The sequence below is a fragment of the Euprymna scolopes genome, chromosome 19, assembly GCF_053919585.1.
Source record: "Euprymna scolopes isolate OS-2025 chromosome 19, ASM5391958v1, whole genome shotgun sequence".
NCBI classification, from domain to species: Eukaryota; Metazoa; Mollusca; class Cephalopoda; order Sepiida; family Sepiolidae; genus Euprymna; species Euprymna scolopes.
The window spans coordinates 124,717,275-124,789,363 of record NC_136500.1 but is presented as its reverse complement, the minus strand read 5'-3'; the positions used below and the strand labels follow the sequence as shown (position 1 = coordinate 124,789,363).

The following is a 72,089-nucleotide window of genomic DNA, read 5'->3' as shown; positions in this document are numbered from 1 at the left end:
GTGAAAAAATAGTAAAATAGTTTTATTTTGCTTTTATTAATTATTAATAAACGAATGAATCATTTCTATTTAAAATCCATTAAGTATTATGCATGCAAAACTTAAAAAAAACAAAACATGTTTCTAATGCATCAACATTATGTGAACAAGCTAAATCTCTTTGGCTCCTCCGTGCCCCTGCCACTAAGTGTGTGTATATATACTTATATATATATATATATATATATATATATATATATATATATATATATATTATATATATATATATATATAGATGTATATATATATATATATGGATGTATATATACATATATATACATATATATATATATATATATATATTTATATATATATATAAATACTTAGAGAGAGAGAGAGAGAGAGAGAGAGAGAGAGAGAGAATATGTGCTTCCAAATCAAAGAGGGGCAGGAGCATAAACAGGGACAGAAGCACACACTCTAACACACTCGCATAAAACACACATACAGAAAACACACACACATACATACGCACTTTCATAAACACACACACACACTCGCATAAACACACACATACACGAACATACACGTACACACAAATACTCAAACACAAATCAACTTTCCGTTAAAAGCTGTCATGAGGTGGGAGAGGTGGGTGTCATAAGTGTCAATCGAATTTGAAAGTTTGTTAACGAAATGGATTTATTTCAACTTCGTTTGACACGTGCCAATTCTCCTGCCCTTCACCCCCCCCCCCCACCTGCCTCTCTCTTTACTAAGACTTTTCGGTGGTTGGGGTGTTTATGCTACGCTGGGTTAGGTCGTTATTAAACTGGTTTTTCGTTATTAAATTGTAATATTTTAAGAAATCATTTCCTTAAAAGTTAAGAAAGCCATTCTTAATGTATAGAGGAGCATGTTAACTATTCTGTACTTTCACCCAATAATTTAATAAGCAAAAGATAGGATAAAATTGAATTTAACTTGAACATTTTACCCCAAAATATCGCAGAAGTTTTCTTTGATATTTTTTATTTTACAAGCTGCCCCAGCGTAGTATTAACACCTCCAATCTCTCCATGATAAGAACGGCTTTCTAAAAAAAAACACTCCCAAGAAAGCCGTTCTTAACATGGAGAGATTGGAGGGGGTATTCCGGAAGTCGTTCTTAAAATGGGGAGAGGAGGGCGTTTTGTAACTATTCCGTACTTTAACCTAACGATTTAATAAAAAACATCGGGTTTGTATTACTGTACACATAGATTCGAAAAAGTTGTCAAAAAACAAATATATAACAAATAAATGTTATCAAAGGCAAGATAAATTACTGTTCTACCAAACTGTATTGGAAAATTCAACATAGCGGCCGACTCTCTCTTTAACACGGTAAGTTCGGAAAAAGGTGTAATAAATAATAAACTCGACAAAATACTGTTAGAAATTCGCTCGATATATGTTACCGTGACATAACTTGACATATATTCGGTGGTTTTTTAATAGTATTTTGCCTAGTTTATTATTTATAACACTTTTTCCCGAACTTACCGTGTTAAAGAGAGAGTTGGCCGCCATTTTGAATTTTCCAATACATCGGTAAACACTGTATGCTTTTCGAGCTGAATAAACATGTTAAATTGAATAAAAACACGAAAATTATATCCAGTTTGGTAAAAAAGTAACTTATCTTGCCTTTGATAACATTTATTTGTTATATATTTGTTTTTTTTTTGACAACTTTTTCGAATCTATGTGTACAGTAATACAAACCCAAAACATCAAATGTTAAATAAAAATAAGATAAATAAAAAATAAATAAAAATAAGAAACATAAAATCAAATAAAAAAACGATCAATGTGTTGTATCTGTTAACGAAAATATATTTTTTTAATTATTGGCAAATAATTCAAAGTGTAGTATCTGTTTTATTCTATCGCAGTATATAAAAAAAAGAGGCGGAGGAGAAATCGTTTTTATTTTCATTCCAATTCAAAATACTCCTTTTTGGAAAGTTGGGTTTTCTTCACATGAAAATAAAAAAAAAACATTAAAGCTTCAAATCATTATGGCTCCCATGTGCTCGTCAACGAAAGACATAAAGCAGGAACGATGACGACGTGCGAATGGAAACAGTAAAGGATGTCATCCCCACCGCCGCCGCCGACGGCGCCAACAGCACGTCTGTTTCTCTGACCCTTTAAAATAATTCGTTTTAACTAAGGGGACCCGCGGAAATTCCACGGCGAATATTTCGCAGCAGTTAAAGACAACAAAACGAAAACGTGGCCATCAAAGAAATATATAACAAATAAATGTTAGCAAAGGTAAATTACTCTTCTACCTACCTAGTTAAGTTTTTTGTTGTGTCATCTGATTTCAACAGTTTATTTACTTTGTAATAAAATTAGTGTCGAGTCTTAAGTTGGAACAAGAAAAAAAAAAACGCCTGACAGTCATATGGTGTGCTCGATCATAGCTGAAAACTCGAAAGTCAAGCAAAATACGGTTAGAAAATCACCTGATAAATGTCACGATAACTTTTATAGAATACGTTTCTAACAGAATTTTGTTTTATTGTCTATTTTTGACCGATTATCGAGACTCCAAGTATGTAAGAGTCACAAAAAGGCGGGACTGCTTAACTGCATCGTCATCATTTTCAATCCACTCATGTCGAACGCACGTGAGAAGTAAAATAGATGGCCCATCAAGCCAGAAATTAATTAATGACAGTTTAAAGGCTTCAAAATCACTTTCGAATTCAATATCAACTGTCGCATTAACACGCATTTTAGATTTCCGAAATCTCGTCCCAATAGTGTAGAAGCGCCCATTTCAACCTAATAACATGGATTTCAATTTGATAAAACAACTATCTAATAAATAAAATGTAATAATTTTTATAAAAATACAGAAAAAAGAATAGTTACTACGTTTTATCTTAAGCCAGAAAGAAATAATTAGTAATTATGCATTTATGCTACCGTATTTTAAGTTTTAATTAAAGAAAAAAAACAGATACCACAGTTTGATTTTCTCCAAAATGTATGGATAGAACTATTTCTTTCCACGTGGCCGTAGATTCCCACTAAATTTCTTCTTATAATATATATATATATATATATATATATATATATATATATATATATATATATATATATATATATATATATATATATATATTTATATATATATTATTTTTTAATTTTTTATAACTTTTCAAAGTTTCGGGTGCTAACCTCTCTCTCTCTTTCTTTCTCTCTCTTTCTTTCTTCCTCTCTCTCTCTCTCTCTCTCTCTCTCTCTCTCTCTCTCTCTCTCTCTCTCTCTCGGTCTCGCGTGCGCTTCTCCGTGTCCTTATATATAGACAGAGAGAGAGGGAAAAGGGGGGGGGTGAGACCGAAAGAGACAGAGAATGTGTCTACTCTCTCCTCCACATGCTGCAACGCCAACGACGCACACACCCACATACACACACACTTGCATTAACACACACATACACAGACGCACACACGTCTACATTCACTCTTCAAACTAAACAAGTTTAAATCAACCAATGAAAAGGCAGCTACGTAACAAAAACTCCATAAAAGGTAAAAAGTTTGTAACGTCGACTGGGAAATGTTGGATTTTTCCCGGAAAAAGTTAACGGTTTTCACGCCGATGGTGAAATATAAAAGAGCCCCAAAACGGGCTGTAAATTCAGTTTGACCCTGGCAGCGAGAGATGTTCCAGAAGAATACATGACCAGCCAAAAGACCCAGCTAAGCCGCCGCCCTGCCGCTGCTTTTATTTCTGCCTATTTCTCTGATGTCAAACAAATATAAGGTATTTATATTTTCCTCATTTCAAAGTAGACAAGTAGACGACGCATTTATTTAAGGTGTGTAAACTGCACAAGTGTTCAAATGAACGTTGTTACTATGCGCACAGTTCATAAACACGTCAATTTCTTTTCAAATTTCGACACTTGTGTAGTTTAAACGATTAACGTCTTTTTATATTTAATTTTATATTTTATTATATAAAATACTGTTAGAAACCCAGCCAATAAAAATTACCGTGACAATTGTGCAGTTTATAGACCGTGCTGTTCTTGGATAAAATAGTTTTAATTTAAATCTAAATTAACGTCTTTTAATTTTATTTGTTAGATGAAAGTATACATATAATATTATTTAAGGGCGGTCAATAAACTGTAGAATTACCGTGACACTTGTGCAGTTTATAAACCGTGATGTTCTTGGATAAAATATTTTTAATTTAAATCTAAATTAAGGTCTTTTAATTTTATTTGTTAGATGAAAGTATACATATAATATTATTTAAGGGCGGTCAATAAACTATAGAATTACCGTGACAATTGTGCAGTTTATAGACCGTGCTGTTCTTGGATAAAATATTTTTAATTTAAATCTAAATTAACGTTTTTTTTATTTAATTTGTTAGGTGAAAGCATGCATATAATATTATTTAAGGGCGGTCAATAAACTGTAGAATTACTGTGACAATTGTGCAGTTTATAAACCGTGCTGGTCTTGGATAAAATACGTTTAATTTAAATTTAAATTAACGTCTTTTTATTGAATTTGTTAGGTGAAAGTATACATATAATATTATTTAAGGGCGGTCCATAAACTGTAGAATCACAGTGACAATTGTGCCGTTTATAGACCGTGCTGTTGTTGGATAAAATATTTTTAATTTAAATCTAAATTAACGTCTTTTTATTGAATTTGTTAGGTGAAAGTATATATATAATATTATTTAAGGGCGGTCAATAAACTGTAGAATCACAGTGACAATTGTGCCGTTTATAGACCGTGCTGTTGTTGGATAAAATATTTTTAATTTAAATCTAAATTAACGTCTTTTTATTGAATTTGTTAGGTGAAAGTATATATATAATATTATTTAAGGGCGGTCAATAAACTGTAGAATCACAGTGACAATTGTGCAGTTTATAGACCGTGCTGTTGTTGGATAAAATATTTTTAATTTAAATCTAAATTAACGTCTTTTTATTGAATTTGTTAGGTGAAAGTATACATATAATATTATTTAAGGGCGGTCCATAAACTGTAGAATCACAGTGACAATTGTGCAGTTTATAGACCGTGCTGTTCTTGGATAAAATATTTTTAATTTAAATCTAAATTAACGTCTTTTTATTGAATTTGTTAGGTGAAAGTATACATATAATATTATTTAAGGGCGGTCCATAAACTGTAGAATCACAGTGATAATTGTGCAGTTTATAAACCGTGCTGTTCTTGGATAAAATTCTGGATGTGTATTTTCCCCCCTAAAGTCCAACCCTATCCTCACCGTGGTAGGGGGGTGTAACGTTGTAGTTTAACAGCTACACGGCTAAATGGGCTCTGGCAAAAAAAAAAAAAATCCAGAAAATGTCGGCATTAGTTTGTTGCGTCCGTCATCTGGTCGTCTTTTTATACGCTTGCATGTGGCGAGCAAAAAGGCGTGAAGGGGGCAGGCTGAAAGGAGAACAATACCCGAAAGATGTAAACCGAACGAAAGAGAAAAATGGGCCTCCCTGCAAGGCCCCGTGCTCTCCCCAGCCTGCTCCCAGTTTCCCCGACTTTGCATGCAACTGGTTTTGAGCTTTTGGAAAGCTCTTTTCTCAGTGTCGGGGTGTTGACTCCACTTCCAAGTTAACAAATAGCTGCAAGTCTGGGTACGGTCCGATTGGTTCCGAAGCTCTTCCGCTGTGAGGTGCGCTTTCGAATCTCCCGAAGGGGGCTACCCTCTAAGCAGGCGACACGTGCTCGTGTTACTATGTAATGCATGCTTGCCTCGACTCGACTAAGGACGACTAGAGTTCGACTAGATTGTGTGCTCACAAGCCGCTTTAAGGCCGCTTTTATTATTCCTACTGTCTACGAACTGCGAAACAGTATGGTAGTGCAATTATATATGACCGTCCTCCGATACGAAATGGTAGTGCAATTATATATGACGGTCCTCCGATACGAAATGGTAGTGCAATTATATATGACCGTCCTCCGATACGAAATGGTAGTGCAATTATATATGACGGTCCTCCGATATGATAGTAGGAATGCCAGTTTTGTGAGCGATCATCGCCGTCTTATGAACACAAACTAGTGGTATCTTTACGAATCCTGTTGGGTAGAGAGAACACCTCTGTTTTCTGCTCCGCCTGTTATTCTGAGTAGAAACCGCTTTTTAGGAGATGTTCGCAGCAAAGCTTGTTTTTATATAGTGCCTCTCCTTTCGGGAGTTCATCACCTCGCTGCCCAGACAAGAGCTTTCCCCGGCGGAACCTGTTTTTTTTTTCTTTTTTTTTCTTTTACTTTCCAGTTTAATGGCGAACGAACAGTCACCAGCAAGTGGTCTGCACCGACAGGAAGATGAGTATAGTATCACCCTTTCTTCTTTCTATTTCGATTTCAGTCTTTGTGATTTGAAAATTTAATTTAACTGTTTCCATTGTTCCAGCTTTCACACAGCAGTAGATTATCAACACTATAAATATCATCTCGTTTTTATAGATTGGAACAAGCAACGAAACCTAGCAGCATCACCGTTCCTGTCTGCCACATGTCTTGTGCAGTTTGAATCAAGTATTTCTTTGCGTTCAAGCACATCTGGGTACAATCAAACTCTGTATGATGTATGTCTATCTGTTTCTTCCAATATTAGCATCTCAAAGTCTTGGCAGCAATCATTGTCATAGAAATAGAGTAAGTATTCTTTTTCTTTCCTTCTGTGTGTATATTTTTGTAATTTCAGGTACTCCTCTTGATCATTATGAAATTCTACTATCAGCTATTGTGAGAATTATGTGGATTGGAAAAAAACAACTGACTCCATCAGCATCAGCTATCCTAGGTGCCACATGTTTCCTGTAGTTACAGAAGTCCTCAAGTAAGTGTTTCTTTCTTTGTGTACATGCACATCTGAGTACAATCAAATTCTAAACTATTAGCTTTATTTAAATGAATGCAGTTCTGCTTGTATTTCTTCTCATCAGCTAACTTATGCAACTACAAAAAAAAAGTAGTACATGGGTGTTTGATCATAGCCAGAAAGTTAAATATATCATTAAAAAAAATCCATTAGTTATGTTGTCTCTCTTCATTATATAAATAAAAAAAAGTTTTTAAATAATTAAAAGAAAAAAAATCATCACAGTAAAAATTATATATGTAACAAAGAACACAAACAAACATGAAATTGCCATTAGTTTCAGCAAGAAGCAGAAAAGAGAAAATATGGAGATAACACCTGGGAAGTAACAGGTAAGAATTTTCTTTATTTCTTTTATTTCTTGTCTCGAATAGCAAATAGATTTTTTTCATGTATCAATTAAAAAAAAATAACCCAAGTCAGACAATTGATAGAAAAACTAAGCATTAAAGTTCAATTAAGCATTAGAAAAATAACTTCTAATAATTATGTGATCTATATACAAATTGTCTCCCTTGAATACATATATATATATATATATATATATATATTTTAATTGAAATAAATATATATATATCTATATATTTAAATTAAAAAATAACTTCTAATAATTGTGATCTATATACAAATTGTCTCCCTTGATTATATATATATATCTATATATATATATATATTCAAGGGAGACAATTTGTATATAGATCAGATAATTATTAGAAGTTATTTTTTAATTGAAATATATATATATATATATATATATATATATATATATATATATATATAAATATATATACTAGCATGGGTTCCCGGCGTTTGGCGGTGTATGCTGCCCCCCTCCCCAACCAAAAAAAAAGGCAAAAAAATGGTTAATTTTTTATAATTTGACCCCTATTATGAACCCTTAAAATTTATTGTTTTGAGCTCAAATCAAGATATTAAGTTAGATCCATGTCCAAGGAAACTATATCAAAAATTTCAAGTGTTTAGACCCATAATTGTTGGAGGAGATTTGTAGAGTTCTCAAAGGCCAAATCATTGAACTTTGACCCCATTAATCGCCAAATTTCTGTCCAAATACCAATCGCATAGATTTTCCAAAATCTCAGTACTCTGTATATCAAATTTTGAATATGTAGACTAAAATTGACAGAGTGATTGCTTAGGGAAATGTACACACAGACAGACATTTTTACTTCTATAGATAGATAGATCGATATATAATAGGAGACAGAAAGATAAATATATACAATGATTAATGAATTAGTAGAGATAGTTGTTAAATTTTTGGAAATATATATGGCAATTTGATGGTAAGACTTAGAGCAAACTGTTAAGATTTAAACTATATACATAGAAATTCAAATGACATGACTTATATGTAGAGTGCTCAATACATCAGTAGAGCAAGGTAATAAGTTAAGAAATGCATACGTCAATTTAGACGACCACACTTTTTTGTATTCTTGTTTGAATATGACATATTATAATATAAATTTTAATAATTTTATTCAAAATGTTATGGATTCTCAATGAAAAATCTGATATGTCAATATTGCTCTATGTATGATAAAGCATTGCCATATAATTTTCTTTCAATAACAAAAACGTTTGATAATATCAGCTCTGTCTAGTTTTGAGCACTATTTAAGGTGTAATTATAAAGTAAATATCTAAATAAAATGTCTGTATTGCTCTATGTCTAATTGAGTACTCTTATATAACTCTGGTTCAATCTTAATGTTTATTTATCCTGTAATAAAATAAACGTTTTATAATATCAGCTCTGTCTAGTGTTGAGCACTTATTTAAAATGTAATTATTAAGTAAAAATCTTAATAAAATGTCTTTATTGCTCTATGTCTTATTGAGCACTCTTATATAACACTAGTTTGATCTTAATGTTTATATCTCTTATAATAAAATAAACGTTTTATAATACCAGCTTTGTCATGTGTTGAGCACTTTTTAAAGTGTATTTATTAAGTAAAAATTTAAATAAAATATCTTGATTGCTCTATGTCTTATTGAGCACTCTTGTATAACTCTAGTTAAATCTTAATATTTATATCTCTTGTAATAAAATAAACGTTTTATAATACTAGCTCTGTCATGTGTTGAGCACTTATTTAAAGTGTAATTATTAAGTAAAAATTTAAATAAAATATCTTGATTGCTCTATGTCTTATTGAGCACTCTTATATAACTCTAGTTAAATCTTAATATTTATATCTCTTGTAATAAAATAAACGTTTTATAATACCAGCTCTGTCATGTGTTGAGCACTTATTTAAAGTGTAATTATTAAGTAAAAATCTAAATAAAATGTCTGTATTGCTCTATGTCTTATTGAGCACTCTTATATAACTCTGGTTAAATCTTAATGTTTATTTATCCTGTAATAAAATAAACGTTTTATAATATCAGGTCTGTCTAGTTTTGAGCACTTATTTAAAGTGTAATTATTAAGTAAAAATCTTAATAAAATGTCTTTATTGCTCTATGTCTTATTGAGCACTCTTATATAATGCTCGTTTATAGATATTTAAATAAAAGTAACCTTTAATAATATCAGCTCTTTTTTGAAGCTTTGTATTTAGTTTTGAAAACATTTGTCATTTATAGCAGAGAAATTTCCTTTAAGAGTGCTCAATGTATGAGTTCATCTTTGGAGTTATTTGAAAAATATAAATTTCTGTTATGCGATCCAAAATTTTCTTTGAGACTGCAAAATAGATAAGTACAGCTCCGTAGTGAGTTTTAAAATTGTGTATTGCGAGTATGCTGGAAAAGTAATTACCAGAGTGCTTAATACTGTGGTAGAGTTCTGTGGAAAGATTTGAAAGAATTTTTCTCATTTATGCTAGACAAATTTACTTCGAGTAAAGCTCTTTCGTACGTTTAAACGATATATATATATATGCCAATGATGCTTGCATGTGCTCCATAGTTTAATATAGCTGTGTAGTAAATTTAAAAATTGCTTTATTTAATTATGCAAGACGATTTTACTTTAAGAGTGCTCAATGCATTTATAGAGCTTTGTAGTAAGATTTGGAAACATTTTGGCAATTATTTTAGACAAATCTACTTCCAGAGTGATCAATATATTAGTAGAGCTAAATAAAACATTTGAGAAACAGATATGGCATTTCAACTGCATAAATTTATTTTGACAGAGTTCAATACATTAGTAGAGCTAAATATAGACTTTCAAAAAACATGTATGGCAATTTAGCTACATGAATATACTTTGAGAGTGCTCAATACATTAGTAGACGAAAGCATAAAATTCAGAAAACATGAAGAGCTCTGCAGTATGTTTTAAAAACCTAAAGGCATAGATATACTGTAAGTTTTTAAAATATATATATGACAAGTATTTGAAAAAAGTTTCCTATTTGAGTGCCTAATATATTTGAGAGCTCTATGGTAACTTTAAAAAACATATTTCAAAATTATGTTAGACAAATTCTCTTTGAGAGTGCTCATTTCTAATTAGAGCTCTGTAGAAAATTTTTGAGACATGTTCAGCAATTTAAGTTCATATGAGTTAATGAATAGAGCTATATAGTGAGTTTTGCAAATTTATATGGCACTTATCCTAGACAAGTTAACTCTTGTAGCTGTGCAATGCATAAGTAAGGTTCTGCATTAGTTTTGGGGTATGGTTCTCACTTTATTAGGGCAATAACTTGGACACATTATACTCTGAACAGATCCATTGAGGACAACCAAAGGTACCCTGTTTTTTTCCACTCCGCTGAATAAGACTCATCCGTCTTGGTTCACTCTTGGGACATTAAAACAAAAAAGGTAAAGAAATAAAAAATAAAAAATGCAAAAATGTAAATGTCTTTGCAAGTCATTCATTTTCACTTTCATAACACAAAAACATCTGTCAGAACTTTATAAAAGAATGCACAAACAATAAAATACAACTTTGCTGTCTTGGAATCTGAAATCAGTAGGAACTTCCCCTACTGACATTCCCGCACACCTCAAAAAAAAAAAAAAAGAATCCTTCCCAATGCAATACTTTTCAAGCAATTACAGTGTCAGACTTGGTACTGCAATAACTCTGTAAACTGAAAAAATATATATATAAAAACAAATGTTAAGCAAAATTGATTCCTGTTAACACCTCTCCCAACACCACAGATTAACTACAAAAATACTTGATACAGCAAGACACATTTACAAATGTGTATGAAAAAAAAATTAAAACACAAAATAAATCAACCAAGCAATGGCTCATGATTTTCTGGTGTTTGATGGAATGTTTGTAGGCATACAGCCTGGATATTTTTCCAAGGTAAGTGATGATATTCATCATTATTGTCTTTTTGGATTTGTTCAGATATATCTCATAACTATACTTGTTTTATGTATATATTTATATGTCTAGATGTTATGTGTCATGTTCCCTATAGATCTATAAAATCTAAAAGTGTATTCTGATGTAAAATTAACCAGTAAAAACAATGCTTGTGTTCCTGATGCATCAACTATTTCTTATTAGAATTTAAATTGAATCATGAAATTTATCTCCCTTGCCTGTCTTTCTTTATACCTCTGTATTTATCTAGATGGGTCTATCTCTCTTTTCTTATTCTTTATCCCTATTCCCCGTCTTGCCATCCCCTATGTGCGAACTTATAAATTTCAACATGTTTAGATTGATAAGCTTCTCATTTACGGGTACCAAACTCCCGTTTTCAACTTAGACGTTTTAACTTGAATACACGTTGAAATGTCATGGTAACAGTAGGCATCGATCGGGCACTTAAAGACACAAACCTACACGGTGAAGAGAAAGAAGAGAAAAAAAACTAAGTGCCTAAAAGATTAGAAGGCATTTTGCAACGCCTACATGGACCCAACATGGCAGTAGGCGTCGATCAGGCACTTCCAGACACTTACACTGTTTTGAACTTAGAATTGAGATGATTTGGTCTACAGGCTTCAAATCTACCTATACCTATATCCCCTCTTGTTTGGACTTAGAAATTTTCAATTGAATACACGTTGAGAGGCCTGGGTCTATAGGATTCTCATCTACCTATATCTACGTCCCCTCTTGTTTGGACTTAGAAATTTTCAATTGAATACACGTTGACTTGACTTGGTCTATAGTATTGTCATCTACCAATACATACATCCCCTCTTGTTTGGACTTAAAAATTTTCAATTGAATACACGTTGACTTGTCTTGGTCAATAGGATTCTCATCAACCTATATCTACATCCCCTCTTGTTTGGACTTAGAAATTTTAAATTGAATACACGTTGACTTGACTTGGTCTATAGTATTGTCATCTACCAATACAATACATACATCCCCTCTTGTTTGGACTTAGAAATTTTCAATTGAATACACGTTGACTTGTCTTGGTCAATAGGATTCTCATCAACCTATATCTACATCCCCTCTTGTTTGGACTTAGAAATTTTCAATTGAATATATGTGGACTTGTCTTGGTCAACAGGATTCTCATCAACCTATATCTACATCCCCTGTTGTTTGGACTCAGAAATTTTCAATTGAATACACGTTGACTTGACTTGGTCTGTAGGATTGTCATCTAAATACAACTACGTCCCCTCTTGTTTGGACTTAAAAATTTTCAATTGAATACACGTTGACTTGCCTTCGTTTATAGGAGTGTCGTCTACCTATATCTACATCCCCTCTTGTTTGGACTTAGAAATTTTCAATTGAATACACGTTGACTTGTCTTGGTCAATAGGATTCTCATCAACCTATATCTACATCCCCTTTTTTTTGGACTTAGAAATTTTCAATTGAATACACGTTGACTTGTCTTGGTCAATAGGATTCTCATAAACCTATATCTACATCCCCTCTTGTTTGGACTTAGAAATTTTCAATTGAATACACGTTGACTTGTCTTGGTCAAGAGGATTCTCATCAACCTATATCTACATCCCCTCTTGTTTGGACTTAGAAATTTTCAATTGAATACACGTTGACTTGTCTTGGTCAATAGGATTCTCATCAACCTATATCTACATCCCCTCTTGTTTGGACTTAGAATTTTTCAATTGAATACACGTTGACTTGACTTGGTCTATAGTATTGTAATCTACCAATACATACATCCCCTCTTGTTTGGACTTAGAAATTTTCAATTGAATACACGTTGACTTGTCTTGGTCAATAGGATTCTCATCAACCTATATCTACATCCCCTCTTGTTTGGACTTAGAAATTTTCAATGTAATACACGTTGACTTGTCTTGGTCAATAGGATTCTCATCAACCTATATCTACATTCCCTCTTGTTTGGACTTAGAAATTTTCAATTGAATACACGTTGAGAAGGCTTGGTCTATAGGATTCTCACCTATCTATACCTACATCCCCTCTTGTTTCGACTAAGAATTTTTTCAATTGAATACACGTTGAGAAGGCTTGGTCTATAGGATTCTCACCTATCTATACCTACATCCCCTCTTGTTTGGACTTAGAATTTTTCAATTGAATACAATCTGAGAAGGCTTGGTCTATAGGATTCTCACCTATCTATACCTACATCCCCTCTTGTTTGGACTTAGAAATTTTCAATTGAATACAATCTGAGAAGGCTTGGTCTATAGGATTCTCACCTATCTATACCTACATCCCCTCTTGTTTGGACTTAGAATTTTTTCAATTGAATACACGTTGAGAAGGCTTGGTCTATAGGATTCTCACCTATCTATACCTACATCCCCTCTTGTTTCGACTTAGAATTTTTTCAATTGAATACACGTTGAGAAGGCTTGGTCTATAGGATTCTCACCTATCTATACCTACATCCCCTCTTGTTTGGACTTAGAAATTTTCAATTGAATACAATCTGAGAAGGCTTGGTCTATAGGATTCTCACCTATCTATACCTACATCCCCTCTTGTTTTGACTTAGAATTTTTTCAATTGAATACACGTTGAGAAGGCTTGGTCTATAGGATTCTCACCTATCTATACCTACATCCCCTCTTGTTTGGACTTAGAAATTTTCAATTGAATACAATCTGAGAAGGCTTGGTCTATAGGATTCTCACCTATCTATACCTACATCCCCTCTTGTTTCGACTTAGAATTTTTTCAATTGAATACACGTTGAGAAGGCTTGGTCTATAGGATTCTCACCTATCTATACCTACATCTCCTCTCGTTTCGACTTAGAATTTTTTCAATTGAATACACGTTGAGAAGGCTTGGTCTATAGGATTCTCACCTATCTATACCTACATCCCCTCTTGTTTCGACTTAGAAATTTTCAATTGAATACAATCTGAGAAGGCTTGGTCTATAGGATTCTCACCTATCTATACCTACATCCCCTCTTGTTTGGACTTAGAATTTTTCAATTGAATACAATCTGAGAAGGCTTGGTCTATAGGATTCTCACCTATCTATACCTACATCCCCTCTTGTTTGGACTTAGAATTTTTTCAATTGAATACACGTTGAGAAGGCTTGGTCTATAGGATTCTCACCTATCTATATCTACATCCCCTCTTGTTTGGACTTAGAAATTTTCAATTGAATACACGTTGACTTGACTTGGTCTATAGTATTGTCATCTACCAATACATACATCCCCTCTTGTTTGGACTTAGAAATTTTCAATTGAATACACGTTGACTTGTCTTGGTCAATAGGATTCTCATCAACCTATATCTACATCCCCTCTTGTTTGGACTTAGAAATTTTCAATGTAATACATGTTGACTTGTCTTGGTCAATAGGATTCTCATCAACCTATATCTACATTCCCTCTTGTTTGGACTTAGAAATTTTCAATTGAATACACGTTGAGAAGGCTTGGTCTATAGGATTCTCACCTATCTATACCTACATCCCCTCTTGTTTCGACTTAGAATTTTTTCAATTGAATACACGTTGAAAAGGCTTGGTCTATAGGATTCTCACCTATCTATACCTACATCCCCTCTTGTTTGGACTTAGAATTTTTCAATTGAATACAATCTGAGAAGGCTTGGTCTATAGGATTCTCACCTATCTATACCTACATCCCCTCTTGTTTGGACTTAGAAATTTTCAATTGAATACAATCTGAGAAGGCTTGGTCTATAGGATTCTCACCTATCTATACCTACATCCCCTCTTGTTTGGACTTAGAATTTTTTCAATTGAATACACGTTGAGAAGGCTTGGTCTATAGGATTCTCACCTATCTATACCTACATCCCCTCTTGTTTGGACTTAGAATTTTTTCAATTGAATACACGTTGAGAAGGCTTGGTCTATAGGATTCTCACCTATCTATACCTACATCCCCTCTTGTTTCGACTTAGAAATTTTCAATTGAATACAATCTGAGAAGGCTTGGTCTATAGGATTCTCACCTATCTATACCTACATCCCCTCTTGTTTGGACTTAGAATTTTTTCAATTGAATACACGTTGAGAAGGCTTGGTCTATAGGATTCTCACCTATCTATACCTACATCCCCTCTTGTTTGGACTTAGAAATTTTCAATTGAATACAATCTGAGAAGGCTTGGTCTATAGGATTCTCACCTATCTATACCTACATCCCCTCTTGTTTGGACTTAGAATTTTTTCAATTGAATACACGTTGAGAAGGCTTGGTCTATAGGATTCTCACCTATCTATACCTACATCCCTTCTCGTTTCGACTTAGAATTTTTTCAATTGAATACACGTTGAGAAGGCTTGGTCTATAGGATTCTCACCTATCTATACCTACATCCCCTCTTGTTTCGACTTAGAAATTTTCAATTGAATACAATCTGAGAAGGCTTGGTCTATAGGATTCTCACCTATCTATACCTACATCCCCTCTTGTTTGGACTTAGAATTTTTCAATTGAATACAATCTGAGAAGGCTTGGTCTATAGGATTCTCACCTATCTATACCTACATCCCCTCTTGTTTGGACTTAGAATTTGTTCAATTGAATACACGTTGAGAAGGCTTGGTCTATAGGATTCTCACCTATCTATATCTACATCCCCTCTTGTTTGGACTTAGAAATTTTCAATTGAATACACGTTGACTTGACTTGGTCTATAGTATTGTCATCTACCAATACATACATCCCCTCTTGTTTGGACTTAGAAATTTTCAATTGAATACACGTTGACTTGTCTTGGTCAATAGGATTCTCATCAACCTATATCTACATCCCCTCTTGTTTGGACTTAGAAATTTTCAATTGAATACACGTTGACTTGACTTGGTCTATAGTATTGTCATCTACCAATACATACATCCCCTCTTGTTTGGACTTAGAAATTTTCAATTGAATACACGTTGACTTGTCTTGGTCAATAGGATTCTCATCAAGCTATATCTACATCCCCTCTTGTTTGGACTTAGAAATTTTCAATTGAATACACGTTGACTTGTCTTGGTCAATAGGATTCTCATCAACCTATATCTACATCCCCTCTTGTTTGGACTTAGAAATTTTCAATTGAATACACGTTGACTTGGTCAATAGGATTCTCATCAACCTATACCTACATCCCCTCTTGTTTAGACTTAGAAATTTTCAATTGAATACACGTTGACTTGTCTTGGTCTATAGGATTCTCATCAACCTATATCTACATCCCCTCTTGTTTGGACTTAGAAATTTTCATTTGAATACACGTTGACTTGTCTTGGTCAATAGGATTCTCATCAACCTATATCTACATCCCCTCTTGTTTGGACTTAGAAATTTTCAATTGAATACACGTTGACTTGTCTTGGTCAATAGGATTCTCATCAACCTATATCTACATCCCCTCTTGTTTGGACTTAGAAATTTTCAATTGAATACACGTTGACTTGACTTGGTCAATAGGATTCTCATCAACCTATACCTACATCCCCTCTTGTTTAGACTTAGAAATTTTCAATTGAATACACGTTGACTTGACTTGGTCTATAGTATTGTCATCTACCAATACATACATCCCCTCTTGTTTGGACTTAGAATTTTTTCAATTGAATACACTTTGAGAAGGCTTGGTCTATAGGATTCTCACCTATCTATACCTACATCCCCTCTTGTTTGGACTTAGACATTTTTCAATTGAATACACGTTTAGAAGGCTTGGTCTATAGGATTCTCACCTATCTATACCTACATCCCCTCTTGTTTGGACTTAGAAATTTTCAATTGAATACAATCTGAGAAGGCTTGGTCTATAGGATTCTCACCTATCTATACCTACATCCCCTCTTGTTTGGACTTAGAATTTTTTCAATTGAATACACGTTGAGAAGGCTTGGTCTATAGGATTCTCACCTATCTATACCTACATCCCCTCTTGTTTGGACTTAGAAATTTTCAATTGAATACAATCTGAGAAGGCTTGGTCTATAGGATTCTCACCTATCTATACCTACATCCCCTCTTGTTTGGACTTAGAATTTTTTCAATTGAATACACGTTGAGAAGGCTTGGTCTATAGGATTCTCACCTATCTATACCTACATCCCCTCTTGTTTCGACTTAGAATTTTTTCAATTGAATACACGTTGAGAAGGCTTGGTCTATAGGATTCTCACCTATCTATACCTACATCCCCTCTTGTTTCGACTTAGAATTTTTTCAATTGAATACACGTTGAGAAGGCTTGGTCTATAGGATTCTCACCTATCTATACCTACATCCCCTCTTGTTTCGACTTAGAAATTTTCAATTGAATACAATCTGAGAAGGCTTGGTCTATAGGATTCTCACCTATCTATACCTACATCCCCTCTTGTTTGGACTTAGAATTTTTTCAATTGAATACACGTTGAGAAGGCTTGGTCTATAGGATTCTCACCTATCAATACCTACATCCCCTCTTGTTTCGACTTAGAAATTTTCAATTGAATACAATCTGAGAAGGCTTGGTCTATAGGATTCTCACCTATCTATACCTACATCCCCTCTTAATGCAAAACATCTAGAATCATTATTTAATGCAAAACATCTAGAATCATTATTTAAAGCAAAACATCTTGAATCATGATTTAATGCAAAACATCTAGAATCATTATTTAATGCAAAACATCTAGAATCATTATTTAAAGCAAAACATCTAGAATCATTATTTAATGCAAAATATCTAGAATCATTATTTAATGCAAAACATCTAGAATCATTATTTAATGCAAAATATCTAGGATCATTATTTAATGCAAAACATCTAGAATCATTATTTAATGCAAAACATCTAGAATCATTATTTAATGCAAAACATCTAGAATCATTATTTAAAGCAAAACATCTAGAATCATTATTGAATGCAAAACATCTAGAATCATTATTTAATGCAAAACATCTAGAATCATTATTTAATGCAAAACATCTAGAATCATTATTTAATGCAAAACATCTAGAATCATTATTTAATGCAAAACATCTAGAATCATTATTTAATGCAAAACATCTAGAATCATTATTTAATGCAAAATATCTAGAATCATTATTTAAAGCAAAACATCTAGAATCATTATTTAATGCAAAACATCTAGAATCATTATTTAAAGCAAAACATCTAGAATCATTATTTAATGCAAAACATCTAGAATCATTATTTAATGCAAAACATCTAGAATCATTATTTAATGCAAAACATCTAGAATCATTATTTAAAGCAAAACATCTAGAATCATTATTTAATGCAAAATATCTAGAATCATTATTTAATGCAAAACATCTAGAATCATTATTTAATGCAAAACATCTAGAATCATTATTTAATGCAAAACATCTAGAATCATTATTTAATGCAAAACATCTAGAATCATTATTTAATGCAAAACATCTAGAATCATTATTTAATGCAAAATATCTAGAATCATTATTTAATGCAAAACATCTAGAATCATTATTTAATGCAAACATCTAGGATCATTATTTAATGCAAAATATCTAGAATCATTATTTAATGCAAAACATCTAGAATCATTATTTAATGCAAAACATCTAAAATGATTATTTAATGCAAACGGTATTAAGATATAAATATATTTGTAAATTCTTGATTTAAGACGAGCGGAACTTTTTTTTTAATTTGAACAGATTAATGATAAATATTTTTTTCTGTTTCGTTGAATCTGAAATGTAATTGTTTCGTTAAAGTAACTTATGTCTCAAAACCTATCAGACAGTAATGAGTTTCGTTTGGCGATATGTTGCACTCCTAAAAAAAAAAAAATAAGTAAAGAAAGTTGAATTTCTTCTTACATTTAAAGTAAAGTTAGATAATAATTTAATTTGACCTTGATATTGACGCAAGGTTCATGCATTGCTCGTATATACTGATATGAAAACGTTATGTTTATCTTCACTAAAATTTTTGGATGATTTGAGAAATTTCTTAGTAGGACGGCACTTGGAGTAAATGTGGTATTATGGTCATAGATGATTCTAATTAAGAGTACGATAGACATTTTCTAAAGTGTGAGAAAATGGGTGTTGTTGGTCATCCTTTATCAGCATGACTAGAAAATGTCTCGTACTTTGTTAAAATATGATTTTTATGTCTTGTGCAAATATTTCAAAGTGTAGTAGCTGTTCTATCTGTAGTCATTATGGGCAAATAGAACAAACAGAACTTTCCTCATATGTACAAATAAGGTTTGTCATAAAATTGTCATACTATTTATAGGCTGATTCAATTTTTATTCTCTGCTTTGATATTACTAGTTAAGTGATCTCATTGTTTTATTTTTTGTTTTCACGTATATCAGGCTGACACAAGGCTGTTGGCTCTGGAGGCTCTCCTTGGTGCATGAATTACATAACATTATGGTATGTTTATAATTCAGGAAAAGATAATTGTTGTATATTTTAATTTAATTTTTTTTGTTTGTTTTTCTGTTTTCTTATTTAAAAAATGCTGGAATTGGACGAGATGTGGCAAAGATGCTGTCGAAATGTGGTGCCAAAACCTATGCCCTCAGCAGGACTGAAGAACACCTGAAAACATTAGTAGCAGAGGTCAGATAATTTTTTTTTTTTACATATTATATAAATAAATGAAAATAAATTAAAAAACATGCTTATCAGGTCCAGAAGCCACTCGACGTTAAAAGTTAATGAGATGGATGAATTGTTAGTTGAATGATGAATAATATTTTTTATTTTTTTTATTACATTTTCATCCCAAACAAGGCGCATTGCCACTTTGGTGTAGGGGGCTACTATGAGGGGCAACAGCTACTGGGATACTATGTAGGGAGTTGGGCAGCAAGATGTCAGTTCATTATTAAAGTTGTAGATGTTGCATGGATTTTATTCAATAAATATTTCTAATTCCATTTCCTTTTTCTCTCTCATATGAATTAAATAAATTTTAAGTATGTAATTAAATTCTAACTTGCAACGTCAATTTTTAGAATTAAATATTTAAACTTTATGAATGTAATACTTTTTTTATGTTAATATTACTAATTTTCATTCAATTTTTCATTCAATTTTTTTATGTTAATATTACTAATTTTCAACTATTTTTATGTTAATATTACTAATTTTCAACTGTTTTTATGTTAATATTACTAATTTTCAACTGTTTTTATGTTAATATTACTAATTTTCAACTGTTTTTATGTTAATATTACTAATTTTCAACTGTTTTTATGTTAATATTACTAATTTTCAACTGTTTTTATGTTAATATTACTAATTTTTAACTGTTTTTTATTATTTCGCTTCACATTTTTATCTTTATGAACATTCCTATCATAATTGGAATTATTTTTATTTTATTATCAGATATATGCATTGACATCTTTTAAATCTCTTAAAATTTTAATGCAAAATTCTATTTTAAAAATAGTTTTACCTTAAATTATGTCTTAATTTACATTTTTCTTTCTCTTGTTTAATTTTTTATGGTTTGTTTTTACTTATGATTTTTTTTTTAAATCAAAATATATTAAATTATCAGTAACATTAAAAAATAATTAACTTTAAATTAAATTATGCCTTTTTTTTACATAAATGATTTTATGGTCGTAAACACTTAAAAGCATTAGACCATTTAATTTGACAAACTTCTAATTTTCAATCTTTATTAGTGGTGCCATATGAATTCAAAGACATTTTTTTGTTCAGATATTCAACTAATATTATGAAGTATTTATCTTAAAATCTCACAGATTATAATACACTAAAAAGGGACATTAATAGTTTATTGGAAATTGATATTATTTACCTAGGTTTAGGGTTCCAATATTGAATCAAAACTTCTTGCCAGCAAAAGTAGTTCAAAATGAGAGTCAGCCAACAAACCCAGTTATCTATTATAAAGTGAAGTCGTATTCCTATCTGTTTAATATATACAAAAGGTGCGCTCGATATAAATGCAGGTGTAATTCAGGGGTCGGTCATGAACCTTTATTATTCCTGATATTCATAAATGATCTCCCTGATAAAATAGTCTCTGAGATAGGTGTATTTACTGACGACACCACACTGTATAACAGCACGAGGAGAAAACAAATGAAGACATATCTAAGGCAATGGCGGCAACCCTAGTCTGTAATGGAATGGGGTCAGAAATGGATGGTAACATTCAACGCTGCCAAGACTAAGCTCGTTTCCTTTAATAATTACATGAAACCTTACCAACCACCAATAGCTATGGCTAAAGATAAATTAACTGAAAGTATTTCATTCAAACTCCTCAGCTTAATGTTCACGAGGAACATAAGTTGAAACAGATACATTGAGAGCATTGCCAAGGCCGCTGTGAAGAAGGTGGGCTCTCTCTACCATGCTAGAAAGTTACTTACGCCAGAAAGTATCCTATACCTCTACAAGGCGACCATTCGCCCATGTATGGAGTATTGTTGTCGCATTTGAGCTGTTGCATCTGCTACTAGTCTCTCACTTCTGGACAAATTTCAAAAGAAAGTCGCCAACCTGGCATGTCCTGAACTGTTATCTAATCTTAAACCTCTGTCTCATCGATGAAATGTTACATCCCTCCGCCTGTTTTACAAGTATTTTAATGGTGAATGCTCTGACGAACTACAAGCCCTTGTACCCCCTTGAGGTAAATACCCCTGACAAACAACAAAGTCCCACCCCTACACAGTAGAGATCCCTAGATGTAAGAAAGCCTTCTACTTTAATAGTTTCTTCCCCGGAACTGCTAGACTTTGGAATTCCCTTCCGGGAACCTGCTTCCCCAACTGTACTGACATGCAGAAGTTCAAGTGTAATGTAAACAGACATCTTGCTGCTCAACTCCCTACATAGTATCCCTGCAACTTATTTCCCTGATAGTAGCCCCCTCCATCAAAGTGGCACTGTGCTTTGTTTGTGGTGAAAATGTTATAAAAAAATAAAAAATATTATTCATCATTCAACTAACAATTCATCCATCTCATTAACTTTTAATATCGAGTGGCTTCTGGACCTGATAGCATGTTTTTCTTTTATTTATTTTTATTTATTTATATAATATGTTAAAAATGTGCTTAAAAAAAAGTTAAATAATCTCAACGAGAAAACTTATCATACTTGCTAATGTCATATCTCTCTATATATAAAAGGCACTTTGTATATATGGGTCCTGGATATGACCTTAAATTATATCCGATGGTGAGGTCCCAGCTTGCAGGCTTTGGGGAGTATGGAGCCACCCTTTAATTGCCATTGCTCCCAGGTCCACTCTGACCCGGAGTTGTAGTACCTGTTAGGGTTCCAACTATAGGTTAAATAGAAACTGACTTGAAAAAAAACAAATATATTCTATTAAAAAATTTTTTCAAAATCAATGGATTCGGCATTAAATAACCTGAAAAGGGTTGATATGCCGTAAAACAAAAACATCCAACTTGTATGTGTAAACTTGTTCCCTATAGACTCTGAAACAGCTGAACCGTTTTTTCTTTGTTTTTTTTTATTTTCACTTAAATGTATTATTTTAGAAGTTCTACAGAATCTGCTCTGCTGGGCCTCAACTTCAGTATTCAATATGGTATCACTTCAATAACCAACATGGTCACAGAAAAGAACATAGAAAATCTTGTAGTCTATTTTTGTTCCATTGAATAAATTTACTTTCTTTTGTGTGTATTTTTTTTTTTTGTCCTGAAACATGTTCTTTTATTACAGTGCCCTGAAATTCATGCCGTTGTGTGTGACTTGAGTGATTGGGACAAAACTTGTTCCACAGTTACCTCCCTTGGACCCATTGATCTTCTAGTCAATAACGCTGGCATTGGTATCCTGAATTCGTTTTTAGAAGCTAAGAAAGAAGACTTTGAGCAGTAAGTTTAGTTATTAGTTTTTCAATTATTTGGTTTCCACAGTTATTTTTCTTTCTTTTTTTTAAGAACTTCTATTTTTAGACAGGAGAATTATTACAGCCCATTTTCCTTAAATTGCTTATTTTCAAGCTCATTCATTGGTTAGAGGTGTCCATATTTAACAGTCTTCCATCATGTTCATTAGTTCTTCTGATGACATCATCATAACTGGTCCACATATACATAATTTCTGGCCTTCCTTTTTTTAAAAATTTTTTGATTTCCACATTATTAGTTAGCATACACATTTATTGTTTGGGCTCAAATCAAGTTATTAAGTTAGATTTATGTCCAAGGAACCTATATCTAAAATTTCAATTGTTTATACCCAAAATTGGTGGAGGAGTTTGGTAGAGTTCTCAAAGGTCAAATCGTTAAACTTTGACCCCCTTAACAGCCAAATTTCTGGCCGAAAATGGATTACAAAGATTTTCCCAAATCTCCATACCCTGTATATTAAATATTGAGTCTGTAAACTGAAAATTGACAGTTATTGTGTAGGGAAATGTACATACACACTTTCACTTTTATAGATATATAGATAATCATTGCAAAGTTTTTTCAGTCTTGTTTTAATTAAAAATTATTGAAATTAGTAGGGCTTTTTTTAATAAAAATTATTGAAAACACTTTTTGTGCTATATTTTTTAAAGAATAATTATTGAAAACACCTTTTAAAATCTTTTAAAACTATAGTTTGTGCGTTTGCTATTATATTGTATTTGCCTCATAACTAAAGACGTCTTAATACATAATGTGTATTTGAATAATTTTGACTTTCAACCTTTCAGGACATTCAGTGTCAATTTGAATGCAGTAGTGAATGTATCACAGGCAAGTCAACTTTGATATTTCTGTGAATCTTCAAGAAAAAACTTAATTTTCTCAAGGTTATTTTAACTCTTTTTGTTTATAAGCAAACTAAAAAAGTCATTTATTTTCTTTTTGGTTAACAACACATTGCATCAATTTCTTTTTAGAAAAAAATGAAAAAAAAAAAAACACATTTATTCACCATTGTAACTAGTTTTGTATTATTAGAGTGGGCTATTGTTCAGGAGAGTTGGAGAAATGTCTGAAATTATAAAGCTTTCTGAAACAAAAAAAATGTCTGCATTTCATAAATAAAAGCCTGTTAGTAAAACTCTGAGAAAGCAAGTTAATATGTTTAATTGCTATGTATGTATATTATTATTATTATTATTATTATTATTATTATTATTATTATTATTATTATAATATATATATATTATTATTATTGTAATATATATATACTATTATTATTATAATATACATATTATTATTATTATTATAATATATATATATTATAATATTAATAATATATATATATTATAATAATATATATATATATATATTATTATAATATTAATAACATATATTATAATAATAATATATATATATATATTATTATAATATTAATAATATATATATATTATAATAATAATATGTATATATATTATAATATTAATAATATATATATTATAATAATAATATATATATATTATTATAATATTAATAATATATATATATTATAATAATATATATATATATATTATAATAATAATATGTATATATATATATTATAATAATAATATGTATATATATATATTATTATAATAATAATTATATATATATATATTATTATAATAATTATATATATATATATTATTATAATAATAATTATATATATATATATATATATATATATATATATATATAATGATTATGTAATTTATATGACTAAAAAAACAAAATATTCCAATTGTTGCATCTTTAAGTAAGTAGTTTGTATGGACTCTGTTTTGGTCAGGGAGACTTTTTTTTTTTTTTTTTTACATGGAGGTCACCACTTATCAAGGCCCAGAAGCCACTCTGGGATAAGGGTTATTGCGTGTATAGTAATAAATGGGATAGTAATCGTTAGTAATGGAGATTTGATAAAGTGTCTTACTTAAGGGGGTGGGGAGCGGTTCATCAGGAATTTGTTTATATTAGACTTAAAGACATCCCAGTTGTAGTCAGGTGGATTTTCCTGTGTTAAGTGGCATAAGCCATTGAAAAATATATTCAAATGCATTTAGGTGATCCTCAATGATCATTGCTGTCTTCATTGTCGATTTTGGGGTTCTTGCTCATCAGATCAGACCCCTATTTTTTTTGCAAAATTAATCATTCCCCTTTTTCCATTTGCAAGTCAGCCAATGAAAAGGAAGCGTGTATTCAAAAATTAATAATAAAATTGCTATGTTCTTATCGAGTCGATTCATTTATTGGATCATTTAATCTAACCAAATTAATTTTTTAAAAATCATATGGGACTCATAGATTTAAACTTAAAGTAAAACTATAACAACGCAATCATAAATAACAGATGGAGTTTTAAATTACTAAAGTTAAAATAGATAATCAAAACTTTCAGATGCCATGCTGGTTATAATTGTTGTCATATATTTCAACTGATTTTAAACGCTTCCTTGCTCGGCTAGTTGTAATAACTTGCAAATATCATAGTCGAAATTCTGCTGGGTCTCCCTGCTGTTGGCGGCCATTTACTTTTTTTTTTTGACTCCATGCCTAAAGAAACTTCAGCCATATATATATATATATATATATATATTAATTCTTATTATGAATATTTCATCTAATCTTATATGTATTATAATACATACTTAAATAATTGCCACTTATATACTACTAGAAAATAAATGTAAACCTAAAATATTTTGTGACTTCATCACCACCAGAACACAAGATTTTATGTTATTGACATAAATACACCTGTTTGTGTTGGCAAAAGTGTGTTCATTTTTATGGTGCTTATTGCGATCAATAAATCTTTTGTTTAAGCCAAGATATGTTCATCTAAACCGCAAGAACTTTCTCGTCAACCTAAATAATTTTCATGTGCATAATATATACTTAGATGATTGGCATCAATAAACATGACCAATTTAAAAAGAAAATGTTCTCTTTAGCAGTTTCTCTTAGTTTTTAAAAATTTATCACACATTTTTTTTTCATTTTGGATATTTTTTCTTGATGAAATCATTCTATTCACTGAAAATTGTTTCAAAATTTGTGCACTTCAGGTGGTTGTGAAAAGAATTATTGCAGATTCACGCAAAGGGTCTATCGTGAATGTCTCCAGCCAAGCGTCTATTATTGGACTGAAAAATCATGCTGCTTATTGTAGCAGCAAAGGCGCCCTTGATGCACTCACCAGAGTTATGGCCTTGGAACTAGGACCTTTTGGGGTGCGTGTGACCAGCATATATTTCATTAAAACTTTTCAAATTTTGAAATAATCTCTTTTCAAACGAAAGCATTTCAGTTGTCAACTTTGAACTTTAAAGCGTGTAAAATTTTAAGGGGGATGTTGTAGTTTGCTTGGAATTATTTGAAGATTATGACAATCAAGTCTTGTAGGAAAAAAAAAAAAAGAATACAGGGTGACCAAAAAAAACGGGCCCCAACTCTAATTAGGCCTCGTTTCTTAGTGTTTTGTCCGAATGAAATGAAACTTTGGTCATAACTAGTTTATTATATTCAAAACATCACATCAAAACACTAGGGTCTTTGGCCTTTGTTTTCTCCATTGACTGTAAAATGCTCAGAAAAACAATTGAATGTCCACTGTTTTTTTTGGGGGGGGGGTCACCCTGTATGTGCAAATTTTTTTCTTCTCCTGGAGATGAGTTATACCTCAAAGATTGAAGAACTTAACACCACATTACCGTCCTGGTGCGATACATCATGTTGATAAATATTTTATAATGGAAAAACTCAATCATGTTCTGCAAAGCTAAACAAAATTTTTGTTTCTGTATAAAACAAGCAAACCAAACACCATGAATAAATATTTAAAGATATAAAGAACTTGAAGTATAAAAACGTTTTACAAAAATGACTGAATTCAGCATTAAAGAACTGGAAAAGGGTTGGTATGACATAAAACAACCAAACCAGAATTCCGTCTTTTTTGCGTCACTTATATTGAAATAGATGGAGATCTAAACTGGCAGCATCCGAGGCTCTTCAGATAATGGTCACTGAACGACATGGTATCTAGCATTCAAGTGATTCCTAGATGCAGGTTCTTGTTGCTGAATAAGAGATCATTTGAATCTAAATATCACAATGCAACTTGACGGCAATAAATAAACGAGCAAGGCGGTATTAGTCAACATCCGTGCATAATGCAGCCAAAGAAACAGAACACATGTCCTCGCATTCATTTGGTCCTTCGAGATGAACAGGGGTCAAGTATTCAAACGGTGACCACTACTATGGTAACTATCTTGTTAGCTACAACTATCGAAGAAGAATACTCGTTTCAGCACAAGTCAAATTAATTTCCGAACAGAACAGTTTTGCATCACTTTTATGTTCCATTACGAAATTTAAAATAACAGCATATACTAAACTTTATGTTTGGAATCCTTGTTGTAATTTTGATCCAGATCCATTAGATGATTTTGATTCTAGAAAATGTCTCAACCTAATTAGAGTTGAGGCCCGTTTTTTTTGGTGGGGGGGGGTCACCCTGTATATATATATAATGTGTATGTGTTTATAATAGATGTGTGCTTATAATGCTAATGTAAAGTAAACCCAATTAGTGCAATATGAAAAGAATAAAGCAACAGAAAGTGCTTCTTCATGTTTTGAATTATTTAATTTATATTTCAACGTTATAACTTTATTTACAAAATGTTTCAAAGTAACAGTCGTCAATCATGATCTTTTTTTTTTTATGCCCCAATAAGACTTCACTTATATTTTGAATTTTTTGGTTTAGATTCGTGTGAATTGTGTCAACCCAACTGTGGTATTGACAGAGATGGGCTTGACCTGCTGGAGTGATCCAGCCAAATCTGAAGCCATGCTCAATCGAATTCCATTGAAAAAATTCGCTGGTAAGTTAAAAGATTTTAGCTTTTTTCATTGTCCCCCACCCCCAAGGATTTTTCTATATTTTTGTTTGAAATTGCATTTTCATTGCTGAATGGGCAGATACTTTTATATGCATCCAGGCACCTCCAACAGAACTTTGATTATCGGCTGTCACACTTAAAATATTTTTGTTGATCTGTTATGCTTAACTAGCTAACAGTGCATAATAGTCAACCACCTCAGCAGAAATAACCTTCTTAGTGACATGCAATATGGTTTCCGTTCTGCTAGATCTACAGCAGATGTGCTAACGGTTATATCTCATAAGATTAGTGAATCTCTCGACAAAGGCTTCCTTTCTAGGGCAATTGCTCTTGACATATCAAAGGCCTTCGATAAGGTATGGCACAAGGTCTACTTCACGAGATTTCCAGCTACGGTATAACTGGAAACGTTTTCTCAATTATTAAATCATTTCTCTTTGATAGGCTCATAAGAGTAGTGGTTGATGGGCAGAAATCAGAGGCCCACAGTATTAATGCTGGAGTCCCTCAGGGGTCCATCCTGGGCCGAACTCTTTTCCTGATCTGCATCAATGATCTCCCAAAACACATACTTAAATCATTTGTGACATTTATGCTGATGACACGACCATCTATGGCAACACATCAAAGGCCGTAAATGACAAAGTTCTCTCTGATTCTCTCTCCTCTGATCTTGAGCGCATGGTACAGTGGGGGAAGAGGTGGCTGGTTACTTTTAAAGCATCCAAAACCAAGCTTCTATCTTTACATCATCAACGCTCTGAACCCCATCTGGCATCAATTGAAATGGATGGCTCTCGTCTTGGGGAGGCTCCATGTTTTGACAAGCATCTGGGATTGACCTTTACTCTGAAATGGAACACGTGCATCAAGTCTGTTGCCAAGGTCGCTGGAAAAATGGTAGGATCCTTCTACCATTCCAGAAGATATCTCACTGCTGGTGCAATTCTCTATCTATATAAAAGCCAAGTACATCCAAGGATGGAGTACTGCTGCCATATCCGGGCAGTAGCTGCTAAAAACAGCCTATCCTGCCTTGACAGAGTACAAAATAGTCTTTGTGTCTTAGTGGGGGGATGCCTTTTTCTCTTCTCTGCAACCTCTCTCTCACAGAAGAGACGTTGTGAGCCTGTCATTGTTTTATCATTATTTCCATGGAAAGTGCTCGTCTGAGCTCCAATCTCTGGTCCCCCCTCGCCAATCTTTCACAAAAAACACCCGTTTAGCTGAAACTACTGTCAATAATTTTCCCCACTCTTTATCTATGCCTAAATCAAAACGTAGATTCCATGAGCAAAGCTTCTTTCTTAGAAGTGCACGCCTGTGAAACTCTTTTCCGTTTGCCTGTTTCCCACCTGACTACAACTTGGATGTTTTCAAGTCCAACATCAATAAATTCCTGATAAACCGCCCCCTTAAGTAAGACATTTTATCAGATCTCCATTACTAATGATTACCGCGATATTGTCCCATTGATACATGCAATAACCCTTATCCCCCGAGTGGCTTCCGGGCCTTGATAAGTGGTGACTACCATGTAAAAAAAACATTGAATTTTCTCAAAATTTCCAATTCTGATGTAAAAAGAATGAGAAATGTTGATTAAAAATTATGTTTTCATAATATCCTCCTCCATCCCCCTGTTATTTGACATGAAAATAGTTTAACAATATGGTCAAGCTGAGATAAGTAGGTCCCGCAGACGAGCCTCGTTCTGATATTCAGAAAATTTAGGTTAACAACTGGTGAAGCTACCGAAAAGTCACCCTTTTGAATAAAGAAGGATATAAACAATATTTTTAAAATTAATTTCTTAATTTTGCTTAAAAACAAAATGTCAACACATATAAAGAAAATATTTTAGAAAATAATTTCTTAATTTTAAATAAAAATTTATTGTAAAGAATTTTTTTTTTTTGTTTCAAATAATTATTGAAAAATATTGCAAAGTGTTTACATAGCTGGTTCTTTGGGATAATAGGGGCGCCTGAAACCTCTTTTCCAAAACGAAAAAAGCTTTAGTATTTTTAATATTTTAAAGCGCTTTTTTTTTTAAAGTTTGAAACACAAGTAGTGGCTAGTTAACTTAGAACAACAAGTGCGCATGGAGGAAATTCTTCAGGGTTTAAATGTATTATAATGCTTTTATGGTGGTCAAAAAAAGTTTTTCAGCTGCCATATTACTTCCCATTTACTTGCCTCCCCACGTGGGCAGAGTTAGACACAAGGTCGGTTTTTAATGTAGAGAAGCATTTATTACTAAAAAAACGAAATGGTGAAATATAAAAGCAAGTTAAGCTAAAAGTTAAAAAAAAAAACATGTTTTATTTTTTTAATTCCAAGAATTAAAGAAAGAAAAAAAGTCAAAGAAATGTTGAACGTTTATTGCTATAAATATAACGAAGCACCGGTGTCACATTTCATACAACCTAACTGTCAAGATTTTTCAGAACGAGGCTCGTCTGCTGGACCTACTTATCTCAGCTGCGCCAACAATATTTATATGAATATTTAATTCAAGAAAATTTATGTCAAAACTTGTAAACGTTTCGGTTGCTGTAACTTTAAACTGTCTTCCTGTGTATCTTGTCAAACTCGGGAATCTTTTTACCAAACTCGAATCTTTCTTTGTTTTTAGTAGTGACATAATGAATAAAGTATCTAAGTACAATTCACTTCTAAGTGAAGCTTTTCTGGAGGTCCAAGGTTCAATCTTTAGTGCGGTGTGGGAAGTACAATGAATACAATTGAAAATTACGCAAGACTTCTACTTGGTCATCGCTGATAGATTAATAAATTTATAAGGTAATAATGGTTTTTATTATTGGTATTATTGACACTTGAAAACAACTATAAAAAATAATATTAAGGAAATTAAAATTTGTTATTCTCATTACAAAAATGCTAAATCTTTTGCACATACATACATCATCATTATTATTATATATGTATTATTATATATGTAATATATATACATACACACACATTGGTCTTTATTATGGAGAGTTATTAATTGTGCCTTTTTTTCCAGAGGTTGAAGATGTTGTCTACACCATTTTGTTTCTGCTGAGCAATAAATCCATGTCAACCACCGGTTCTGTTCATCCTGTTGATGGAGGCACCCTTTGTTGCTAATAAATCTTTGACTTGGATTCCATTTTTTTTTTCTCTGAACGATTCTACTAAGTCTTCTTTCCAGAAAATGTTCAAAAATTATGGTGCTAAAAATAAAAAATTGTGTTTATGCAAAACTTTGAAACAATATAAGTAAAAATTTTCTCCTCTGCGTGTTTTGTCATTTTTTGAAAGTGGGAACTATTCCCAATATGTTATGCATTATTCTATTCTCATTGTGAACTATACATATATATATATATATATATATATATGCATGAATAAATATATATTATTCCAAACAATTTAAAACAAAAAAACTCGGAATAACATTTTTGCATGGCTAATGACCCCCTCATTCTAAATCCGAAAGGTGAAAGAAAAACTCCTTTTAAGAAGTAAAATATTCAGAATTTTAGGTCCAATGGCTTAAATTTCAAAATGCAAAAACATCCAGTTAAACGTTCATAAAAGAAATTGGTCTTTTCGGTTGTACTGCATTTGCAGAAAGCTAAAATTCAGTCAAGGAAAAGTGCAAATGGATACATAACCAACAAACATACGCTTCCATTGTTTTTTGTTCCCCCCCCAATTGTTTAATGTATATATATTTTTTAACTGTTTTTCTTACAATTTATGATTGAATATCATAAATTGTTTTTTTATCTAATGTATCAACCAGCAAATTTCTAGCTTTGCTGCAATCATAATTTGCTAATTGCTTACCGTCCTCTGATTAGAAGAATAGCAAGAGTGATACTATTCACATTCCCTAAAGTGTTAAGACACACAAAAAGAGTGGAAAAACTAAAATAAAAAGAGGAAATAAGTATAAGAAGCAAGGTTAGTAGAAAGACAATTGGGAGTAAGTGGTTCACTAAAGCACACAAAGATCATCTGAACTAGGATTGTTAATCAAGTTATGGTGGCCAAAAAACCGGACATAAAGGTCGAAATATTCAGAGGTAGTTCACAGAGAGTTTTAGTGGTGGCAATTAGTTTTGTGACAGTTTTACAACAATTTTTCAGTTAGAGATAGTCGATTGCAGGTTGCTGCTTGGATCAGATGAGAAAAGTTTAGGAGGCAGAGATGACCTGACATCAACCAAGGTGTGAACGTTAGCGGTAAGACGGTTAATCATGTCACACACATGCAAAGTACAACTGATATTTGCAGAATTTGTGTTGTGATTTTTTTTATGTTTGTGAGCCATTGCGGTTGCTCCTACTGCAGTGAGAGACGATGACATGGAAACGGTGTTGAGATTGGCGATTGTTGTGGGCGGGGGAACACATGGTTGCACACAGGCGATACTAAGAATATAATTAAGGATTACTTAAGATTTCTACCTGGTCATGGCTGACGAACTGAAAACAATGTCTTGTAGAATAAATATAGATTGCAGTTTGAAATTCTGTACAGATTTCAAAGTTACACATAAACAGTCCGACAAGACACATCTGAAGAAGGCCGAAGGTGGCATCAACCGAAACGTTGTGGGAAGAATATTCAAGATGAAAAGAGTATAAAAATCCATCAAAGATGTTTAGTTTTATTAAGATTATACAAATTAAAACAAAGGCCAACATATAAAAGCCACAGTCAGTTTATTATTTTGAAAATTTTAAAATAAAGCACCAGTTTCGATATTCAAGTAAAAAATAACAAAAGAAATGATCCTTCACTTTATGGCCATGAACTAAATTGACAATATTAATCCAAAAGAATTGATTGTTGAGTTTTATTGAACCACAAAAAGATGACTTTAAGGTGCAGCAATACAACTCTATAAGAGACTGTCGATTGATTATGTGTTAGTTTGAAATAACATTTTCATTGGTCTGTCAAACTTTAGTTTGAAATAACATTTTCTTCAGTCTGTAAAGCTTCAGCTTAAATAGCATTTTGTCATTTTATCAGCTTCAATTTAAAATAGTATTTTCATTGATCTGTGATGCTTCAGTTTCACATAGCATTATCGTCAGTTTGAAATAATGCTTTTTTTGTTCTGTTATGCGTGTTTGAAACAGCATTTTCTCCAGTTTGAAATAGCATTTTCGTTTCTAAACCTTGAATAAATGCATCTCAGATTCTCTATTCTTATATTATGATAGAGAATAAAGATGAACAGAAATCCAATTTCTCTTTACCCTTAAGAACTCGAAATAATCGTTGCATCAAATTTTCGACAAGCAAATTTGGCATTTTATGATTTTACTATAAGAGATTATCCTAGGATCCTTTTTCCCTGACGTAAAGTGAGCATAGGATTGAAAAGAATCTAGCTTCTGACATTAGTAACATCTTACTAATGTCTGTGTATGTATATTCATTACTGTACTCTCCATTGCAATAAACTTTTCTTTCTTCCTTTATACTGATGTAGCAGGTGTTCTTTCAGCTGAGTAACAAAGATAAAACCGGAGAAAAACCCATACAATGTGACTTCTGCATCCAGAAATTTGCATGGAACAACACGCTCCAGATTCATCGGAGGATTCACATCAGGGAAAAGCCGTTCCAATGTGAAATCTGTGGAAAAAAATTTGCCCAATCCGACAAACTCTGACGCCACAAACAAATGCACCTGCAATGGATAAAAAAAAGGGAAGAAAATCTCCACTAGAAACAAGCAGTCATCGACATCCACAACGCCCTCTAAAAAAGCTGACGATTATCCACAAAATGATTATTTATCGGTGCTATAAAAATATCCAGGTGTAATTTTAAATAAGATTTTTGAAGACTTTTTTTTAGTGGAAATCGCTCCAGACAAGGCGTGATGACATTTGATGCAAGAAGTTAAAAAAAGATTACTTGAATGTCAAAACTTAGTCAATGATTAGGTGTTACATGGATAGACAACACAAATTTGTCTCTTGATGCAATCAGAACTGATGAAATAGGAAGGAAATAATAAACCTTTCTTTCTTCCTTATTCTGATGTATCAGTTGTTATTTCCATGCCGTAACAAGGCTACAACTTATTTTAAAATCTACAGAACATTATTTCAGTATAAAGTTGAAATGAAAAACATTGAAATTAACCACGGAATATTACACCTCCCTTCCATCTCTCCCCAGATAATTTATCCCCATTTTTGTTCGCTATTTGAAACAACACGTTTTAAGTTGGTAATATCACTTCATTTGCTATTGATCCTGGGTTTGCTTCTTGTTTCTCCGAAATGCATAAAACTCCAAAATACACTTTATCAACTGATAGGTTTGTTTTGTCAAAACTTGGAGATATAATGAAATAATGACTGCAAAGAACTTCTTTTCTTCCTCTTAAAATCAAACGGAATTTCCATGAACAGAGTCTCTGTCCAAGAACTTCCTGTGAAACAGATTACCACAGGATTGCTTACCTGTAAGTTAAAATCGTCTTCAAATCCAATGTCAACAAATACTTGACATAAACTGTTTGTGTAAATAATCAATTTTTTATTCTTTTTCGTTCTGTTAATCATTTTCAATCGTTCATATTTGTCATCATTCATCTATCCATCTTTTTTTAATCATTATCTTTGAGTGTTTTCTAGCCTTGATAATCGATGACATTAGTAAAAAAAGAAACAGTTGCTGTTGAGATTTTGGAAGTTCTGAAAGCTTTGATTGAATCTTTTTTTTGCGCGAAGCAGTGTCTGCAACTGAACCGGTGGTTCAAATTTCACTCAGATGCACAAAATGTGTTATGATATTCACAATTTGCTCATAAAAAATATGAATTTTTGTCTGTTCTTTTTTAATTTTTCTTTTCATTTCTTCATTTTGTATATATATATATATATGTATATATATATATTAAAAACCAACACAACATGTTTGAGTTCTGCATCAGTTCTCATTTGTCTCAAGGGAATCATCATTCAGTAATGAGAATTCTGATCCAGCTGATGGATGCGAAGACGCATCACTCAGCTCTGTGTCGAGCCTCGAGTAAAGACTTAAACTCGGGCTGTGAGGTGATGAACCTGGTTTAAGCCCAGAGGGACTCATCGCTTCCGGGTTACTCTTGGCCAATTTCTCTGCTTCAAATTTCTCTTCTTCTATCCGAATGAAATCAAACACAGATTTGCTCAAGCTGCCTTCGTCTAAGGGATTATCCTTTTCTTCGTGCTCCCCTTGAATATTTGGATAGGTATCAGGCAGATTGCTCGTAACCTGTGAGTCAAGGCTGGGACTCATCTCTTCTGGAGAAACCTCATCTTTGTAGTTTGATTTGGTTGCGTTTTGATTCATGGGGAGAATATTTTTGTGGGCCGTCAGCTTTTCTAATGTACGGATTATCTGGAACAAAAAAAAACTTAAGTTAGAGAAAGATGAAGCATACGAGAGAAGAATGCATAATTGGTTATCCAGACTTTAGCTTTGATTGCCCTCTACTCGTTGTGCTGTTCGGATGGAAGAATCTAGTGACTGCTAGGTTTTCATTGTATGGGTAATTTATTTCATAAACGTCTCACTAGACAACTGATCATTATGAAATAAAGTTGCAATGCAAATCTAATTTTATAATCAGATTTAAAAAGGCAGATCTAGTTTTTTTCAGAATTTTTACCATATCAAGCATTTTTGAAGAACAATGTTCCATATAACAATCTAATGAAAGTTAGTCTTTATATAAAGTAAAGCTTGATCTGATTCTCAACTTTGTTGTCATGAAAATATTTCTGCTTACAAATCAATATTTGATTCTAACTAACCAGTTTATTGGGTGGATCCTGGCAGCATGTTTTTAAAAATAATGAACAAATCAATTTGATTTCATTTCTTTCATAAAATGATTTTTCCCAGTCAGAATATTTTTCAATTAGAGAATGAAATAATGGTCAACTGAAAAAGCAATGTTTACAAGGAAGAGAGAGTGAGAGATAGAGAGCGAGCTACTTCATAGTTTATAGCAGGTGACATTCTCTGTCTCTTTCTGTAATTAAAAAGAAGGGTATTGTGTTATAAAAATAAGACACATTCACAACTAGGTTGTTTCTCTGTCTTTCCTTTAAGTAGTACAATAGCTCAGTTGAAAGTGTCAGGTTAGAGTGTTTGAGGATGAATTTGGAGATGTACCAAGAAGATGAGTCAAAGTTTTTCAATAGACTGATTACACAGGATGAAACCTGGGTCCATCTCTATGATCCAGAGATCAAAGCCCAGTCAATGCAGTTGAAGCACTTGGACTCACCACCTCCAAAGAAGGCAAGGGTGCAGCCCTTTGCTGGCAACGTCATGCTCACAGTCTTCTGGGACCAGGACGGAGTAGTGATGACAGATTTCCTGGCAGAGGGTACCACAATTACAGGAGCCTATTATGCTTCTCTTTTGAGGAAATTAAGGAAAGCTATCAAAATCGAGAGGCAGGGCAAGATCAGCAAAGGTACACTCCGGTCCACAACTCGCATGTCACCAGATCAGAAGCATGGGTGTGTGGTTATGAAATCCTCCCCCATCCTCCCTACTCTCCTGACTTTCACCTCTTCCCAGCCATGAAGTTGTTTTTGAAAGGAAAGCGTTTTCCCAGATGATGCAGCCTTGATTTCTGAAGTCATGTCATCGTTAGAGGACCAAGCTGGGGTGTTCTACAAAAACGGTCTCCAGATCTGCATCAAACGATGGGAGAAATGTATAACTCTGGGTGGTTTATATGTAGAGAAAGACTAATAACTGTGCCAAGTTTTGTTGCTTTACTACTTTGGAAATTGGGTCAGGGTCATTACTTATTGCACACCCCATGTATCTGAAGGTCACTATTTCAATCACTGGTCATTTGACATCATTTTTTAATTTTTTTCTTCTTTCTTAAACTGTGTTGTTGCTCTCCGTAAAGATTAAGATTAACATTACCTAAACAACAATTTGTAGTTTTATAACAATTTCGATCATTTTATACTTTAATAACCAAATGATACTGTACTAATTAAATTTAACTTCTTGACACATCCTAGAAGCAGCTTATCCTGCCTTAGAGTTCAAAATAGACTTCATAACTTAGGGAGGATGCCCTGCAACTTTTCCCTGCAATTTCTTTCCCACAGAAGAGAAATTGCGAGCCTGTCTCTGCTATATTATTTTCATGGTAAGTGCTCGTCTGAGCTCCAATCTATGGTCTCCCCTGGCCTGATTTTCACAAAAAAAGACTCATCTAGCTGAAACCACTATCAATAATTTCCCCACTCATTATCTGTGCTTAAACCCACACAATAATAGTAATAAGTATTTTCAATATTTTCCTTCTACATTCTCTCGTCCATTTTTTCAATTTACATATAACTCAAGATGTTTTTATACGCATTAGAAAGATGTTTTAGCAGATAAGAATCTTTACATTTATTTGAACATCTGCTTTACTATTCACATAGGATGCCTACTCGAGAGAACTTGATTGTCATGAAAAATCCCTGTACAGAGAGACCTTAGGCACTCCAAGATAGTAGTCTAGTATGGCATTCACATTCTCCCCAGTAGATAATCACTTTCTCTCCAGTAGATATTCACTTTCTCTTCAGTACATAATCACTTTCTCTCCAGTAGATATTCACATTCTCTCCAGTAGATAATCACTTTCTCTTCAGTAGATATTCACATTCTCTCTAGTAGATATTCACATTCTCTCTAGTTGATAATCACAGAAAACTTTTGAAAGAAAACTTACAGCCATTGAATTATAAGTGGTTTGCTATACTTATAGGTAAATGTGCACTGAAAAGATACCATAATACTTTAAATTCAAATTTTGATATATCTCTTAATTTAAACACAAAAAAAACAATTGGGACGCTGAAAACGTACACAGTAAAACAATATTGTCGCATTGATTATTTGTAACGCAAATTTAAAAAAAACATTTTCTGAGTTTTTTTATTTATGTTGGTAGTGTAGAAGAAAATGTATGAATGTTTTTTAAGAAAGGTGTATTAGAAAATGGAGAATAAATTAAAGAAAAAAGTAAGGCGGTGGGTAAACCCCTGTTGTAAAATGCTCTTATGGTTGTATGTTATTTGTAAGAAAATTGTGTTAAAATAACTTAAACGTAATACGGAAATGAACGATGTAAAAAAAAATGCAGAAAGTATTAACAATCGTTTATTTGGATAATTTAAACGCGAAAAAAAAATTGGGATGCTGAAAACGTACACAGTAAAACAATTCGTTTTATCGTTGTGTTGATTATTTGTTTATGTACGCATGTGCAACCGGAAGTTGTAAACCGGATGTTGGGGTACAACACCCGTTACAGGGTCATTTGAGTTTTATAATTATATAGATTGTAAATTACTCTTAAAGTTTTAAATAGCATTTTCGTTGCAGTGTATGTCTTGTCTTCTAATGATTACCTTTATATTAAACAATGCTTCAAGCAATTACATTAACATCTTATCTGAGTAATATATAGTTATACATATGCAATAACAAAATGAAGAAATGGGGTTCAAGTTACTTTTCGTGCTTTTGATTTGATCAACATCTCATCAGTATGATCAGCATGCGATTCATTATCGTTACGTGTGCTTGAGATGCTGTTGTAGATGTTGAGCAGGTTATCTTTACTGAAGGAAGCCATTAGATTCAGATTGACAAAGTCTGTTCGGCACAGCCATTCCAACATGAAGAGACATATCTGAAAAACAAGAATACAAGACGTGTTGTTGTTGGCAATTATTTCAAAACAAGCTTTTCAAGCAGATAAAATTATTCATTGCTGAACATGCATACATTTTTATTTGAAAAACTTATGGTCATGACTCAGTCTTTCTTTATTGCCCCTCATCTTTCCCTTTCTTTGGAGGGGACAACTTGTGGCCCTTCACCGCTAACACCGGGGCTGGCCTTTTTCACTTTTCCATGGGTTGTCGGCCACAAGAGTTTAGCTGCTACCGCCTCCACCTTCCTCTCCTCAACGCCAGACCTTCGCTGTAAGTTTTATCCTTCATTTTGTTTCCACATTAGGACTTTGATTAATTTCTTACTTTCTATTTCGTTAATATTTTGGACTTATTCAATTTCGATGTATTTTTAAGTATTTTCTGCTTCCCCCTTCCACAGCAAGCTTCACACTAATTCTGTTTTATTCTTTCTTTCTGTTTTCAGTTTTTACCTTCTTCATTTTTAATAAACGTGTTGATTCAATTACAAAATGTCTTCAGAGTTTTAATTTTGGAGAAGTGTTTACACTTTCCATCGTAAAACTTAAAACACCCTAGACAATGGAGCATGTGGTCTTTATGGAACGGAACACTTATCAATTCATACTTACTAACTGCGAGTGCTTTGCTACGTCTGTCTGTAAATGGTGATTGATCAAGTTCAGAATTTTATCACAGTTAAGGCCACGGCATTTAGTGTTGAATGTTTCTAAATCAGTGCGTGAAGGAATTTGTCGGGGGTTTTGTATCATCTCGCTAACCAGTTGATCCTCTTCATTCCACTCAGGCAAACTGTATTCCTCAGAGTCAAGCCTAAAAAACACACAAAAAGATACAGTCATTTCAATGACATAATCTATTTCTTTTGCTTAAAAAAATACAAAAATATTTAATTCATGAGAATTGGCAAAAAGCTTATAGTAGCATCTTTAACAAAATTAAAAACTTTGAATAAACAGATATATTGTTTTTGAAACCATATTAAGATGCAAATATTTGATTTAAAAAAAAATAAAATGATTTTTTTTTAATTAGATGATTTTTTTAAATGAAATATTTGCATCTTAACATGGTTTTAAAACGGATTCTTTTTATTCAAAATTTTTATATTAAAATTACTTTTTTAAAATTATTTTCAAGAAATAACAACCAAAGCAAATTGTTAATTCCAAAAGTTTTAAGCTGAGTTTTTTTCTTGTTACAAAATAGATGTTTTAACTTGTCTCAGTAACTCTTCGAAAAATGTGCAACTTTTATAATTTATTTTAAAATATTTTCCAATTTTACTGTTTGGAAAATATTTTTATTATTTGCTAAGGTTAAAAATATATAGAATATTTTTACTTATTCGGTAATGTAAGAAATAAATGATTTGCACTAAAACTTACCTGTCATCTATTAGTTCTGTGTTGGCCAGATTATCTTTATTGTTTGATATGTGGGATGAAGACAAACAATGAGGTTGAAAAACATCAGCATCGTCATCCCAACCACCTCCTGCTTTGCCAGGGATATGTTGCGGCACAATCACTAAAATAAAAACAGTAATTTGAAATAATTAAAACAATTTGCTAAACTTTCCCAATGAATTCTAAAGAAATTCAGAGTTTGACTCATATACAGTTCTTATATATATATATACATTTCTGTATAAATACATTTTCTTATAATATATATCTATCTTTATTTAAGAAGCTCGATGTAATTACAGAGCAATATATATGATAAATGACAAAAAGTTATATTCCAATGATGTTGACCATCTTAGAATTTATTCCTTTAATTCAGTTGACTTATACAATTTTTGACAGTATCTGTTTCGTAGCGCAAGATCAATCACTTAATTATTATATCAATCTGTGAATCTATTATGCCCTTAATTCTTGTTTCTTCTGATGAGTTAAGGGCATAATAGATTCACTGATTGATATAATAATTAAGTGATTGGTTTTGCGCTACGAAACAGATACTGTCAAAAACTGTATAAGTCAACTGAATTAAAGGAATAAATTCTAAGATGGTCAACATTATGAATTTTGGAATATAACCTTTGCCATTTATTCCATATATATATATATATATATATATATATATATATATGTGTATATATATAATATGTTAAGCATACTTTCAATTTAAAGGTACAAAATGATAAATTAAAAAAAAACTGTTGCTTACCTCGTGGAAGAGAATCTGTCAAAGTTTGAGTTAATATTTCTGTTTTCTGATCAAGTTTCACAGGCGCAAAATTGTTGCTCAGTTTGTGTGCATCAATCAGAAACGTTTGGTTGGACTGTGGAGATTCAGTCAGTTTGTCCAAAAAATTCCCAAGACTGTCCCTTAAAAGTTGGCCAGTTGTTTCTGCCATTTAAAAAATATCACACAAGGGATAGAAAAAATAATAAAATAAATAACATATTTAAAGCCATTTCTTTTATAAAAAAAAAACAATAATTTATCATGATGTTGTAGTTTGCTTGAATCATTGTGCATAATGTATAAAGAGTTGTGTTAGAAGGCTATGGCAATACAGTTAATGAGACAAGGTAAAAAGAATAATGACAATATTGAAAGATTTCAATAATTTTCAATTATAACTTGTCCATTTACCAACATGATGCATCGAACCAAAAAGGTATTGCGGTGTTATGTTTTTTTTTTGAATTTTCAGAAAGAAAATTGTTTTAAAATATGTATAGCTATCCAGTTGATATTTTGTTGAGAGTTGAATTAAACTGATTTCTTAGAATCAATGCAAAATTCAAACAAAAACTATTATATCCAGGCTTTTTAATTAAAGCGTGAAATTCTACTCTATTTAATGCCAATTACTCGAATAAAACAGCCTGGAAAAATATCTACAAAATAATTTAAAAAAAAAACAAGTTCTTAATTAGCATTTTAGAGTGTAGAGGTGGATCAATTTTCTATATGAATTTAATGTAAAATGGTTACTCACTTTCTCGCCAGCTTGTTTTAATGATTACCCACTATTGAACTAGATAAGTATAAGAGAGAGATATGGGAAACTATTTAGGTGGGATGACGGGTTGAGGGGAGCCTGGAATTTACTTGAAGAGTATAAAAATAGTCATTAATGACAAAATTAATCTTAAGGTCAATGCTGTGATCAAAATCCAGATCATTAATTTATCATGAATAAATAATACATAATTCATAAGTGGTCCCCAGTCACAGGTATATCTTCATTTGGGGAAATGACGACGTTAGGTTTCCACAACTCTTGCAGGGTGATGTTGACATCCCCCTACATACGAGGCCTGATATTTCTATATTGGTCACCCATCTGGTACTGACTAGGCTCAATGTTGCTTAACTTTAGTGCGTCAATGTGATTATGCCGTATTGTATTTATTGCTGTTCGGCTGAGGTATGGTTTGGTTCAGTTCAAGGTGGTCCATCCTCCCAGGCTTTATGTTCTGTCTGAGAAGAGGTTAGTCTACTTTTTTTTAGCCATTTTTTGTAAAACAGAGTGTGTTGGCTTTTTAAAACAACACCTGACCTTGTGTCTGACTTGTAGAAGAGGAGGTAAATAAAATACTGTTGCAACATCTGGGCTTGTGCACCAACCACTAGACTCTCCTTCTGGGACTGGGTGCAAAAACGAATTTCTAATCTAATAAGTCCCACACTGCTTGTCAAGATCCAGCTCCTGTCACATCACTGCAGAGATGTATCCCTGTGCTTGTTTTATAAGTACTTTTACAGAACATGCGCCAGGTAACTCACCAGACTAGTTGCTACACCTCACCCTTTCATTGTAGAGGTTCCTAGATGCTAGTTTTCTTACCTCGGACTTTACCCTTTTCTGCTCCCCATTTCCTAGATAGTATCTACATACAAAAATTTAAATGTAATATGAACAAATATCTTGCTGCCTCAGCCAAGTTGTCCCTTATAAATCTGGCTCCAACCACAGCAGCCCTTTATGTGTCAGTGACGATATTCTTTGTTTGGAGTGAATTGAAGTATAAAAAAAAGTTGTGTTGCATAAAGTAAATTTTTTTTTATGATGTTATTATTCCTAACCTTCAGAGACAAGCAGTCAAATATAATTATTAATCATGGTCCCAAAAGATAAAGAACGTCTACATCCCCATCGAATAAATAAAAGTGGTATCCTTGTGCCAGACTAGTAATTTATGAAATCTGTGAAAGTAACATACTTGGCTGGTGCTGAGGAGAATTTCCAAAGCCTTCCATTTTACCACTTCCCGGGATGTTACCCATTCCTGTTGGCGCTGAAGAAAAGAAAACAAGAATAAATCAAAAATCGCTCAAAGAAAACTGGATCAATTTAATCTCAGCAGAACGGATCAAATAAGAATTTTGGAATTTTTTAGATGACGATTTTATTATTTGACCAAATGTTTTAAATCATGAATTATACGAACTACTGTTCTGATTGCCACAACTTTTTGGGCCAATATAACCTCCGACCTTCTTCAGTTGCATCTTATTGAACTCAGAAACATCAAGATTTTAAGCAAAAATAAAACAAGAAAATACAAATCTACAAACCAGAATTTGAAGAATACGACTTTTTGGGGTCAGTTTCGGATTCCCTTTTGCGTTCAGCATCAAATAAAACTTCAGAAAGACTCTGCAAGAAAAATGTTTAAAAAATAATACTCACACATGCGCATACATATACATACATATATATATTAGTGTTGGGGCGATTAATCGGAATCGGGAATCAGAAAAATCGGAACTATTGGGGGTATCAGAATCGGTACCAGAATTGGAAAATTTTGCTGATTTTCCAATGCCAAAACCGATTCCTTGAATTATCTTTATTTGATTTTGCTTTTATAAAACGTCTATCACTGCTTGCATTAATAATAAAATAATAAATATTTATTGATTTAAACTTCCAGTAAGACTAAAATCTTTACATCACCCCCTTCACAAGTGTGTTTTTACGTTTGAGAAAATATAGGCACATTCAAAATGTGTTTTTACAGTAATCAGGACAACAAAAGACTAAGTCCAAATTCATCATAAGTTGATTTATTATAGGCACAACCAAAAAATGGAAAAAATAAACAAGCAGTTGTTTATAAATAAATTAAAATCTATTAAAATCCATTCTTGAGCAACTTTTTTTTCCAGAAAGATAAAAACCTTAATTTTATTATATGAAAAGTAAAAAGCAGAATAATATAAAACTTTTTCTACTATTTTTAATAGAATTTTAAATTTTCAAAAATGATACCATCCACCACCATTTTTATCTCAATCGTTAAAACATTAAGATATTTTTGAAAAGGTTTTTTAACCAAATAATTTTTTTTCGTCTAAATAAGAATATACCTGAATTTTAAATAATTCCAACTTGTTATACCATTCTATACATTTGCATAGCGAAATAAAAAAAAAATAATGATGATAGGTTAAAATTAAGTATGGAGGCCTGGATATGACTAAATAAACTTATTTAGCCATGTATTTTTAATGTTTGGTTTCACAATTAAGTGAAGAGTTCAATTCTTTTTTCATAAGTGATATATATGTCATATGTGTTGAAAACAACTCCATCGAGTATCACGGTTGGGCCACCATAGGTGAATCAACAAGAAATTGCAGAAAGAAATCATCATATTTTTAGCAAAGTGTGCAGTTATTTATTGATTCTTTTTTCTTTTTTCGTATTGATTCTTTAAAGCATTTACTATTTAATAGAATATTAGCAATACTGGGCTCACTAAAAAAAAAATTATTTATTTTTCAAAGATTGAAAGTAGTGGTTTTTGCAAAAATAATGAAAATGTATAATTTTTTTTTTTTTTTTGCTAATCTGAAAGATAATAATTATTAACATATTCAACAAATTTCACAATTCAAAGCACAAAAGATGAAAAATAAAACACATTCAAAATTTGGATTTTCAACCTTAAGGTCTGATATGTGCGCTGTTGTTTTTTTTCCCCTTTTTTTTAATCTACAATCCTCACCCTCCCCACAATTTGGCTAATTATTTTAAGCATATTTGGACCCACAAATAAAGGGGAATGTTGTAGACAAATAAATAAATATATATATATATAATAGCAATACACATGAAAAAATTTGAAATACCTTAAAATATTTCAATATTGGTATACATAGAAAGAGCTTGATGAGCTAAGAAATAATCTTTTAAAATTTTTTAAATCAAATTAAAATCAAGTAAGTTATGGCTATTTTTGTGCCTCACATGTTTGGATATTTTTTCCTCTTTAAGACCATATGCATTTCGTCACATTTTTTACAATACTTTTTCAGTAAAAATGTCATATCAGAAGATTAAGCAATGAAATTTACCATATAAGTGTATTTCTGTACAAGGAATCTGAATATGCTACTGAAAATCTCCAAAAATTAATGGTTTCCACATAATCTGCAGTAAATGCACATAAATATGCTGCAATTCCTTAAAAATTCTATATATCCATTAAAAGAAAAAAGTTAAAGAACTCAAAGCTGAATTATATGTACAAATAATTGAAATCGAAATCTAGGACGGTTTAAGGGCAGTTAACCATTTTTTTTCTATCGGAGATAATTCCTGTGTGCCTTTTTTTTTTTAAAGACGATTATGTGTGGTTTTAAGATCTTTGCAATTATGAGAGGGTGGGGAGGTTGCCACTCTGACTTTGGGTTAATGATAGAGCTAAGGAAGTTAGAAAATATGCGCTAATCTGAAAAAAAAATTGATAATCTTTGTAAATTTTCTTGTATAATTTTGTCAATGAAAAGAATACTTATTTCACGATGATATAATAACTATGCCTGTCACCAGTCATGGATTCTAGTTGCATGATTGCAAAGCCTCTTATAGGAATCACCTTGATTCTTATCCATATGTACATTATCCTGTTTTTTTTTTTGTTACAGGTGTTACGTAATTTCATTTAATGTAATTGTAAAATCTTAATATCATCTGATAACTCACCTGGGCTGTTTGTCTAACCATCAGGTAAGGGATGTTCCCATGTAGGGGGTCAGGTGGGCCACTGAACTCTGGAAGGTTAAAAGAATAATTATTCAGTCGACATAAAGAGTAGAAAGTGGGTCTTGGGTTTACATTCAGCAGCCTTGTGACTTATTTCCCTCTTTGCTTCTCGAAATTTGCCAAAACTAAACTATTTGTTCCTTGTACCATCTAAGAGATGCCTTTGATAGTTTCCAGACATTTTTCTACAGGCATTTAAAATTATAGACTCTTGAAAATTCAGTATGTTTATTGCTATTGGCAATGAGTAGAGGGAGAAAGGAAGATCATTTATGCAGACCACAAACGTGTTTACAATGGGCTGTGTGTTTGACATGCCTGATCTATAGTATCAGACTTGACTGACTTGTTAGTTGTTGGTATAGACCAATTCATACTCTCCAAGAACATCAGTTTTTGTGGAAGAAACCATATAGCTGCCAACGTAATGAATTCAGCAACTAGCTTGATGTTAACACCAGAGAGCATAGTAATTGAGACACTGACATACAGACAAATGTCACCCACAGTTGATTCAAGACAATATAGCAAAGACTGGACATCCGCTATGGTGTCGACAATAAGCCAGATCATCAGTATAGTATAAAATGTTGAATGATCTTGCGTCATGATCTGAATGTTAGATTAGAAATCGTGGAATAATGCTTTGATGAAATTATTGTGAGATTTTAAAAATAAACAAAACTGATTTCTAGGCTAGTTAGTTATGTCGAGAAACAAACAACTGGAATAGTTAGAAAATAGAAAAATGTCAAAGCAAGTTTTATAACTGATTAGTGAAGATGTCTCTAGGCTGGTTCTCATTGATGAAGACTCAGCTAAACATTCCCCACCCCCCACTCTTCTATACATAAAGAAGCCGGAGGCAACTTTCTAACACCAAAATATAGTTCCTTTTGTGTTTTTTTTTCATTTCTTCAATGGTAAAAATACAACAAGATGTTAAGAGAATTCTTTAATAGAAGTTTTTACTCTTTCTTTTTGATTAACCTGACCCCCAGCAAAAAAATGCGCCTAACCATTGCTTTGTGCGTGTGCGTGTGGGGGGGGGCACGTTATACAAAATTATGTTGTATCAAAATTAAACTAATTACATCAAATTCGTTTCCATTTTTATAACCATCCAATAGATAAAAACGAGGCCAACAAACGAATTATAAAACACATACTAGTTGCTTCTTTGATACCAGTAGCTTGACGTCGAAGGCCATGGCGGAAATCTGGGTGCCCTTTTTCTACAATATATGCCATCAATTTTAAAACCTGAAAATAATTTTAAAAAACAATTTACACAAATATAAAGGTAAGCTTTTTTTATCCTCCAAAATAAAATTTATACAATAGTTTTGCATTTGTTAATAAGACACACACTCACACAAACATCCAAATGGTTAGAAGCGTTGTCGACTAGACAGTATACTAAGTTTGAAACATAGGACAGTCTACCTACACTGAAAAGCCATGATGCAGCAACACAGTCCATCTATGATTAACTGCATCTGCTGCATTCTTGAGTTGAGCATAGCAGTAAGTGAAATCGTTAAGTACCATTAATAATAATGCAAAGCTTTTCATATAAAAATAGTGGGGCTTTGCAAGCTGATTCTTTTGTTATTATTTCTGAAGTTATTCAGTTTATTGTTAAAATATTTTTGACACTCGTGCTATTTTGAGATTAGTCAGATAATTTATTTGTAAAATAAATTCTTCTTTTAGAAACGAAATCTAATAATGTGGCAGATTTAGTTTTTGAAAATTGCTTTTGTTAATATTTTCCAGTGCGAGGAAAGATATAAAAATATCTACCATGTTTGGAAATTTCATTAATTATTTTGAAGTTTCACTCACACACATCCAAATAGTTAGAAGCGTTGTCGACTAAACAGTATACTAAGTTTGAAACATAGGACAGTCTACCTACACTGAAAAGCCATGATACAGCAACACAGTCCATCTATGATTAACTTAAATTAAGAAAATAGAATATCAAACATACAAAATTTCCAGTTTTATTATTAACCCTTTATGACCCAAATTATGATATAGATAATTAAATAAAAATTTTATTGTTAATTTTGTGACCTGAATGATGTAGATGATTAAAAAAAATTTTTAATTTTGTGATTTGAATTATGATGTAGATGATTAAAAAATATTTATTGTTAATTTTGTGACCCAAATTATGATGTAGATAATTAAATAAAAATGTTATTGATAATTTTGTGACTTGAATTATGATGTAGATGATTAAAAAAAGTTTTATTGTTAATTTTGTGACTTGAATTATGATGCAGATGATTAAAAAAAAATTTTTATTGTTAATTTTAGATAGTGGCATACTGAATGTAAGCAATGGACAGTTGCAATATGGAAGTGTTGGACACCTCCCCAGATACTGAACTAATGCATACAAGGTGTGTTTGAATCAATTCCCACTTTATATGCTGTTATATTCATTTATTTACGACTTGAAAAATTAGTTCAATCAGGTTATGAATGGTTAAGAAAATTTTGAAAACAGTTTCTTCTTACTTTGAGTTTTGTGTGGTAGGATCTTTTCTCCAACTGACTGACCAGAAATTCAAGCAAACTAATGCAGTATCCAGGCGATTCATAGCTGATTTCTGATTTGGTTAAAGAGAAAATCAACTTTTTTTTTTCATAATTTTCGAGATGCGAATTGAAAAATTGTATTTTATCCAGACTAAAATTCTCACCTATGTTCTTATATTCAAAATATTTTGGCTGATGTAACCTCTGACCTTTACTATGAAAGCCATACAGAAATTCTAATTAAATATTTAATCCAAAGAAAGCAGATCATTATCATTTTGTCAGTCATCATTGGACAAAAATTTGTTATTATTAGTTATTATTAGTGTTGTGACAATTAATTGGAATCGAGAATTGGAAAAATCAGGGATTTTTAGGGTATCAGAATCGGTATCGGAAAAATTTAAGCCTATTTTCCGATGCCTAAATCATTTCTTTAAATTATCTTTTTATTTGATTTTGGTTTAAGAAACAACTTCCACTGCTTGTAGTAATAAAAAAATAATAAATATTTATTGATTTAAACTTCCAGTAAAACTAAAATCTCTGGATCACCTCACAAGCATGTTTTTACGTTCAAGAAAATAAAGGCACATTTAAGATGTTTTTACAGTAATCAGGACAAAATAACACTTTCATAATTAAACATTTTTTTTACAAGTAAGTCGCCACTTATAAAGGCCCGGAGGCCACTCGGGGATAAGGGTTATTGTGTTTAAAGTAATCAATGGGATAATATCGTCGTAATTGCTAGTAATGAATATCTGATTAAGGGGGCGGTTCAACAGGAACTTGAATATCAAATATATAAATATTTAGAGATTTATAAAGAATCGGATTTAGTAATTGTATTGGAATCAGGAAAAAATATTGGAATCGTCCCATCACTAGTTATTATTGCCTGTAGTAAGGATTGAACCTTCAACCTTTAGAAGATTGGAACTTAGAACTGATTGTTAACATTTTTAACCATTAGGCCATATTTATCCACGTGGACATATAGCCCTGTTGTTAAAAGTATTTGTTAAATATTGGGTTTGATTCAAAATTTGATACCATTTTACAGAGTTCAACATAAAGATTGCAGAGTTTGATGTAAAGATGCACGGAAGTCACATCAGCAGAAATGTTGCAAATATAACAACCAAGATGAGAATAGTAGTCAATATAATACAAAATAAAATGGAGTCTCATGAACACAAATAAATAAAAACAAAATATAATACAAAATAAAATGGAGTCTCATGAACACAAATAAATACAAACAAAATATAATACAAAATAAAATGGAGTCTCATGAACACAAATAAATACAAACAAAATATAATACAAAATAAAATGGAGTCTCATGAACACAAATAAATACAAACAAAATATAATACAAAATAAAATGGAGTCTCATGAACACAAATAAATACAAACAAAATATAATACAAAATAAAATGGAGTCTCATGAACACAAATAAATACAAACAAAATATAATACAAAATAAAATGGAGTCTCATGAACACAAATAAATACAAACAAAATATAATACAAAATAAAATGGAGTCTCATGAACACAAATAAATACAAACAAAATATAATACAAAATAAAATGGAAAATAAATTTTAAAAAATCACATCTAACAATAGAAAATTTCAACCAAATGTACTTTCAGAATCCCAATTATACAGACTAGTAAAAGGAGTTAAATTTCTTTTTTTTTTTTTACTCTTTTTCACTCCTAACATGTATAACAGAGGATTGTGGAGAGTTGAGAAGCGACATGTCTGTCCACATTACATTTAAACTTCTGCAGGTTAGTACAGTTAGGAAAGTAAGAACGGTATAACTGGACGTATACTAAATATACTTACACCCTTACACAATAGAAGCATATAGGTTGTCATTGATGGACGTACATCCAAGCAGCATAACATTAATGCGGGAGTGCCTCAGAGGTCGATTCTTGGACCACTATTATTCCTGATATTCATAAATTACCTCACTGATAATATTGTGTCCGTGTAATGGGGCCGTAAATGGATGGTAACATTTAATGCTAATAAAACTAAGCTGCTCTCCTTTAACAATTACAAGGTTTGAACAGGCGGCATATGAAAGGGGCAAACCCTCAGTTTGTTCAGGTATGCTGAAAACGAATATCGCAAGGAAAATTAGCACAGACTGACTATAGATTCACCATCAAAGTATTGAAATATTTTTATTTTATTTTATAAAGGAATCACTACTTATCAAGCCCCAGAGGCAACTCGAGGGTAATGGTTAAAGTGTGTACAGTAGTCAATGGGACAATATCATAGTAATCGTTAGAAGTGTAAATTTGGTAAATTGGATTACTTAAGAGGAACGGCTCATCAAGAACTTGTTTACATTGGACTTGAAGACGACGAAATAAAAATATAAAGTTGAAAGAACTAGCGAAAAATATGATTTTAACGATGCCTTTAAAATCGTAAACTGTCTGTTCACATTTTTTTACATTTTTCGAAGATAATAAAAAGTGTAAAAAAAAAGCAAACCTTTAGAATCTTAAAAAGATCTCCCGGGAGCATTTTTGCAACATGAAAACTATACAAACCAAAATAAAGAGAGGAGGCAACCCTACTCAAAAATATGGTTTATTACATCGCCTAAAAAAAAGAAGAATCAGGGGCTCCAATAATACGATAATTTGGTGGGGAAGTAAATTGTTTTCTTTTTTCTAACTTGGTTTTAAAAAGTTATTATTTTCATGAACTCTAACCACACCTCACAACCCTAATCCGGCCGGTCGGAGAAAAAAGTTTTTATTTTTTTAAATTTTGTTCAAACCGACAACACACATACGCACGCATGTACACACATACACAGACACACACACACACACACACACGCACGCACGCACACACACACACGCACGCACACATAAGCATCGCTTGTCACCAGGCTAAAGAAGAGAGAAAGTGGGGGAAGGAGAGAAAGGGTCGTGTTCTCTGCACTGCACGGGCCGGGGTCAAACAGAAGTTAAATGAAATCGATTATAAATCGCTCGACAAAGTTGTGTCTGAACTTTTTATTCTATGAAACTTAAGATTAATAAAACGAAATAATCGTGACCCGTGGAAATTCCACGGCGAATATTTCGCATTCAAGAGAACAAAACGAAAAAATAGTGAACAAATAAATATATAAGAAAATGAATGTTACCAAAGGCAAGATAAGTTACTCTTCTACCTACCTAGATCACATTTTTTGTTGTTTTAACTTATTTTAAAACGTTTATTTCACATAAACAAAAGTCGCGCACAGTTTTAAGTTAGAAAAATAAAGAAGTGTCTGACATTTTACAGACATCTTGTGAGACTCGATAATCGCTCCAAACTCGAAAATTAAGCAAAATACTGGAAGCAACACATCCAATAAATGTCAGTAAACGTTCGAACATGTTTTCTTTTTCACATTAGCGAAACACTTATCAGAGAAAAAGCGAAAATGAGAAGCAAACACAAATGAAGAAGTCGGTTTTTATCGTTGAGCACAAAAACAAAAACAAAAAGAGTATCTAATCTAATAGGCCCCATGCTATAGGTCAATCTCCAAAGTCTGTCCCATCGCCTCAGTGTTGCATCCCTGTTTACAAGTACTTTAATGGGATGTGCTCTGATTAAGCCATAGCACTTATACCAGTGCCCGGAAAACTTGTCCCGGGAAAACTCGTCTCCGGAAAAACCGTACCTGGAAAACTCGTACCGTTCACTTTGATCAGGTATGCTGAAAACGAATATCGCAAGGAAAATTAGCAGAGAATGACCGACTACTAGTTTTGGAGCTAGTTTTATTAATGCATGTATTTTGAAATGTAAATCACAGGCGGCCATGTTTGAACAGGCGGCATATGAAAGGGCCAACCCACAGTTTGTTCAGGTATGTTGAAAACGAATATCGCAAGGAAAATCAGCACAGACTGACTATAGATTCACCATCAAAGTATTGAAATATATTTTTTTATTTTATAAACGAATCACTACTTATCAAGCCCCAGAGGCCACTCGGGGATAAGGGTTAAAGTGTGTACAGTAGTCAATGGAGTCCATTGACTACTGTACACACTGTTGACAATGGACAATATCATAGTAATCGTTAGAAGTGTAAATTTGGTAAATTGGATTACTTAAGAGGAACGGCGAATCAAGAACTTGTTTACATTGGACTTGAAGACGACGAAATAAAAATATAAAGTTGAAAGAACTAGCGAAAAATACCATTTTAACGATGCTTTTCAAATCGTAAACAGCCTGTTTACATTTTTTTACATTTAAAAAGTGTAAAAAAAAAGCAAACCTTTAGAATCTTAAAAAGATCTCCCGAGAGCATTTTTGCAACATGAAAAATATACAAACCAAAATAAAGAGAGGAGGCAACCTACTCAAAAATATGGTTTATTACATCGCCTAAAAAAAAGAAGAATCGGGGCCTCCAATAATACGATAATTTGGTGGGGAAGTAAATTGTTTTCTTTTTTCTAACTTGGTTTTAAAAAGTTTTTATTGCTAACATTTATTTTCATGAACTCTAACCACACCTCACAACCCTAATCCGGCCGGTCGGGAAAAAAGTTTTTATTTTTTTAAATTTTGGTGAAACGCACGCACGCACGCACACACGCATACATAAGCATATCGCTTGTCACCAGGCTAAAGAAGAGAGAAAGTGGGGGGAAGGAGAGAAAGGGTCGTCTTCTCTGCACTGCACGGGCCGGGGTCAAACAGAAGTTAAATGAAATCGATTAAAATGGCTCCACAAAGTTGTGTCTGAACTTTTTATTCTATGAAACTTAAGATTAATAAAACGAAATAATCGTGACCCGTGGAAATTCCACGGCGAATATTTCGCATTCAATAAGAACAAAACGAAAAAGTAGTGAACAAATAAATATATAAGAAAACGAATGTTACCAAAGGCAAGATAAGTTACCTTTCTACCTACCTAGATCACATTTTTGTTGTTTTAACTTATTTTAAAACGTTTATTTAACACAAACAAAAGTAGCGCACAGTTTTAAGTTAGAACAATAAATAAGTGTCTGATATTTTACAGACATCTTGTGAGACTCGATAATCGCTCGAAACTCGAAAATTAAGCAAAATACTGGTAGCAACACATCCAATAAATGTCAGCAAACGTTCGAACATGTTTTCTTTTTCACATTAGCGAAACTCTTATCAGAGCAAAAGCGAAAATGAGAAGCAAACACAAATGAAGAAGTCGGTTTTTATCGTTGAGCACAAAAACAACAAAAAAGTATCTAATCTAATAGGCCCCGTGCTATAGGTCAATCTCCAAAGTCTGTCCCATCGCCTCAGAGTTGTATCCCTGTTTACAAGTACTTTAATGGGATGTGCTCTGATGAATCCATAGCACTTATACCAGTGCCCGGAAAACTTGTCCCGGGAACACTCGTCTCCGGAATAACCGTACCCGGAAAACTCGCACTGTTCAGTTTGTTCAGGTATGCTGAAAACGAATATCGCAAGGAGAATTAGCAGAGACAAATAGTTTTGGAGCTAGTTTTATTAATGCGTGTATTGTGAAATGTAAATCACTGGCGACCATGTTTGAACAGGCGGCATATGAAAGGGGCCAACCCTCAGTTTGTTCAGGTATGCTGAAAACGAATATCGCAAGGAAAATTAGCAGAGACAAATAGTTTTGGAGCTAGTTTTATTAATGCGTGTGTTTGGAAATGTAAATCACTGGCGACCATGTTTGAACAGTTTGAACAGTCGGCATATGAAAGTGGTCAACCCTCAGTTTGTTCAGGTATGCTGAAAACGAATATCGCAAGGAGAATTAGCAGAGACAAATAGATTTTGGGCTAGTTTTATTAATGCGTGTATTTGGAAATGTAAATCACGGGCGACCATGTTTGAACAGGCGGCATATGAAAGTGGCCAACCCTCAATTTGTTCAGGTATGCGGAAAACGAATATCGCAAGTAAAATTAGCACAGACAGACTACCAGTTTTGGAGCTAGTTTTAGTTAATGCGTGCATTTTGAAATGTAGATCACTGGCGACCATGTTTGAACAGGCGGCATATGAAATGGGCCAACCCTCAGTTTGTTCAGGTATGCTGAAAACGAATATCGCAAGGAAAATTAGCACAGACAAATAGTTTTCGAGCTAGTTTTATTAATGCATGTATTTTGAAATGTAAATTACTGGCGAACATATTGGAACAGGCGGCATATGAAACGGGCCAACCCTATGTTTGTTAAGGTATGCTGAAAACGAATATCGCAAGGAAAATTAGCAGAGACAAATAGTTTTGGAGATAGTTTTATTAATGCGTGTATTTTGAAACGCAAATCACTGGCGACCATGTTTAAACATGCGGCATATGAAAGGGGCAAACCCTCAGTTTGGTCAGGTACGCTGAAAACGAATATCGCAAGGAAAATTAGCAGAGACAGACAGACTACTAGATTTAGAGCTAGTTTTATTAATGCGTGTATTTGGAAATGTAAATCACTGGCGACCATGTTTGAACAGGCGGCATATGAAAGGCGCCAACCCTAAGTTTGTTCAGGTATGCTGAAAACGAATATCGCAAGGAAAATTAGCAGAGATTAATGCGTGTATTTGAAATGTAAATCACTGGCGACCATGTTTGAACAGGCGGCATATGAAAGGGGCCAACCTTCAGTTTTTTTCAGGTATACTGAAAACGAATATCGCAAGGAAAATCAGCACAGACTGACTATAGATTCACCATCATAGTATTGAAATTTTTTTTTTATTTTAGAAAGGAATCACTACTTATAAAGCCCTAGAGGCTACTCGAGGATAAGGGTTAAAGTGTGTACAGTAGTCAATTGGACAATATCATAGTAATCGTTAGAAGTGTAAATTTGGTAAATTGGATTATTAAGAGGAACGGCTCATCAAGAACTTATTTACATTGGACTTAAAGACGACGAAATAAAAATATAAAGTTGAAAGAACTAGCGAAAAATACCATTTTAACGATGCCTTTCAAATCGTAAACTGCCTGTTTAAAAAGTGTAAAAAAAAAAAAAAAAGCAAAACTGTAGAATCCTAAAAAGATCTCCCGAGAGCGTTTTTGCAACATGAAAAATATACAAACCAAAATAAAGAGAGGAGGAAACCTACTCAAAAATATGGTTTATTACATCGCCTAAAAAAAAAGAAGAATCGGGGCCTCCAATAATACGATAATTTGGTGGGGAAGTAAATTGTTTTCTTTTTTCTAACTTGGTTTTAAAAAGTTTTTATTGCTAACATTTATTTTCATAAACTCTAACCACACCTCACAACCCTAATCTGGCCAGTCGGGAAAAAAGTTTTTTTTTTTTTAAATTTTGGTGAAACGCACGCACGCACGCACGCACACATAAGCATATCGCTTGTCACCAAGCTAAAGAAGAGAGCAAGTGGGGGGGGGGGAAGGAGAGAAAGGATCGTCTTCACTGCACGTGCCGGGGTCAAACAGAAGTTAAATGAAATCGATTAAAAATGGCTCCACAAAGTTGTGTCTGAACTTTTTATTCTATGAAACTTAAGATTAATAAAACGAAATAATCGTGACCCGTGGAAATTCCACGGCGAATATTTCGCATTCAATAAGAACAAAACGAAAAAGTAGTGAACAAATAAATATATAAGAAAATGAATGTTACCAAAGGCAAGATAAGTTACCCTTCTACCAACCTAGATCACATTTTTGTTGTTTTAACTTATTTTAAAACGTTTATTTAACACAAACAAAAGTAGCGCACAGTTTTAAGTTAGAACAATAAATAAGTGTCTGATATTTTACAGACATCTTGTGAGACTCGATAATCGCTCGAAACTCGAAAATTAAGCAAAATACTGGTAGCAACACATCCAATAAATGTCAGCAAACGTTCGAACATGTTTTCTTTTTCACATTATCGAAACACTTATCAGAGCAAAAGCGAAAATGAGAAGCAAACACAAATGAAGAAGTCGGTTTTTATCGTTGAGCACAAAAACAACAAAAAAAGTATCTAATCTAATAGGCCCCGTGCTATAGGTCAATCTCCAAAGTCTGTCCCATCGCCTCAGTGTTGTATCCCTGTTTACAAGTACTTTAATGGGATGAGCTCTGATGAATCCATAGCACTTATACCAGTGCCCGGAAAACTTGTCCCGGGAACACTCGTCTCCGGAATAACCGTACCCGGAAAACTCGTACTGTTCAGTTTGTTCAGGTATGCTGAAAACGAATATCGCAAGGAAAATTAGCAGAGACAAATAGTTTTGGAGCTAGTTTTATTAATGCGTGTATTGTGAAATGTAAATCACTGGCGACCATGTTTGAACAGGCGGCATATGAAAGGGGCCAACCCGCAGTTTGTTCAGGTATGCTGAAAACGAATATCGCAAGGAAAATTAGCAGAGACAAATAGTTTTTGAGCTAGTTTTATTAATGCGTGTATTTTGAAATGTAAATCACTGGCGACCATGTTTGAACAGGCGGCATATGAAAGGGGCCAACCCTCAGTTTGTTCAGGTATGCTGAAAACGAATATCGCAAGGAAAATTAGCAGAGACAAATAGTTTTGGAGCTAGTTTTATCAATGCGTGTATTTTGAAATGTAAATCACTGGCGACCATGTTTGAACAGGCGGCATATGAAAGGGGCCAACCCGCAGTTTGTTCAGGTATGCTGAAAACGAATATTGCAAGGAAAATTAGCAGAGACAAATAGTTTTGGAGCTAGTTTTATTAATGCGTGTATTGTGAAATGTAAATCACCGGCGACCATGTTTGAACAGGCGGCATATGAAAGGGGCCAACCCGCAGTTTGTTCAGGTATGCTGAAAACGAATATCGCAAGGAAAATTAGCAGAGACAAATAGTTTTGGAGCTAGTTTTATTAATGCGTGTATTGTGAAATGTACATCACTGGCGACCATGTTGGAACAGGCAGTATATGAAAGAGGCCAACCCGCAGTTTGTTCAGGTATGCTGAAAACGAATATCGCAAGGAAAATTAGCAGAGACAAATAGTTTTGGAGCTAGTTTTATTAATGCGTGTATTTTGAAATGTAAATCACTGGCGACCATGTTTGAACAGGCGGCATATGAAAGGGGCCAACCCGCAGTTTGTTCAGGTATGCTGAAAACGAATATTGCAAGGAAAATTAGCAGAGACAAATAGTTTTGGAGCTAGTTTTATTAATGCGTGTATTGTGAAATGTAAATCACTGGCGACCATGTTTGAACAGGCGGCATATGAAAGGGGCCAACCCTCAGTTTGTTCAGGTATGCTGAAAACGAATATCGCAAGGAAAATTAGCACAGACAGACGAATAGTTTTCGAGATAGTAATGCGTGTATTTTGAAATGTAAATCACTGGCGACCATGTCAGAACAGGCGGCATATGAAAGGGGCCAACCAACAAGTTGTTCAGGTATGCTGAAAACGAATATCGCAAAGAAAATTAGCAGAGAATGACCGACTACTAGTTTTGGAGCTAGTTTTATTAATGCGTGTATTTTGAAATGTAAATCACTGGCGACCATGTGTGAACAGTTTTAACAGGCGGCATATGAAAGGGGCCAACCCTCAGTTTGTTCAGGTATGCTGAAAACGAATATCGCAAGGAAAATCAGCACAGACTAACTATAGACTCACCATCAAAGTATTGAAATATTTTTTTTATTTTATAAAGGAATCACTACTTATCAAGCCCCAGAGGCCACTCGAGGATAAGGGTTAAAGTGTGTACAGTAGTCAATGGACAATATCATAGTAATCGTTAGAAGTGTACATTTGGTAAATTGGATTATTTAAGAGGAACGGCTCATCAAGAACTTGTTTACATTGGACTTGAAGACGACGAAATAAAAATATAAAGTTGAAAGAACTAGCGAAAAATATCATTTTAACGATGCATTTCAAATCGTAAACTGCCTGCTTACATTTTTTTTTACATTTTTCGAAGATAATAAAAAGTGTAAAAAAAAAGCAAACCTTTAGAATCCTAAAAAGATCTCCCGGGAGCATTTTTGCATCATGAAAAATATACAAACCAAAATAAAGAGAGGAGGCAACCCTGCTCAAAAATATGGTTTATTACATCGCCTAAAAAAAGAAGAAGAATCGGGGGGCTCCGTGGGGAAGTAAATTGTTTTCTTTTTTCTAACTTGGTTTGAAAAAGTTTTTATTGCTAACATTTATTTTCATGAACTCTAACCACACCTCACAACCCTAATCCGGCCGGTCGGGGAAAAACGTTTTTATTTTTTTAAATTTTGGTGAATACGACAACACACATACGAACGCATGTACACACATACACACACGCACACACGCACGCACACATAAGCATATCGTTTGTCACCAAGCTAAAGAAGAGAGAGAGAGAGTGGGGGAAGGAGAGAAAGGATCGTACGTGCCGGGGTCAAACAGAAGTTAAATGAAATCGATTATAAATCTCTCGACAAAGTTGTGTCTGAACTTTTTATTCTATGAAACTAAAGATTAATAAAACGAAATAATCGTGACCCGTGGAAATTCCACGGCGAATATTTCGCATTCAAGAGAACAAAACGAAAAAGTAGTGAACAAATAAATATATAAGAAAATGAATGTTACCAAAGGCAAGATAAGTTACTCTTCTACCTACCTAGATCACATTTTTGTTGTTTTAACTTATTTTAAAACGTTTATTTAACACAAACAAAAGTAGCGCACGGTTTTAAGTTAGAACAATAAAGAAGTGTCTGACATTTTACAGACATCTTGTGAGACTCGATAATCGCTCCAAACTCGAAAATTAAGCAAAATACTAGTAGGAACACATCCAATAAATGTCAGCAAACGTTCGAGCATGTTTTCTTTTTCACATTAGCGAAACACTTATCAGAGCAAAAGCGAAAATGAGAAGCAAACACAAATGAAGAAGTCGGTTTTTATCGTTGAGCACAAAAACAACAAAAAAAAAGAGTATCTAATCTAATAGGCCCCGTGCGTGCTATAGGTCAATCTCCAACGTCTGTCCCATCGCCTCAGTGTTGCAGTTGCATCCCTGTTTACAAGTACTTTAATGGGATGTGCTCTGATGAACCCATAGCACTTATACCAGTGCCCGGAAAACTTGTCCCGGGAAAACTCGTCTCTGGAAAAATCGTACCCGGAAAACTCGAACCGTTCAGTTTGTTCAGGTATGCTGAAAACGAATATCGCAAGGAAAATTAGCAGAGAAAAATAGTCTTGGAGCTAGTTTTATTAATGCGTGTATTGCGAAATGTAAATCACTGGCGACCATGTTTGAACTGTTTAACCAGGCGGTGTATGAAAGGGGCCAACCCTCAGTTTGTTCAGGTATGCTGAAAACGAATATCGCAAGGAAAATTAGCAGAGATAAATAGTTTTGGAGCTAGTTGTATTAATGCGTGTATTTTGAAATGTAAATCACGGCGACCATGTTTGAACAGGCAGCATAGTAAAGGGGCCAACCCTCAGTTTGTTCAGGTATGCTGAAAACGAATATCGCAAGGAAAATGAGCACATACTGACTATAGATTCACCATCATAGTATTGAAATATTTTTTTTATTTTGTAAAGGAATCACTACTTATCAAGCCCCAGAGGCCACTCGAGGATAAGGGTTAAAGTGTGTACAGTAGTCAATGGGACAATATCATAGTTGTCGCTAGAAGTGTAGATTTGGTAAATTGGATTACTTAAGAGGAACGGCTCATCAAGAACTTGTTTACATTGGACTTGAAGACGACGAAATAAAAATATAAAGTTGAAAGAACTAGCGAAAAATATAATTTTAAAGATGCCTTTCAAATCGTAAACTGCCTGTTTACATTTTTTTACATTTAAAAAGTGTAAAAAAAAAAAAAAGTCTTTAGAATCCTAAAAAGATCTCCCGAGAGGATGTTTGCAACATGAAAAATATACAAACCAAAATAAAGAGAGGAGGCAACCTACTCAAAAATATGGTTTATTACATCGCCTAAAAAAAAAAAAAGAAGACTCAGGGGCTCCAATAATACGATAATTTGGTGGGGAAGTAAATGGTTTTCTTTTTTCTAACTTGGTTTTAAAAAGTTTTTATTGCTAACATTTATTTTCATAAACTCTAACCACACCTCACAACCCTAATCCGGCCGGTCGGGAAAAAAGTTTTTATTTTTTTAAATTTTGTTGAAATCGACAACACTCATACGCACGCACGTACATACATACACACACGCACACACACACACACGCACGAACGCACACATAAGCATCGCTTTTCACCAAGCTAAAGAAGAGAGAGAGAGTGGGGGAAGGAGAGAAAGGATCGTGTTCTCTGCACTGCACGTGCCGGGGTCAAACAGAAGTTAAATGAAATCGATTAAAAATGGCTCGACAAAGTTGTCTCAGAACTTTTTATTCTATGAAACTTAAGATTAATAAAACGAAATAATCGTGACCCGTGGAAATTCCACGGCGAATATTTCGCATTCAATAAGAACAAAACGAAAAAGTAGTGAACAAATAAATATATAAGAAAATTAATGTTACCAAAGGCAAGATAAGTTACTCTTCTACCTACCAAGATCACATTTTTGTTGTTTTAACTTATTTTAAAACGTTTATTTAACACAAACAAAAGTTTTAAGTTAGAACAATAAAGCAGTGTCTGACATTTTACAGACATCTTGTGAGACTCGATAATCACTCCAAACTCGAAAAATAAGCAAAATACTGGTAGCAACACATCCAATAAATGTCAGCAAACGTTCGAACATGTTTTCTTTTTCACATAAGCGAAACACTTATCAGAGAAAAAGCGAAAATGAGAAGCAAACACAAATGAAGAAGTCGGTTTTTATCGTTGAGCACAAAAACAAAAACAAAAACAAAAAGAGTATCTAATCTCCCCGTGCTATAGGTCAATCTCCAAAGTCTGTCCCATCGCCTCGGTGTTGCATCTTTGTTTACAAGTACTTTAATGGGATGTGCTCTGATGAACCCATAGCACTTATACCACCTCGACGTACAATGGCAAAATCACACTGGGTCACTGCTGAGGTCCCTAAAGGTCGGAAATCCTTCTACTCTAATAGTGTTTACGTTACGCAGACTTGCTATCGTATGGAAAAGTCGGTACTTAGTTGGATACGGGGTAATATTTAAAGATAGCGACCAGAGAAAAAAATAGTAAAAAGGTCGTGACCAGGTGAAAAAATAGTAAAATAGTTTTATTTTGCTTTTATTAATTATTAATAAACGAATGAATCATTTCTATTTAAAATCCATTAAGTATTATGCATGCAAAACTTAAAAAAAACAAAACATGTTTCTAATGCATCAACATTATGTGAACAAGCTAAATCTCTTTGGCTCCTCCGTGCCCCTGCCACTAAGTGTGTGTATATATACTTATATATATATATATATATATATATATATATATATATATATATATATTATATATATATATATATATAGATGTATATATATATATATATGGATGTATATATACATATATATACATATATATATATATATATATATTTATATATATATATAAATACTTAGAGAGAGAGAGAGAGAGAGAGAGAGAGAGAGAGAGAGAATATGTGCTTCCAAATCAAAGAGGGGCAGGAGCATAAACAGGGACAGAAGCACACACTCTAACACACTCGCATAAAACACACATACAGAAAACACACACACATACATACGCACTTTCATAAACACACACACACACTCGCATAAACACACACATACACGAACATACACGTACACACAAATACTCAAACACAAATCAACTTTCCGTTAAAAGCTGTCATGAGGTGGGAGAGGTGGGTGTCATAAGTGTCAATCGAATTTGAAAGTTTGTTAACGAAATGGATTTATTTCAACTTCGTTTGACACGTGCCAATTCTCCTGCCCTTCACCCCCCCCCCACCTGCCTCTCTCTTTACTAAGACTTTTCGGTGGTTGGGGTGTTTATGCTACGCTGGGTTAGGTCGTTATTAAACTGGTTTTTCGTTATTAAATTGTAATATTTTAAGAAATCATTTCCTTAAAAGTTAAGAAAGCCATTCTTAATGTATAGAGGAGCATGTTAACTATTCTGTACTTTCACCCAATAATTTAATAAGCAAAAGATAGGATAAAATTGAATTTAACTTGAACATTTTACCCCAAAATATCGCAGAAGTTTTCTTTGATATTTTTTATTTTACAAGCTGCCCCAGCGTAGTATTAACACCTCCAATCTCTCCATGATAAGAACGGCTTTCTAAAAAAAAACACTCCCAAGAAAGCCGTTCTTAACATGGAGAGATTGGAGGGGGTATTCCGGAAGTCGTTCTTAAAATGGGGAGAGGAGGGCGTTTTGTAACTATTCCGTACTTTAACCTAACGATTTAATAAAAAACATCGGGTTTGTATTACTGTACACATAGATTCGAAAAAGTTGTCAAAAAACAAATATATAACAAATAAATGTTATCAAAGGCAAGATAAATTACTGTTCTACCAAACTGTATTGGAAAATTCAACATAGCGGCCGACTCTCTCTTTAACACGGTAAGTTCGGAAAAAGGTGTAATAAATAATAAACTCGACAAAATACTGTTAGAAATTCGCTCGATATATGTTACCGTGACATAACTTGACATATATTCGGTGGTTTTTTAATAGTATTTTGCCTAGTTTATTATTTATAACACTTTTTCCCGAACTTACCGTGTTAAAGAGAGAGTTGGCCGCCATTTTGAATTTTCCAATACATCGGTAAACACTGTATGCTTTTCGAGCTGAATAAACATGTTAAATTGAATAAAAACACGAAAATTATATCCAGTTTGGTAAAAAAGTAACTTATCTTGCCTTTGATAACATTTATTTGTTATATATTTGTTTTTTTTTTGACAACTTTTTCGAATCTATGTGTATAGTAATACAAACCCAAAACATCAAATGTTAAATAAAAATAAGATAAATAAAAAATAAATAAAAATAAGAAACATAAAATCAAATAAAAAAACGATCAATGTGTTGTATCTGTTAACGAAAATATATTTTTTTAATTATTGGCAAATAATTCAAAGTGTAGTATCTGTTTTATTCTATCGCAGTATATAAAAAAAAGAGGCGGAGGAGAAATCGTTTTTATTTTCATTCCAATTCAAAATACTCCTTTTTGGAAAGTTGGGTTTTCTTCACATGAAAATAAAAAAAAAACATTAAAGCTTCAAATCATTATGGCTCCCATGTGCTCGTCAACGAAAGACATAAAGCAGGAACGATGACGACGTGCGAATGGAAACAGTAAAGGATGTCATCCCCACCGCCGCCGCCGACGGCGCCAACAGCACGTCTGTTTCTCTGACCCTTTAAAATAATTCGTTTTAACTAAGGGGACCCGCGGAAATTCCACGGCGAATATTTCGCAGCAGTTAAAGACAACAAAACGAAAACGTGGCCATCAAAGAAATATATAACAAATAAATGTTAGCAAAGGTAAATTACTCTTCTACCTACCTAGTTAAGTTTTTTGTTGTGTCATCTGATTTCAACAGTTTATTTACTTTGTAATAAAATTAGTGTCGAGTCTTAAGTTGGAACAAGAAAAAAAAAAACGCCTGACAGTCATATGGTGTGCTCGATCATAGCTGAAAACTCGAAAGTCAAGCAAAATACGGTTAGAAAATCACCTGATAAATGTCACGATAACTTTTATAGAATACGTTTCTAACAGAATTTTGTTTTATTGTCTATTTTTGACCGATTATCGAGACTCCAAGTATGTAAGAGTCACAAAAAGGCGGGACTGCTTAACTGCATCGTCATCATTTTCAATCCACTCATGTCGAACGCACGTGAGAAGTAAAATAGATGGCCCATCAAGCCAGAAATTAATTAATGACAGTTTAAAGGCTTCAAAATCACTTTCGAATTCAATATCAACTGTCGCATTAACACGCATTTTAGATTTCCGAAATCTCGTCCCAATAGTGTAGAAGCGCCCATTTCAACCTAATAACATGGATTTCAATTTGATAAAACAACTATCTAATAAATAAAATGTAATAATTTTTATAAAAATACAGAAAAAAGAATAGTTACTACGTTTTATCTTAAGCCAGAAAGAAATAATTAGTAATTATGCATTTATGCTACCGTATTTTAAGTTTTAATTAAAGAAAAAAAACAGATACCACAGTTTGATTTTCTCCAAAATGTATGGATAGAACTATTTCTTTCCACGTGGCCGTAGATTCCCACTAAATTTCTTCTTATAATATATATATATATATATATATATATATATATATATATATATATATATATATATATATATATATATATATATATTTATATATATATTATTTTTTAATTTTTTATAACTTTTCAAAGTTTCGGGTGCTAACCTCTCTCTCTCTTTCTTTCTCTCTCTTTCTTTCTTCCTCTCTCTCTCTCTCTCTCTCTCTCTCTCTCTCTCTCTCTCTCTCTCTCTCTCTCTCTCTCTCTCGGTCTCGCGTGCGCTTCTCCGTGTCCTTATATATAGACAGAGAGAGAGGGAAAAGGGGGGGGTGAGACCGAAAGAGACAGAGAATGTGTCTACTCTCTCCTCCACATGCTGCAACGCCAACGACGCACACACCCACATACACACACACTTGCATTAACACACACATACACAGACGCACACACGTCTACATTCACTCTTCAAACTAAACAAGTTTAAATCAACCAATGAAAAGGCAGCTACGTAACAAAAACTCCATAAAAGGTAAAAAGTTTGTAACGTCGACTGGGAAATGTTGGATTTTTCCCGGAAAAAGTTAACGGTTTTCACGCCGATGGTGAAATATAAAAGAGCCCCAAAACGGGCTGTAAATTCAGTTTGACCCTGGCAGCGAGAGATGTTCCAGAAGAATACATGACCAGCCAAAAGACCCAGCTAAGCCGCCGCCCTGCCGCTGCTTTTATTTCTGCCTATTTCTCTGATGTCAAACAAATATAAGGTATTTATATTTTCCTCATTTCAAAGTAGACAAGTAGACGACGCATTTATTTAAGGTGTGTAAACTGCACAAGTGTTCAAATGAACGTTGTTACTATGCGCACAGTTCATAAACACGTCAATTTCTTTTCAAATTTCGACACTTGTGTAGTTTAAACGATTAACGTCTTTTTATATTTAATTTTATATTTTATTATATAAAATACTGTTAGAAACCCAGCCAATAAAAATTACCGTGACAATTGTGCAGTTTATAGACCGTGCTGTTCTTGGATAAAATAGTTTTAATTTAAATCTAAATTAACGTCTTTTAATTTTATTTGTTAGATGAAAGTATACATATAATATTATTTAAGGGCGGTCAATAAACTGTAGAATTACCGTGACACTTGTGCAGTTTATAAACCGTGATGTTCTTGGATAAAATATTTTTAATTTAAATCTAAATTAAGGTCTTTTAATTTTATTTGTTAGATGAAAGTATACATATAATATTATTTAAGGGCGGTCAATAAACTATAGAATTACCGTGACAATTGTGCAGTTTATAGACCGTGCTGTTCTTGGATAAAATATTTTTAATTTAAATCTAAATTAACGTTTTTTTTATTTAATTTGTTAGGTGAAAGCATGCATATAATATTATTTAAGGGCGGTCAATAAACTGTAGAATTACTGTGACAATTGTGCAGTTTATAAACCGTGCTGGTCTTGGATAAAATACGTTTAATTTAAATTTAAATTAACGTCTTTTTATTGAATTTGTTAGGTGAAAGTATACATATAATATTATTTAAGGGCGGTCCATAAACTGTAGAATCACAGTGACAATTGTGCCGTTTATAGACCGTGCTGTTGTTGGATAAAATATTTTTAATTTAAATCTAAATTAACGTCTTTTTATTGAATTTGTTAGGTGAAAGTATATATATAATATTATTTAAGGGCGGTCAATAAACTGTAGAATCACAGTGACAATTGTGCCGTTTATAGACCGTGCTGTTGTTGGATAAAATATTTTTAATTTAAATCTAAATTAACGTCTTTTTATTGAATTTGTTAGGTGAAAGTATATATATAATATTATTTAAGGGCGGTCAATAAACTGTAGAATCACAGTGACAATTGTGCAGTTTATAGACCGTGCTGTTGTTGGATAAAATATTTTTAATTTAAATCTAAATTAACGTCTTTTTATTGAATTTGTTAGGTGAAAGTATACATATAATATTATTTAAGGGCGGTCCATAAACTGTAGAATCACAGTGACAATTGTGCAGTTTATAGACCGTGCTGTTCTTGGATAAAATATTTTTAATTTAAATCTAAATTAACGTCTTTTTATTGAATTTGTTAGGTGAAAGTATACATATAATATTATTTAAGGGCGGTCCATAAACTGTAGAATCACAGTGATAATTGTGCAGTTTATAAACCGTGCTGTTCTTGGATAAAATTCTGGATGTGTATTTTCCCCCCTAAAGTCCAACCCTATCCTCACCGTGGTAGGGGGGTGTAACGTTGTAGTTTAACAGCTACACGGCTAAATGGGCTCTGGCAAAAAAAAAAAAAATCCAGAAAATGTCGGCATTAGTTTGTTGCGTCCGTCATCTGGTCGTCTTTTTATACGCTTGCATGTGGCGAGCAAAAAGGCGTGAAGGGGGCAGGCTGAAAGGAGAACAATACCCGAAAGATGTAAACCGAACGAAAGAGAAAAATGGGCCTCCCTGCAAGGCCCCGTGCTCTCCCCAGCCTGCTCCCAGTTTCCCCGACTTTGCATGCAACTGGTTTTGAGCTTTTGGAAAGCTCTTTTCTCAGTGTCGGGGTGTTGACTCCACTTCCAAGTTAACAAATAGCTGCAAGTCTGGGTACGGTCCGATTGGTTCCGAAGCTCTTCCGCTGTGAGGTGCGCTTTCGAATCTCCCGAAGGGGGCTACCCTCTAAGCAGGCGACACGTGCTCGTGTTACTATGTAATGCATGCTTGCCTCGACTCGACTAAGGACGACTAGAGTTCGACTAGATTGTGTGCTCACAAGCCGCTTTAAGGCCGCTTTTATTATTCCTACTGTCTACGAACTGCGAAACAGTATGGTAGTGCAATTATATATGACCGTCCTCCGATACGAAATGGTAGTGCAATTATATATGACGGTCCTCCGATACGAAATGGTAGTGCAATTATATATGACCGTCCTCCGATACGAAATGGTAGTGCAATTATATATGACGGTCCTCCGATATGATAGTAGGAATGCCAGTTTTGTGAGCGATCATCGCCGTCTTATGAACACAAACTAGTGGTATCTTTACGAATCCTGTTGGGTAGAGAGAACACCTCTGTTTTCTGCTCCGCCTGTTATTCTGAGTAGAAACCGCTTTTTAGGAGATGTTCGCAGCAAAGCTTGTTTTTATATAGTGCCTCTCCTTTCGGGAGTTCATCACCTCGCTGCCCAGACAAGAGCTTTCCCCGGCGGAACCTGTTTTTTTTTTCTTTTTTTTTCTTTTACTTTCCAGTTTAATGGCGAACGAACAGTCACCAGCAAGTGGTCTGCACCGACAGGAAGATGAGTATAGTATCACCCTTTCTTCTTTCTATTTCGATTTCAGTCTTTGTGATTTGAAAATTTAATTTAACTGTTTCCATTGTTCCAGCTTTCACACAGCAGTAGATTATCAACACTATAAATATCATCTCGTTTTTATAGATTGGAACAAGCAACGAAACCTAGCAGCATCACCGTTCCTGTCTGCCACATGTCTTGTGCAGTTTGAATCAAGTATTTCTTTGCGTTCAAGCACATCTGGGTACAATCAAACTCTGTATGATGTATGTCTATCTGTTTCTTCCAATATTAGCATCTCAAAGTCTTGGCAGCAATCATTGTCATAGAAATAGAGTAAGTATTCTTTTTCTTTCCTTCTGTGTGTATATTTTTGTAATTTCAGGTACTCCTCTTGATCATTATGAAATTCTACTATCAGCTATTGTGAGAATTATGTGGATTGGAAAAAAACAACTGACTCCATCAGCATCAGCTATCCTAGGTGCCACATGTTTCCTGTAGTTACAGAAGTCCTCAAGTAAGTGTTTCTTTCTTTGTGTACATGCACATCTGAGTACAATCAAATTCTAAACTATTAGCTTTATTTAAATGAATGCAGTTCTGCTTGTATTTCTTCTCATCAGCTAACTTATGCAACTACAAAAAAAAAGTAGTACATGGGTGTTTGATCATAGCCAGAAAGTTAAATATATCATTAAAAAAAATCCATTAGTTATGTTGTCTCTCTTCATTATATAAATAAAAAAAAGTTTTTAAATAATTAAAAGAAAAAAAATCATCACAGTAAAAATTATATATGTAACAAAGAACACAAACAAACATGAAATTGCCATTAGTTTCAGCAAGAAGCAGAAAAGAGAAAATATGGAGATAACACCTGGGAAGTAACAGGTAAGAATTTTCTTTATTTCTTTTATTTCTTGTCTCGAATAGCAAATAGATTTTTTTCATGTATCAATTAAAAAAAAATAACCCAAGTCAGACAATTGATAGAAAAACTAAGCATTAAAGTTCAATTAAGCATTAGAAAAATAACTTCTAATAATTATGTGATCTATATACAAATTGTCTCCCTTGAATACATATATATATATATATATATATATATATATTTTAATTGAAATAAATATATATATATCTATATATTTAAATTAAAAAATAACTTCTAATAATTGTGATCTATATACAAATTGTCTCCCTTGATTATATATATATATCTATATATATATATATATTCAAGGGAGACAATTTGTATATAGATCAGATAATTATTAGAAGTTATTTTTTAATTGAAATATATATATATATATATATATATATATATATATATATATATATATATATAAATATATATACTAGCATGGGTTCCCGGCGTTTGGCGGTGTATGCTGCCCCCCTCCCCAACCAAAAAAAAAGGCAAAAAAATGGTTAATTTTTTATAATTTGACCCCTATTATGAACCCTTAAAATTTATTGTTTTGAGCTCAAATCAAGATATTAAGTTAGATCCATGTCCAAGGAAACTATATCAAAAATTTCAAGTGTTTAGACCCATAATTGTTGGAGGAGATTTGTAGAGTTCTCAAAGGCCAAATCATTGAACTTTGACCCCATTAATCGCCAAATTTCTGTCCAAATACCAATCGCATAGATTTTCCAAAATCTCAGTACTCTGTATATCAAATTTTGAATATGTAGACTAAAATTGACAGAGTGATTGCTTAGGGAAATGTACACACAGACAGACATTTTTACTTCTATAGATAGATAGATCGATATATAATAGGAGACAGAAAGATAAATATATACAATGATTAATGAATTAGTAGAGATAGTTGTTAAATTTTTGGAAATATATATGGCAATTTGATGGTAAGACTTAGAGCAAACTGTTAAGATTTAAACTATATACATAGAAATTCAAATGACATGACTTATATGTAGAGTGCTCAATACATCAGTAGAGCAAGGTAATAAGTTAAGAAATGCATACGTCAATTTAGACGACCACACTTTTTTGTATTCTTGTTTGAATATGACATATTATAATATAAATTTTAATAATTTTATTCAAAATGTTATGGATTCTCAATGAAAAATCTGATATGTCAATATTGCTCTATGTATGATAAAGCATTGCCATATAATTTTCTTTCAATAACAAAAACGTTTGATAATATCAGCTCTGTCTAGTTTTGAGCACTATTTAAGGTGTAATTATAAAGTAAATATCTAAATAAAATGTCTGTATTGCTCTATGTCTAATTGAGTACTCTTATATAACTCTGGTTCAATCTTAATGTTTATTTATCCTGTAATAAAATAAACGTTTTATAATATCAGCTCTGTCTAGTGTTGAGCACTTATTTAAAATGTAATTATTAAGTAAAAATCTTAATAAAATGTCTTTATTGCTCTATGTCTTATTGAGCACTCTTATATAACACTAGTTTGATCTTAATGTTTATATCTCTTATAATAAAATAAACGTTTTATAATACCAGCTTTGTCATGTGTTGAGCACTTTTTAAAGTGTATTTATTAAGTAAAAATTTAAATAAAATATCTTGATTGCTCTATGTCTTATTGAGCACTCTTGTATAACTCTAGTTAAATCTTAATATTTATATCTCTTGTAATAAAATAAACGTTTTATAATACTAGCTCTGTCATGTGTTGAGCACTTATTTAAAGTGTAATTATTAAGTAAAAATTTAAATAAAATATCTTGATTGCTCTATGTCTTATTGAGCACTCTTATATAACTCTAGTTAAATCTTAATATTTATATCTCTTGTAATAAAATAAACGTTTTATAATACCAGCTCTGTCATGTGTTGAGCACTTATTTAAAGTGTAATTATTAAGTAAAAATCTAAATAAAATGTCTGTATTGCTCTATGTCTTATTGAGCACTCTTATATAACTCTGGTTAAATCTTAATGTTTATTTATCCTGTAATAAAATAAACGTTTTATAATATCAGGTCTGTCTAGTTTTGAGCACTTATTTAAAGTGTAATTATTAAGTAAAAATCTTAATAAAATGTCTTTATTGCTCTATGTCTTATTGAGCACTCTTATATAATGCTCGTTTATAGATATTTAAATAAAAGTAACCTTTAATAATATCAGCTCTTTTTTGAAGCTTTGTATTTAGTTTTGAAAACATTTGTCATTTATAGCAGAGAAATTTCCTTTAAGAGTGCTCAATGTATGAGTTCATCTTTGGAGTTATTTGAAAAATATAAATTTCTGTTATGCGATCCAAAATTTTCTTTGAGACTGCAAAATAGATAAGTACAGCTCCGTAGTGAGTTTTAAAATTGTGTATTGCGAGTATGCTGGAAAAGTAATTACCAGAGTGCTTAATACTGTGGTAGAGTTCTGTGGAAAGATTTGAAAGAATTTTTCTCATTTATGCTAGACAAATTTACTTCGAGTAAAGCTCTTTCGTACGTTTAAACGATATATATATATATGCCAATGATGCTTGCATGTGCTCCATAGTTTAATATAGCTGTGTAGTAAATTTAAAAATTGCTTTATTTAATTATGCAAGACGATTTTACTTTAAGAGTGCTCAATGCATTTATAGAGCTTTGTAGTAAGATTTGGAAACATTTTGGCAATTATTTTAGACAAATCTACTTCCAGAGTGATCAATATATTAGTAGAGCTAAATAAAACATTTGAGAAACAGATATGGCATTTCAACTGCATAAATTTATTTTGACAGAGTTCAATACATTAGTAGAGCTAAATATAGACTTTCAAAAAACATGTATGGCAATTTAGCTACATGAATATACTTTGAGAGTGCTCAATACATTAGTAGACGAAAGCATAAAATTCAGAAAACATGAAGAGCTCTGCAGTATGTTTTAAAAACCTAAAGGCATAGATATACTGTAAGTTTTTAAAATATATATATGACAAGTATTTGAAAAAAGTTTCCTATTTGAGTGCCTAATATATTTGAGAGC

General features: G+C 32.7%; 1 protein-coding gene across 1 annotated transcript; it reads left to right on the top strand.

Moving 5' to 3' along the window:
- Positions 1-19,832: 19,832 nt before the first annotated feature.
- On the top strand, positions 19,833-31,320 carry LOC145240331 (L-xylulose reductase-like). Its single transcript, XM_080103912.1, has 6 exons — positions 19,833-19,907; positions 23,034-23,188; positions 24,019-24,061; positions 26,338-26,502; positions 28,047-28,164; positions 31,217-31,320. Exons 1-6 carry the CDS (start codon positions 19,833-19,835, stop codon positions 31,318-31,320), a joined length of 660 nt encoding a protein of 219 aa, XP_079960038.1.
- The last annotated feature ends 40,769 nt before the right edge of the window (positions 31,321-72,089 follow it).

Excerpts from the sequence above, each read along its gene's own strand:
- LOC145240331 (XM_080103912.1), top strand. The coding sequence starts at position 19,833 with ATGCTGTCGAAATGTGGTGCCAAAACCTATGCCCTCAGCAGGACTGAA. Across the intron at positions 24,062-26,337 it reads CAGTAGTGAATGTATCACAG|GTGGTTGTGAAAAGAATTAT; the intron begins GCAAGTCAACTT and ends TGTGCACTTCAG. Across the intron at positions 28,165-31,216 it reads TCCATTGAAAAAATTCGCTG|AGGTTGAAGATGTTGTCTAC; the intron begins GTAAGTTAAAAG and ends CTTTTTTTCCAG.